The sequence below is a fragment of the Prunus dulcis genome, chromosome 5, assembly GCF_902201215.1.
Source record: "Prunus dulcis chromosome 5, ALMONDv2, whole genome shotgun sequence".
NCBI classification, from domain to species: domain Eukaryota; kingdom Viridiplantae; phylum Streptophyta; class Magnoliopsida; order Rosales; family Rosaceae; genus Prunus; species Prunus dulcis.
In genome coordinates this window covers 496,769-563,657 of record NC_047654.1, presented here as the reverse complement: position 1 = coordinate 563,657, position 66,889 = coordinate 496,769, and the positions used below count along the sequence as shown (strand labels likewise).

Sequence of the window (66,889 nt, the reverse complement as noted above, 5' to 3'; positions counted from 1 at the left end):
AGCAATTATTCTTTTAAAGTTTCATTAGATAGTGGTCTGGACCCTTTAGAGCAGTTTTGAGATGTAAAACAAGAAAAAGAAGAAAAGAGAGAGATTTTGGCTCTGAAAAACAGACTACATTTAATGGCTCAACAATGGTGCTAGTTTGAACTAGGTTATGCAACACGGCTAGGTCTATACATAACAGGACATGGCTAGCAACCATTTTGTGAAAACAGGAACTGCCCCTTACCTCTTTAATTTAAGCAGCCTCATTGATCGAAATGCCCTTATTCTTCTGCATATGCATGTTGTTCCAGTTGCTAATGTATGTAGGATTTTTATTACATTTTCCCCAAAAAAAAATTTGAGAAATACTTTCAGGGGACATATGTAAACCTTAAAACATATTAAGGAAAACATATAGTAACTTGAAGATGATAAAACAAGGCTTTCAAGATTATATTTATGTAAACCCATGACACAAGTTAGAAAAAAAAAAAAAAAATGAAGGAAGAAGCAAGATTTTTAGCTATCCATACCTCTTAAGCAAGTATTTCAAACACCCTACTGCAAAAAGAAAACAGAATCTGCTAGACATTATATTTTTGGAGGGCTTGAGTCCAAATTAGTCTTCAAACTCAAAATAGTATATGCCTTCGCCCTCTAAGTTTCACTAATCATCATAAAACAAAACATTATTTTCCCCAGTTTGTTCAAAGTAATATTGTAATCAACAACACATCCATTTTATAGAGTCAGATCAAGTACAGTGAATAAAATTAGGCTTAACACATGCCTCTCGTGTAGTAATTAATAACAAATGATTATTCTTTACAACTCTTAATTATATATGCCCTAATTGATCATAAAACCATTTCAAATCAACAAAACTTTATCCTAGAAGCTAATGGAATTACCTTTCATAAAATCCAAGCAACTAGTGATCATCACATGAAGCCGAAATGGTTTGTTAAAAAAGAAAAAGAAGTGGCTGGAAGAGATTTGAAAGGATTTCCAAGACTTCGAAAACAATGAATCAGACTCAAAGCATTAAACATAGCAAATGAAATAACTACTGGGTAAGTGTGCAAGTGAATAATCTCAAATTTGACACAAAGTCCACATCAAATGGACAACAGGACACTCATATCAAATACAAGAACGATAACCTACCCGCATACTGAACACATTACAAAGGAATACACAACCTGCATATATAAATATATGCATACACACACACACACACATACAAAACAGAGAAGAAAATAGTTTATAAATCATATATGGCCAAATAAATATTTCCAAAACAAAACTCAAATCATACAGAGCAAATAGTCATCATACCTAACAGAAAGGTAGCATATGAAGGAAATTGTGAGAGGAGGACTTTCCAGTTCAATGGTTGAGGGGTTGCAATGACCTTGTTATTAAGACCAAAAAAAAAAAAACTCAGATTTGATTTTAAAAGAATCAAAATTAGAAATCTAGATAATTGAAGTGTAGATGATATCTGGAGAGTAGGAAATAACTCAGGCAATCAAAAATCTAGATTGGGAACAATCATGAAAAAGGAAAAATAATTTTATTCATATATCAAAAAGGAAAAATCAAGCACTGAAAATCAGTTCCGATTCAAATTCCTAAGTATTCAGTTCGAATTTTCCTTGGTTGTTTTCTCAACAACCAAACGAAATCTACAGCTGATAATCAGTGCTCAAAAGAAAATTAACAAGATGAGAAGGTAAGCCAAACAAGGAGAACTCCCTAGAACCTTGCCGTTGAACCATGCAGTGAGGAAGACTTCAGAGATGAAGCCGTCGATTTCTGACCCTGGGCGTGCGAGAGAAAAGTAGAAGAGAGAAAGGGAAAACTGTCCATTTCTGACCCTAGGCTTGCAGACATCGGTGGTGATGTTGGAGCAGCAAAAGGGTGTGCGAGATGGAGAAGGGGTCTGAGAGGAAATAACGAGTTGGGATCTTATATTTTATTTTTTTTATTTATACTCTGTAGCTTAGCCCCAAAACAATTTGGTCGCCCATAAGGTAACATACACAAACGACGTCGTCTTTTTGGCTTAATCCTTAACACAAACGGGTTTGCGATGAAAGAAAACATTGGCCGCCGATCCCACAAAATTTTTTACGCACGACTTTTAATTTAGCGACGACACATGAAAACTTAGCCACACAATATTTTCGTCACCAACAATTTTTGAGTTTTCCGCGCAGTTTTCAGAATTTGGCGACCAATTGTATGTTTGATCGCCAAGTCCTAATGAATTCCTAAATATTACTCCTAAATATTACGTGTCTTTTGGCGACCACCTAGAAGTAGTTTGTGGCCAATTTATAGTTTCTGCAACCAAAATTAGGTTCGTCGCTAAATATTTCGTCGCATTAGAGGTTTTTCCTTGTAATGCTCCAAGCCAACTCACACTTTCTCCATACTAGACTCTTGGCACACATGCGCGCCAATACGGGCGTAGGGACAGTAATGGGCTAGTTCGAGACTAGGCACCATATGGCATTACAATCCATGTCCCCTTCCACGCCCCTATCTCCTTAAGAATTTTCAGAAATTACTGCACTCGTCCCATTGTGGGGCTATCTTCCGAACCTGCCCTGAATTCTCGATTTTTTATTTATTTAAAAAATACTTATCTCAAATTGATGAGATAAGTACACAGGCATCATGGGGGCTTAGATGACTCTCCTCTTATTTTGTTTGCCAAAGTTAGGAAGGGGAGTGGGGACTCACACACATGGCCACGAGTACCATGAGGGCTTGAACTCAAAACCACTTGGGAGCACACCAAAAGCCTGGGCCAATTCAACTAACACCCCATTGGTGATGACTCTTTTTTTTTTTCATTTAGTACAAGCGACAGTCTAAACTACATGGATAAAGAGATGAATAAAGAGTCAAACTCTTTTACTAAACCTAGACCAATAGCCAATATATTTAAACAAATATTATACCTAAAAATAAATCTCATGAAAATGTGGCACTTATATCCTAACCTTAGAACGGGCTGGGCTGAGTGGGCCTAACCATCGGGCAAAGTTGGGCTTTGGCCCATCTCTCCTCAGGCTAGAGGTGTTAAACGAACTAGGTCGACCCGAACAAGGCACAAGCACGACCCTCTTAAATAAGGCTCGACACGACACTATCCATATCTTTAGGTTGACCGACACGAGGCAATTAGCTCCAATGGGTCGAGCTGGGCTATGGCCCGTTGAGAGTCGTCCAACCCAAGACCCTACGGGTCAATCGGTCAGTCGTAATCCAAAGCCCATATGCATTGATTCGAAATGCAATGGGGTAGGTGGACATGAATGACGAATGAGCATTTCTATATCGATAGTTCGAGGCCACCCAAAAATCTCCTGATGATGATGATGATGTGTTGTTGATGTTGCTCCTCCTCCTCCTCCTCCTTCTTGTTTACTTGTCTTAGTTTAATTGTTTCCTATATGGATGATTGATTGAGTAGGTACTTACTAGTTAGTGAAAGTTGATCAAGTTGTCTTAGTTTAAACTGATAATTTGTTTCTAGTTTGGCAATGCCATGTTGCTGTAGTATTAATTCCTTTAAGATCCAGCAAACTATTCTAGGTCTCGTCATTTTATCATTCGCTAGCCATTGGCCATTCTTGTAAGAAGGGCTTCACACTCAATCCTAGTGGAACACAAACTCATGTGCAAAAGTAGAAATCATAATCAAACTCTGGTAGTAACTCATAAAGGTTTAAAACATATTAAACAAGAGTTGTAGCAATCCTATGTATCATAATAATACAAGATATGAACAAGCTGAAAAGCTAACAAAACCAGTCCATGTGTGTTTCACGAGAGAATTCTCACCTTAATCTTTCCAACACCAACTACCCAACTTATCAACCATTACTGCTTAGGAAATTAATGTCCATTTATTATTTACTCTTCTTACTTAGGTAATTGAATTGAATCAATTGTAAACTTTACAAAGAAAAAGGAAAAAGGAAAGGAAATATTTTTGTTGAAATTGGACATAGCATACATAAATGAAGGAATCGAAGAAGATTTTTGCTCGTGGTGGAGGTGAAACCCAAGTAGGAAACTCCTTCATGCCCAAGCCAATGCCCAACAGAGAGAGGAAAGAAGAGAGAGGATAAAGGAGAAATGAGAGATGGAATCTATAATTCATTGGAACAAACAAACTGAAAGAGGCCGTTGCTTGATAAGAAATTATATATAAAGACTTGCACTTGGAAACTTATATCACCAATGCATACTACATACCAATAGTCTTCATTACTAAAAAAAACATTATAAAAAAACATAAAACACTAATTAGCATTTCTAACAAGCAAATAGTTTTAAGCTTTTTTTTTCACTCATAGTTGGTGCTTCTCTCTCCCCTTCCACTCCTTTCATAGCTCTTAGTCAGCTCATATCCACCTTCTTTCGCATGATATCCTGGTTTGCCCATTTACCCTTTTCTGGTTCTTGCTACAAAAGTCAAAAATAGAACTTTAGAACTCATTTACTAGATGGTCAAGTCCCTCTTAAAAACAGAGACCCCAAGATGTCTCTAAGTGTATTTCAACAACAACAAAAAAACTCATTTACTAGATGGTTGTAACCCTCACCTCAAACCAATTCGTTACTTCATTCACATTGAGGCTCGCACTCCTGGCCATGTTCTTAACTTTCTTCAGCTCTTCACCCTGAAGTAAATTAATCTCATAGACCACGTTGGTGCATGTTGGCCACTTGCCCTCATCCCTCAGCTTCACAACTGCTTCCATTTCCAACGACTCCTGGATGTAAACATCAGTAATCTCTTTGAGGACTTCTTCAACCTCTTTCAAAGTATACCTATAACGGTTCTTTAACTTCTTATCAACGCAATTGCCAAGCTTACGAATCATGGACTCTCCACATCTGACTATCCTTGTTAAGCTCCACATATGTGGAGATAGAGAAACATAAACAAACAACAATATGTTAGAAAAGAACAAAAATATAATTATAAAAATAATAGAAGAAAATAATAAAGAAACCTTTGTTTGGTTAGAGGGAAGCAGAGCAAAGCTATTGGTTTGGTTTCTGGAAGCAGAGAATTATGAGTCTTTATACACAAATGGAGGCACCTTGTCACTCTCATTGTGATAAATGAATTAGATAGCATTTTAGGTTTGCTTTGCAGGGAGGAGAGCAGAGAAATCAGGCTTTCAATTATGAATTTTGAATTGGGTTATGCATCTAACTTGTAGTCTATCTCAGTTTGCCAAAACTGAGTATGAGTTTGGGTTTATGAGTCTCTTTGCAGGTGGGTTGCAGAGGTTATTTGCAGTGAAGTCGACTTGCGGAGAAGAGAAGAAAAGGTAGCTGGGTGAAAAGCGAAAAAATGGAATCAACCTCAAACCTCAGTTTCGTCCTTTTATTAGTTTATATATATATATATATATATATTTTTAGGGAAATAATACATAATATTATTACATTTATATCTTAAATTCAAGTCTATTTTTTTTCTCTAATAATATATATATATATTTTTTAATATTTAATATTTTCTTTATATATAAAATAATGATTTTTTTTTTTTTCAAGTTTCAAATTTTAAAAATCTGAATAAGAATCTAGTCATTTTCTGTTTAAATGTACTAAAGTTATTGACCTCTTTTTCAACAAATAATAAATCTTGTTTGTATATACATAATTGTAAAAAAAGATTTAAATGAGGTTGTAAAAAAATTACTAAACAAAAAATGCAATACATAAGTCAAATTTGGTGAAGGCCCATTTTGGCTTGTTTAGTGGCCTGACATGAGCAAGGCCTATGGCCATATGGGCTCGGGCTAGAATTGATGATTTTCATAAATGGACGGACTCAACCCGGCATGTTTATGAAATAGGCCGACTCTAAACGGGCTACCCACTTCGGCCCCGCGAGCCGTGGGCCAAATGATGAGCCCTAGCTTCAATTTCCTTTTTAAATAAATTTTAGACCAAAAAAGAAACAAAATAAAAACACCATCATCACATATTAAGCTCGACAAAGTGGGCTATCATGTGCAGCGCGCCGCATGCCTTCATGTATTTGAATGCACTAGTTCTCTTCCTCTCTCTTAACACAACACCAACCTAGTTTCCATAAAGAGCTCACTTAACTGCTATAATTGATAATGTATTTGTTTCTCTTTCATATTATTTGTCTAAGAATAATTGCAAGCTTTGTTAATAGAAGATGGTCAATCAAATAAAGGGATGCTACCCCAATTACAGAAGAAAAGGTTATAACTGAGTGATCTTTTGTTCTTAAACAAATCCTTAACTAGAAACACATACTTAAACAACCAACTTCAACAATGAGAGAAAGAAAATTTGCACCAGCTTATAAGGCAATATAGACGGAAATCTTATGGATTAGCCCAACCTCCCAAGGATTAGTCCAGGGTATTCATACAAATCCCATGGATTAGCCCAACTTCAGGAAAACTGTAAATTCTAATGATGTCAAATTCAATTGATTTTTTTGTTGTTGTTGCTAATATGATCTTTGAATGAATGTCTAGAAGATAGACGGTTCGGATTTTTGAATTACAACATGGACTGGACTCACAACCTAAAAGTGGGTTGGGCCGATTAGCCCTATGCTATGAGTTCAAGGAGTAATATATATCATGATGGGTTTGTGGAGGAAAACGAAGGTAGGAAACTCACAATATAAATGGAGCTTTCCAGCTTATCAAAATAAGTCCAAATTTGTTAAGTGAAATAATTTCAAACACTCATTTTTATTTTGTTAAGTGAAGTAGTTTCAAAGAGAGGGAGAATGAAGATTATTAGGGAAAGTAAAGATACTACAAAATAATATATGAGGCAGTACATAGTGGGTGTGTAGTGTCCTTAAACACATTGATCCAAAAAGACCCTCTCATTCTCAACAAAGTTTCACTAACAACCTTGAGAGACCCTCCCTAACATGTATCGGCTTTACTTGACCACATTGATTTTACCAACCTAAGGAGGGTGTATTCAATTAAGATTTTAAAAGAGTGTAAAAGTCTAGGGGTATTCAATTAAGATTTTAAAAGAGTGTAAAAGTCTAGGGGTATTCAGTTAAGATTTTAAAAGAGTTTGTAAAAGTTTGGGTGTATTCAATTCAGATTTCTATTGATTTAAAAAAAAAACTACATCGAAATCTATATGTATTCAGTCATGAATTTTTAGAAGTCAAACAAAGTTTAGGTGTATTAAAAAAGTTATTGATTTTAAAGGAATTAAGGAGTTGTCCAATTTTGTTGGAATTTAAAGTGGTAATTATAAATACCAAATGCCCTAACAAATCTTATGTTAACCCTCAAAACTTTGAACGTGCTCCGCTTTTCATAACCTTTGAATTCTGAACACTTATCAGCTTCTTCCACTTAGCCAACATGCCTCTATCCATTACCTTCATAGTGAAAAGGCAACCAAGCCTTCTCAACTCAGCCAAGTACACGCTCCCTATATCCCACAGCAGAGCTTCTTCTGAAGCTTGAAATGGCCCAGACCCAAGTCCCCATAAACATTGCTACTGCTAACTTTGTTATCAGTTGCTGCTACACATGCTAAATCCTGATACTAAAACCATGTTTGAAGCCAAGATCTTTGAGGTTGCTAATGACAAATTCACTATCATGGGTTTGGACCTTATTGGCTGGTTTGTCAATGGTTGAGGAGAGATTGCAGTTGCAGATGAAGTATTTGATAAAAGTTCAAAGAGAAACAATTAATGCAGACATAATGCAAAATGATAGGTTTTGGTATGTAAGAAATTGTGGGAAGACCGATTAGGACTCTTGGTTAAATCATCTACCTTTTTTTTTAATTTTAATTTTTTAATGTAACCTTTACTTCTTTATAAATTACAAATGATTACAATTATTGACAAAAATTATGCTGAACAATAACACTTATCACAACAAGTTACATACGATTTCATGTAATCTTGAGTGATAAAGGCCCTTTTTTTTCTTTTCTTTTTTTTGGTATTGTACCTGTATTTGTCTTCTTGCTTTATTGTTTTGTTCACAGTAACCTCTGCTTCTGTGTTGATTCTTTGGCTCCCCTAAATCCTAAAAACACCCAGACCTCCACCTTCGATCTCTCTCCTTGTCCATCCTCCTCCCACTTTTTGTTGTGCCATACAACACACCCATGTCTATGCAATCACAATCATTTGAATCAAAAGATCAATTTTTTTAAATAAAATTAAATTAAAATTGAAAGAATTTGAGAAATTGGAGCTATTATCGGGAAGACAAGAGCCGCATCGAGAAAGCCAAAGAAGGGAGCGGTTTCCTCACCGCTAAAAGTAGAAGAAGCCATATATGTGTTGTTTGTGCAAATTTCTCACTAGAGAATATCCTCTTATAGATCCTTCACCTTTTGAGCTTCCTTATCTCTCTTCCTCGGTTCCTGTGAAACAAATATGAGTAAAATACCACACCCGAGGGGGGTGTTGGCCAAAGGCCCTCCAATGCCTAAGTTCGATTAGAACTTGAGAAACAATAGCTAAGAAAGGGTACAGAGTTTTCTCTCACGGAGAGAGCCAGGTGGCCGAAGCTGTGTGTGGTGGCACTTGGCCGTGTGGGAGAGAAAAGAGTGGTGAGGCCCGCGGCTAGGAGAATGAGAGAGGTTTAGAGGGTTTTGCTAGGTTTTGCAAGGTTTTGCAATTGAGTTTCAGATTGCCTTGTGTGTTGAATGTGGCCATGTATTTATAGGGCTCTAGCCATCTAGATTTTTTTCAAAGAATATCTTCCTATTTGGAAGGAAGATATTCTTTCCATAAAATGTAGAGATTGAATCAATTAGGGATTTGATTGGGATCAAATCACTAATTGATAATATCCCCAAAATAAGATAATATCATAAATTGGTGATATTATCTTTTAATTGGTAATTATATTCCTAAATAAAGATAATATCCTTATTTTTAGTATAAATTAATTGGCCAAATAAATGGGTTCAATTAATTGACCTAGGAGATATTCTCTTCTTGTCCACGTAATGCCTTGTGATTGGAAGCCGGAACATTTGCTCCCACAAATGCCTCCCAGCTTCTTCATGGTGCTTGTGAGGCAGGGATGAGATGAGAAATACTATTAAGGCTTACCAACTGCGTCAAGGCTTTCTTTTTAAGTTTGACTCCTTTTGCAAATTGGGCTCCTAGTTGGAGTTGGCTTTTGACTTCTTCTTGGAGTTTGGCTCCCAATGGGAAAAGGATTGTGATTCCTCCTTGACCTAGGATGCCCAACCTTTATAAATACAATTCTTCTCGTCACTATTTTTCAAATTACAAACTTGTTTTCTCTACTTTCTGGCTTAAGAGAGATCTTGGAGAATTGTACTACTTGTTGAAGAGAGGAGTTGTCGTGCACACCAAGGTAAGTTGAATATGTTTTTTTTTCTTTCTTCTTCGCTGCGAGGACTGATTGGGTGGGCCTGATCGGTTGTCGTCGTGATTGGCAGCAATGGCGACGTGGAGTTTGCCGCAACCTTCTTCCATCCTTTTTTTTTTCCTTTCATTTGTGGAGAGGACAAACGGGCTCAGACCTGGCAGTGGCAGTGGCTGTCGACGGCTGCTGCTGCAACTTTCTCCCTTTTCTTTCTTGTCATGACATGGGCCTGGCCCGTTTAGGATAATGTGGCACGGGGCATTTGCCTGGGCTAGTACAACTCAGCCTGTGAACTCGCAAGAGAATATTCGCATGTAGAACCTTTACCTTTTGAACTTCCTTCTCTCTCTTCCTCTGTTTCTGCAAAACAAATAGGAGTAAAAGACCACACCCGGAGGGTGTAGGCCAGAGACCCTCCAATGCCTAAGTTAGTTCAATTGAATCTTTGAGAAATAATAGTTAAGAAAGAGTACAAAGTTTTCTCTCACAGGGAGAGCCGAGTGGCCAAAGCTGTTTGACAGTTTCAGCTAAGGAAATTATGTATGGCATGCTGATGTTTTGGAAGTCAGTGGAGGATGGGAAGGCGAGGTTGGTGATGGTCCACTTGTTCCCGTCACTTACTGCGATGGTATGTCATACTTCTGTTAATATGCTTCCTTTTTTGTATGAATACTTTGATGTGTGACTAACTGCCTTTTGCATTTTGCTTGCAGAGAATGATATATGCAACAAACTGGACCATGGACTGGACATGGTTAAGGTTGGGTAGGCTCTGAACATCCTTGCGAGGTTTCGCGAATGGTGCTCGTTATTGAGCAAGTATGAGGAGAAAACTGGTAGTTTGCCCCTTGCCCAAGATGTTGAGAGATGGAAGTAGAATGCTCCAGACTCGGATGATCTGCCGGCTGAACTGGAGGAGTGCTCGAATGAACCCCCCTCAAAGAGGAAAGCTGACATTAAGTCCTCCAAAAATGAAACTGCAATTCGAAGTCTAGAGATGTGTCTCCGCTGAGAAAGAAGCAAAGACTCCCTTATGTTGTGATCAAGTCTTCTTCAACTGAGGTCTCGTCTGCTGAGAAGACTCAAAGTAGGAACTGCTCCTTCGTCATCTACCAGGGTCAAGCACCTCATCGATGTGGATTGCAAGAAGATTAGTGGAATGCGGAATGTTCGGGATATTTCTCTCAAAGCGCACAACAGCTAGAAAAACAAAGGCTAGAAACCAGTAACTATGACCCCTCTAAAAGGGGAGCTCGTCCGCCTCCAGTACAGACGCACTAGCACCGCGGGGGGCAAGGATGTCCGTCAGCTTGCAACACAAAAACCAGAGGGATGGGGGCTGAAAGCCCAAACTTCATCGCACATCCTCCTCCTAGCTCGCTGAGCTGTAGCATCCGCTGCTCGGTTTGCCCCTCAGGGGACCCAGTGCCAAGAACAAGAATTAAGGCTGCTACATTATCGCCGAATAGCTGAGAGGATAGGATAAATCATCCACCTACCTTTCAAAATAGTAGTCTACAAACAGTTTAATGCTTGACCTAGCTCACTTAAACCAAGCATTTGTTGATGGGGTATAGCTCAGTTGGTTGAACTCTTTCACCTTTGTTCATGTGGGCAGAAATTCGATACCCCACACACCCAATGAATATTTATGTAAATCCCCGTTCCTCAATCACTTGTACTCAAAATAATAATAATAATAATAACTCAAGCATCAAAGTGCTGATTGTATAACAATTTATTGTATTTACCAAAACCACCTCATTTCTAGCTTCATGGAAAGTAAGAAGTATTTATGAATTTAAGAGAGTTAAGATGGAGTTCTTGTAACAAATAATCTTAAAGTTACCAAATGTCCTACCAAATGATGAGTCAAAATATATTTCAAAATATATATTTTTTTTTTTGGGACAAAATGAAGTTCAAACTAATTCCAAAGTTTTATTTTTTTTTTTGGGGTTAAAGTTCCAATGTGTCATGGGGTTCGAACTTGAGACTACTGGTCTGTAAGTTAAGGTCCTTTTTTACTAAGCTAAACCCCGTTAACCTAATGCCAAAATTGAATAAATATAAATGAGACATTGTCACCTTAGTAAACAAATTTAGTGACTATATGTAGTACTCTCTTATAAAATTATGATAGCAAAAAATCTTCTTACCTTTACAGGCTTTTTCAAATGAGGGTGTTTTGAATTTGAGTGCTGCTTCATTTACCAAATTTATTTACCCAATTTTGATGACCAAATGATGAGACATTATCTTACATATTTTCAAATTGGAGTCATGGAACTCATTTATATATAACAAATAAGGTATAAAAATGTGTAGCACTACATAATTCGGTATACAAATTTCATGACCTTACATTATTGTTTGAATTTTATTTCAACTCGTATTCTTCAATAATTGTCGTTCATAAAATTTAAACGAATAGCCTGTTCCGAAAAATTAAAAGTAATTAGTGATTTTGGGCTCTTAAAAGAAAGTGTCATAAATTATTAATCATCGAATAATGATTTACCCAATTTGACAAAAAATTATGTGGGCAGACCATGATTAACTGATTTTGACCATCATGTGAAAAAATGGAGTTGACTATATTGATTATCCAAACAAATCACCAAAATTACGGTAGCGGCTGACTGGATTGGATGGAAGGATTGATGAATTGAGGGTGATGGAGTCTCTAAAATTCTGGAGCTGGCTTTCATAAAATTATGTTTTCTTTTTGTTTTCTGGTCAACATAAAATTCTGTTTAAGACTTTCAAAAAGAGAAAAGTTTTCATAAAATAAAAATTAGTTGCCTCGCCGGCAGATACAGTGTAAGTAAGTGGCAACTAACAGAGGCCGTTTACTTTAAAAACCACAGCAAACAAGTGTTCGACACAATCAAACAGAGACACAGTCCGAGGCTCTCCTCTCCTCCTGCTCTTGTTCTCATGATATTTCTTCTGATTTCAACCCTCCACCAGCCCTAGAATCCAAAATCAAACTTCATTGGTTGTCTCGAAATCCGTTTTTACCATCTGGGTCGACATTGAAATCTCAAAAGAAAACATATTTAAGGCTTGGATTTGCTGTGGTCCGTACTAGGATAGGAGGAAGCAAGAAACAATGGGACAGTGCTGAACCAGTTTTTCTGAGAATCTGGTTACGATTTGCATTCTGGTGTTGGCTTGTGTTAATGGCGGTTTTGGTTTTCTGCTGGTGTTGACCGTTTAGGAATTTGGACTCAGTTCTTGGTCATGGCTCGGCGTCATGGATGGGAACTCCCTGCTCACACTTTTCAGGTACATTGTTTTTTATAATTGTCAAAATGTGGTCTTTTGTTTGTTTGTGTATTTTAGTTCTCATCTGCCTTTACTCTAAATTTTTGTTTTTGGTAAATTATTATTTTTCCAAGGGCTGACTGGTGAATCATTGTTATTTATTATGTGTTTGAGTGTACGATTCCTTTGTTTTACAATGTTGTCAGGGGATTTTGTGTTTATGGGTCTCTCTTCTCTAACAATTGTTTTTGTAAAAAGTAAAGTAATTCTTAGAAGGACTTCAGAGCTTTTGTTTCCGGAAATAATGTAACCTTTTATTTTGCAAGAAATTGCACTTGTTGGATTACCAGTTACTTTAAAATCTTTATTTCGAATGCATTAAGGGTGATTATTCGACCCTACCTGTCCGATGATAACTGAGCCAAAGAAAAGAAGCAATTAAGACTTTGTTTTACGTTTTCTTCTGTTGTATTAGGCTCAATTTAGTGCAGGTCTTCTTTGCTAATTGGGTTCCCATTCTAATTCTAACCCTGTTCTTGAGTGAAATCATTAATCCAATTTAACACACCATATAACTAGGTTTCATACCGGTGATCATGTCTTTTGCAAGAATTGAAAGTTAAGTTGTTGCAGTGTGAACTTGAAAATAAAGTTAAAAAATGGCATAAGTGGTGATCAAACATAAAAGGGAACTATTGAAGCATCATGCATAAGTTATAAGTGGGTAATAATTTATGTCAGTGCTGTTGTTAGATACTCAAGCAGATTTGAATAGACAAGTTTGTATTACCCAAGTCATTACCAGGGATTGGTGGATCCATGTTTTGGAGAAACATTGAGAGCTTGTGTGATGTTTCATGCCTTTCTGATACTCATTCCCCTTTTTTTTTTCTTTTTTTTTTTTGGTGCTCAGGTTGTGGCTATAACGGTTTTTTTCCTGCTAACTGTTGCATATTATGCCTTCTTCGCTCCCTTTCTCGGAAAGGACATCTATGAGTATGTGGCTATTGGCGTTTATTCTATCTTGGTAAGCTCAGTTACCCCCCACCACCAAAACCAAAAACTTAAAATCCAATCATTGGCTTACGCTTTCTTGTCATTGTTTAATTGATTGAATCTTGATTTTCAGGCACTTGCTGTATTCGTACTTTATGTTCGGTGTACAGCAATTGATCCTGCTGATCCTGGTATACTAGTTGAAGCTGACAAGACATTGTCCTACAAAGCAAACAATGATACAGATACTCCTGGTTAGTGTTTTGGCTGCAATATAGTTTATTTATTTCTGCAGAGATTGCATTAAAGTACATATTCGAGTCTAGAACAGACATGTGATCTCACATTGAAATTAAGGCCCACTTCAGCAATGGTACTTGTCAGGATATTTCTTGGGGAAAAGAATATTGATAGATAGTCCTGAGTGGCTGTGGCGACGTAAAAAAGGGGAGAAAATGTGTATGTCAGCCTATCTGAATTATTGATTATTAATTGAGAGAATCCAATAGAAGGTCATTTGTTCATGTACCTAAGTAAGAAGAGAATGATCCTTTTACCCATCTGATAGTATTTGCCAGCATAAGCTGAAGATATCAGCACTTCCTTCTGATTTTGTTCTCTAGAGCTTCTAGTTTAAGCTTATGTTGTATTTTTATTAGGGAATGCGTCTTTCAATAATGGAGGAAAGTTGGATAGGCAAGGTTCAAGTTGGTGTTCAAAATTAGGAGGTTTCTTTTGTTGCTGTTTTGTAAGAGAAGATTGCCGCAAAGATGAAGATCTTTTGCAGCAACAGGAACAATCTGGAGAGGATGCTCTCTTCTGCACTCTGTGCAATGCTGAGGTATGAGATTTCTAGTTATGTTAATTTCAGTTTTCAGCATCTTCAGCTAGTTGAAGCCTTGTCTCATTCTTGGTGTTGTGAGGGTCATAATGTTTGGTATCTGCATGCTAAACAAAGGAAGGGAAACTTTATCTTCCAGGTCATCTCATGCTGTCATGTTATTTTGTAGGTCCGCAAGTTCAGTAAACATTGTAGAAGTTGTGATAAATGTGTTGATGGATTTGATCATCATTGTCGGGTAATTTCTAAATTTCATACTAAATGTTCATCCCTGTCTTATATCCTGCCTGAATTATTAGCATATCTAACTGTGCTATGGCACTTATCCTAGTGCTCAGTTTGCATCATTGGTAACTTGTCCCTATAATGCATGGAGAACATCTATATTATTATATTGGCATCACTAATATTATCAGTATTTTTGTTGCAGTGGTTGAATAATTGTGTGGGGAGGAAAAATTATATCACATTTGTGTCCCTTATGGCTGCCAGCCTTGTCTGGGTGAGCTTTTCGACGGTCTGGTTTCCTTACATAATGTTTTGATGTCTTTCTATCCAAAATAAATTTATTTCTCATGATGTTTTTGCATGTATGTCACAGCTTATTGTTGAATGTGGTGTCGGTATTACTGTCTTTGTTAGATGCTTTGTTGATAAAAATGGTATGAAAAGTGAGATAACTGAGAGGCTGGGAGTTGGCTTCTCCCAGCCCCCCTTTGCCACTGTAGTTGTAAGTTTTCTGCCCTATAATTTCATGGCTTTTAATTCGTTGGTCTGTATTCTGTCAGATACTGAAAGAACATCACAAATTTATAATGTCTGCAGGCCCTGTGCACAGCTATCTCCTTTCTTGCCATTTTTCCTTTGGGAGAGCTATTCTTTTTCCACATAATTCTGATTCGAAAGGTATGTTTGTTTGTACCTGTTCTCTCTCTCTCTCTCTCTCTCTCTCTCTCTCTCTCTCTCTCTCTCCATATTAGTAGGGGATGTACTAAAATTATTGTTTTGATGCAGGGCATCACAACATATGAATATGTTGTTGCCATGAGAACACAAAGTGAACATCCTGGACCATCTGTAGATGGAGGTGATCAGCAAAGTCTTCCATCTTCACCAACGAGTTCTGCTATTACTGCCATAAGTGGAAGAAGCTCTCATGGAATGAATTTGAACTATAAAGCTGCTTGGTGCACCCCTCCAAGAATATTTATGGACCACCAGGTACGACTACCTTTACTTCAAATATAATTATGCAATAGCGGTTGTATTCTAATAGAAGTGTATTTTCCTTAAGAAAATTTGAAATTGGTTTGTCGTTAATTGTAGAAAATTTTATATACATCCTGTTGTAGGTGCATGAAACTTTTCCGACAAATATCATTTGTGAATTGTGTGTAATTCAAAAGAGGATGGGGTGTGAAATTGGTTTCATAAGTTTGATGTACAAGGGAGCTGGATAATATGCAATTTCAATTGAGAGATAATTTTAAAGTACTATTATGTTAATGGTTTATAATCGTTAGTTATCATATAGCCATTAAAAAAATTTGATGAAGATATCATTGTTTTACTGAAAATTTAACCAATTTTAAGGATTAGGTATAAAAAAAGGAATAGATTTCTGCCAGAGTTATGGTTGTAATTGTTGGTGACTAGTGATTTTGTAAGCCATTGGTTTGAAATGCAGCAACTCAATCACTTGTGATGCATGTGGATCCTCAGTTTTGCAAGTTTTTCATAACCTTTCTCAGAATAAGGGTAGAATTGATATCTTATTGGTCTTGTATATGCAGGATGAAATTATTCCACATTTGGAGCCAGGACGCCTGCCATCCACAGTGGATCCAGATACAATACAGCAGCCTGATAAGGCAAAAAAGTTACCCCAGCGTCCAGTCCGAATAAGTGCATGGAAGCTTTCAAAGTTGGATTCTAATGAGGCAACCAAAGCAGGTGCCAAAGCTAGAGCATCATCATCTGTGCTTCGTCCAATTAGTTCTCGACATCAACCATATGAGGCTGACTATTTATCGAGTAGCAATGTGAGTGGAAGAAGCAGTCCAATTAGTACAGATCAGGGGTTCACCAACAGAAATGCTAGAGCAGGGACGTCAAAATTGTCTCCTAAGAGTTCATACCCACCAAGTCGTGCTAGCAGAGAAGATGTTGAAACGGGCCGTGGCACTCTTAGTAACTTTAGCAGTCCTCATGTCTCTAGTTTCACCCCTTCGCCACTAGAGCAGAAAGCTTCAAACATAGATCAGTTCAACCCCATTTATCAGTCATCAACGGATCAATCTCCACGGTCGGCAAAACAAAGTGAGGGCAATGAAAACGTAGGGCAAATTCCTATGAAAAGAGGTAACTTGAGTGTTGCAGAAAAAGTGGGATCTTCAGTCTTTTGGGATCAAGAAGCTGGACGATTTGTCTCATCTTCCAGATCTGCTGGTTCCTCTTCTCAGATTTCTGGAGCAGAGCTCACGTACACGGGGCAATCCATATTTTTTGGTGGGCCTGTTATGAATGAGCAGCCAACCAGAGGGACAAGGAATATCATCAGTTCATTGGCTTCTGGCATGGATAGAGGTTCTACTACATTTCAACAAGGTAGATCCCAGAGGGGTGGCCAGCTTCCCGTGTTTCTTCCAAGCGATTCCCAGCAAAACCAGTTTTCTTCTAGATTGATTTGAGTATATTATATTAATGAGAAATACTGATCACCATTTTCATGCATATAGAGTTGGACCCGGGATGTTTCTTTCAGTTTGAATTCTGTTACAAAACATCATCATGTGCAGAGTTTGTATCATGTTTTACTAACTAACCCAATACATTGCTCTGCCTGATCAGCATTTTTCACTAACTAGATTCCAACATATGAATTGCCGTTCATTTGCAGGTGTTTGTATACAATATATCTTTCTTGGTTTTGTTAGCATACTTACAACAGTTACAGGTGATTCCAGAACTCATTGCCTGAAGCGTCATTAGAACTTTATGCTTTGGACGATCATCTCCCCAAGCGGAGCTGGGTCTCTCCATCCAAAGGTTTTTACCTTTTGTTTTGTATATTTTCTTCCCAAGTCACAAAATGCGTTCAGGTTGTCTTCAGTTGCCAATAAAAGGATCCTTGAACAACCATAAGATGGTGACTGGTAAATCATTAGCAAAGACTTCTTCTACATGATAATTTATTTTTTCATAGAAACGCATTCGCTCATAAAAGGATTCCATAAGAGGTTAATTGTACATGAGAATATTGATTATGAAGAAAAAGTAAGATGATATCATTTTCGGGAGATAGAGGAAATGCATCCCAAGTACACCAATTAGTAGGTATGAGAGGATTAATGTCGGATCCACAAGGACAAATGATTGATTTTCCTATTCAAATGTACTTGAGGAGTGTTCAAATTTCCTCTCTTAATATCGCTTGTGGGAAATAAAATAAAATAAGGTAACAATTCTTCTGCAAACTGTATAAATTTAACAGAATTTGAGCCTTTAATTTTGTAAAACGGGAAAAAAATCAATTTTAAAATCAACAAGGAACAATCTTATGACATTAAAATTGATACGAAGTAGAAATTGTTATCAATATTTATTTTAACTTCATGGTGAGAGATTAATGGGTGCAGTTGGTTTCAGATTCATCACAGGGGGAAACAAGTTGAAATGAATTGAGCCGTTGAATGACTGATGGCGGAGAGAAGGAAAAATTGAATTTAGTATAGGCAAAAAGAAAACGCCGTTGCCGGGGATCGAACCCGGGTCACCCGCGTGACAGGCGGGAATACTTACCACTATACTACAACGACTTTGTTGATCTTAAAATGGTCTCTGTACTATTTATTTGCATTTCAAAAAGAATATGCAGTAATGGTTAATTAAGACTTGATTAGTCGATTTATTTATTTTTCTGAGATTATCAATTTATTAATAATATAAAGTATTCATACTAAACATGGAGTTTTTAAATTTATTTCAATTTTTTACAAAATCTGTGTTAAAAAAACAAAGAGGATGAAGATCAATAAATCATTTATAGATGGTACCTCTTCAAGAATAATTTGAAATTGAATCTCTTTAAAGTGTCCTTCTCTATTTGTGTCAAGGGTGACAATTAACGAACATGTAACCAAAAGGGATAACTTTGACCTAACTATCTTATGTGATAACCCCTTATCTAATAGTGTTGAAATATACACACCATACGATGTTTAGTATTTCTTGAAGAAAAAATTATCTCTTTATTTCATCACAATTAGATGTTTGAATTGTTAAGAATTAATTTCTAATTTTTTTTTAAAGGATAATTTATAAATGAAGACTTAAAAACACAGTTCGGATCGTTGAACTACAATGCCAAATAAGCTCCACTGAGACGTGGGTATGGATTTGTCATTCCAATAGTTTAATTCCTAAAATTTTCATTGCCAATAGGGGTGTCAAGTGGGCATTAACAAATCCACACAAAGTAGCGTACTCTATGTCCACTCCACCGTTGGAAATAATTATAAAGGGTTCTAATTATAATAATGATATCGGATTATTATCCCACATCATCACAGTTCATATGAAATGAAACCTAAATGTTCGGACACCACAAAAAGTTTGAGAGGAATCATAAAGTGGCAAAAATCTAATTAAGAGTTTTTTTTTTTTTTTTTTGGTTGAGAAATTCTATGATTGCATTCATAATTCAGCCAAAAAAGCCACTAGCCACAAAGGGCCAATACAAACTAGCCACAAAAGAGTCATTACAATAACGGAGCGGTCTAATATCAAAATTAAGAAAATTAGGTATGTCTCTACTAAAGATCAGGCAAGATCAAAGAAACTCTGCCATAGGCATCCCAACTAAGATTGCAAATTTAGAATCATAAAAAAGAGATAAAGTTTGAAAAAACCCAGCCATAATAATACAAATAAAACTCTCACAAAGGAGAGATGAAAAGCTCTCACAAAGGAGAGATGAAAAGCTCTTACAAAGGAGAGATGAAAAACTCTCACAAAAGGAGAGGTGAAAACTACATAGAGAACCCAAAGAATCTCTGCAACTTATTCCAAACATAAAGAAATTGCAAAAAAGATGGTGGTGGAGATCCGACGCCGAAATGCAGGTGAAGATCCGACGTTGAGCTGCAGCCGCCTATAATGGTTGGATGAAAATCATAACAAAACTAAGACAAATGGGGAAAACCCTTTGTCTCTGAAAATTGTGGAAGAGGTGAAAGGAGGAAGAGAGGAAGAGAAGAGGGGAGAGTGGGGGAAGAACAATGGCTTCTTCCCCCCTCAAAGTGAAAAAGGCTCTAAGAGTTAATTAGTTGATGTAAATATGACCGCTATGTACTCATCGTGATTAATTAGAAATGACCACTAAGTCAAGTAATTTATGAAATTAATTATGGAAGAGTGTTTTTTTTTTTAAAACTTATGTTGTATCTTTGATGGTTATAAAACATTGACAGATAAAATTACACGACGATGTGACTGTGACATCCAATTTCCGAAACTAATAAACGACTAACACACTATACTCGTTTTGACACGTCGACACGATGCCTCGTGATTTCTTTCATCACTGGATTATTTCTCTCGTGGCTGTAGTAGGGCCTCAATCTTTTTTTTAGCAAAAGAATCCCAATTTACACTCCGGTTAACGGGTTCACCACAGAGATGGCAATGGGCAAAGAGGAATGTTTTATGCTTTTTGGGTAAATGGCAAACATGAAATTACACACATAAAGACGGGCAATCTTCATTCGCAACCGCCGTGCGCCATTTGTTCATCAGCCAGCCTTCCGTACGTCTCTTCGAGTTCAAGACCGTTACAAGAAAAACCAAAGAAACGGTCTTTCTTCTTTCTTCTTTCTTCTTCTTTTTCTTTTCTTCTTCAAGGAACCCTGTCAACCCTCTAAACGCATTGGCTTTGTATAGCTAGAGAGAGAGAGAGAGAGAGAGAGAGAGAGAGAGAGAGGTAGATGATTTTTTTATTTTTTATTTTTTTAAATTTCGATCATCATCGTTGATTGTTGTGTAAATTAATATAATTAACTAATTAAGGCCAGAATTAAGGGAAAGCTAGCCAGCTAGGGCGGTTGAGGGTTTGAAGATTATAATAAATGGCCGGCGGAGGAGGGGGTGGAGGCAGGGAGCTGGATCAGACGCCAACGTGGGCTCTGGCCACCGTCTGTTTCATTATCATTATTATTTCCATCGTTTTGGAAAAGGCTCTTCATATGATCGGACATGTACGTACAATCTCTAATTTTACTTCAAATTGCATTTTATTAATTTATTTTTTGAATATACTTATCCTGTGCTTTTTGAACATAGAAAAAAGAGTGGATTGCTTGAAGCTCTTGAGAAAGTGAAAGGAGGTAAGTACATGTAGAAAACGCCATATAGGATAATTTTTATTGTTTAATTTATGTTGTTAGTCTGTGAATTTAAACCCAAAATAACCCGACGAGAGAAATATTATGTTTTAATTTCTTTCGTACTTTGAGTTTGAGTATATATGTGTTTATAATTCCATCATAATCTCATTTATTTTTTTTGTTTTGCTTTTGTCTTTGCTTTTCGTTTGCATGGTTGTGTTTTTGGGCACATGCATGCATGCAGAGCTTATGGTTTTGGGATTTATTTCTCTGTTGCTAACATTTGGGCAACAGTACATCGCTAAAGTGTGTATTCCGCTAGAGGCAGCAGACACAATGTTGCCTTGCCCATACAGAGGGGAAGAGAAAGAAGGAGGTGGTGGTGGTGGTGGAGATCATCGTCGCAGGCTTTTGTGGTATGAACGCAGATATTTAGCCGGTGGTGGCGATGGTCCAGGCTGCAAGGAGGTAATTTTACTGTCTCATTTTCTCCATGAGTTTTGGAATTTTTTTTTTTAACTACTTGAATGTGTATCGTGATGCAGGGAAAAGTGCCGCTCATATCTACAAATGGATTACATCAATTGCACATCTTCATATTCTTTTTAGCAATATTTCACGTTGTATACGGTGCCATAACCATGACACTTGGAAGATTAAAGGTCGGTTCAAGACTCTATTTTTGTTTTGATATATCCATCTGCAATTCAAAGGAGTTTTATTACTAAAACCCTAAAATAAAATAAAAGTTTGGTGAACCGTTGTATTTTCTTGAATTTGTGCAGATTCGTGGGTGGAAGGTATGGGAACGAGAGATGGAACATGATAATGAATTCAATGGTAAATCATTCGACAACGCAACAGCTACTGATTGTTACTTGTCTCTGTGTTCAGTGCTAAATTTGGAGCTTTGTATTTTAAACAGATCCTACAAAATTCAGGCTTACTCACGAGACATCATTTGTTAGAGATCACACAAGATGTTGGACTAAAAACCCATTTACCTTCTATTTTGTAAGAACCATGTTATTATTTCCTCTGTTCCCTATTTCTAGTTCCCTGTGAGATGCTTGCAATCCCATGATCGAACACAATTATCGATATGGCTAATTTATTGCAAAAATCACCTCAAATATAGACAGTTTCGATCATTGAACTGCATTGCAGGGTAGCTCTAGGAGAATGTTCACATTATTTTTCAAATGAGGACATCCTCACTTGAAAACTCTCCTCTATTATATATTCAATAAACACACTAGAATGCAGTTTTTCTCTATGATTGTCTTGAATATTCAAATTTGTTGGCAGGTAAGCTTTCTTCGACAATTCTTTAGGTCCGTCCGCAGGGCCGACTACTTGACCATGCGACATGGATTCGTCACGGTATGTTTCTCTAGAATTACATGAAACAATCTTCAGTTCATTTTAGTATTTTTAGCAAGATGACTGACTTTAAGTGTTTTCTGTATGTATGTATATGTATAGGTTCATTTAGCACCTGGGAGTAAGTTTGACTTTCAAAAGTATATCAAAAGGTCATTAGAAGATGACTTTAAGGTAGTTGTGGGAATCAGGTAAAAATACTAAAACATTTTGTTTTCATCAAATCTGTGGGAAATGCTCTTTTCTAACTCTGTATTTTGATGGTGCTGGCAGTCCACTGTTGTGGACTTCAATGGTTCTCTACCTGCTTCTCAACGTTCATGGTTAGTTATTTCTCATTCTGTTTCATTAATTCGTTTTTTATTTATAGAAAATTTGATATAGATCCAAATTCTCATTTAAGAGTTGGATTTAATCCTCGGATCACTTTTTTGCTTGGCCTTTTGTTTCAGGATGGGAGGCTATGTTTGTGCTGTCCATACTTCCTCTTGTTGTAAGTGTTATTTTTTTTTTAAAAGAAAATTGTTCTGGAAATTAACTCACAATTAATTAAATCAATTTAATAAAAATTAATGGTTTAAAAAAAAAAAAAAATGACTGAGGCTTGTGTTGGTTGAAGATAATATTAGCTGTTGGAACAAAGCTGCAAGCAATTATATCTCAAATGGCACTTGAGATCCAAGAAAGACATGCTGTAGTCCAAGGGATACCACTGGTGCAAGTCTCAGACAAGCATTTCTGGTTTAGCTGGCCTCAGTTAGTTCTTTATTTGATCCATTTTGTCCTGTTTCAGGTATATTATTAGCCCCTTTATTTGATCCATTTGTGGAAACCATGATCAAGATTTTGAGTTTATTATCTGCCACCTAATTGTGCATTTCATTTTTGCAGAATGCATTTGAGATAACATATTTCTTTTGGATATGGGTACAAATTAGATGAAACCACCTTTCTTTATTTTGATTATTTGTATATGTCACTTCTGGCATTCGAAATTTAAAAGTTTTCTCTTGAATCCTAATGCAGTACGAGTTTGGGATAAGATCTTGTTTCCATGATAATTTCGTTCTTACAGTACTCAGAGTTGCACTTGGGTATGTATATCTTCTCTCTTTTTTTCTTCTTTTTTAACTTTTCTAATACTCATTAGAGTTATACCCCCATTGAAGTTCTCGTAAATTCGGGCTACGTACTGCCCTAGTAGATTTTATTATCTTACTTAAGAGTTATGTTCTCGTGGTAGACTATGAATCTGAAGTACACATTCGGCCAAAATCAACATAATCAGTGAATGGTCTATGATTCACAGTCTGACAATAGAACATCTTCTATTATCATGAACATGTTCTTCCTTATTCCTAGACGGGGCTTTGACAGAAATCATTTGAGTTCGTAATTAACGAGACATGATTGAACCCTCCAAATTACTGAATAGTGAATGTGATTTGAGCAGGGTATGCGTCCAAGTTATGTGCAGCTACATCACACTTCCCCTATATGCATTGGTTACGCAGGTACAATTCACTAATCACTCCTCTATGTATCTTGATTTTTTGTCCATATATAACGACTGCTTTTTCCGTTCTTGGGAAATCATAGATGGGATCAACAATGAAGAAGTCAATCTTTGATGAACAAACTAACAAAGCTTTAAAGAAATGGCAAAAGAATGCTGCTGCAAAGAAGAAGAGTGACGGGAAGCCGGCAGCTAAAGCCAGTGTCGATTCAGTAACGAAGGCTCCACAAAAGGCTGAAATGGAAAAAGGTCCATCAACTCCTGAACAGACGGCAAACATCATGGCCAGTGTAGATATTCAAGGCAACACGAAAGACCTCCTAACAGGAGGACCATGAGATTATGGTGAGATTGTGGCGCTGAATGTGGGAGAAAAATATTGACAATATTGTTGAGGCTCCAGAGAAAGGCCATGCATGCACCATTGGTTGTGACATTTTGCAAATTGACCAAATTATTAACATGAACCTAATCTTCTACAAGTGCCAGGCCAGAACACATCTTGAGTTCCTGATGAATAACATGGGCTCCAATTTATGTGGCGATCGATAGTCTAGATCCCTTCTTTGTATGTAATATTATTATTTCTTTGCAGTTTTGTTATGAAACCAATATCAGCTACATGGTGGATTCATTTGGTTTAAATTTAAAGTTGAAGACACAAGCAAGCACCTTCTAAATTTAGCTCATCTCAAGTTCTGTAAATTAAGACATTATCAGTTACCATTTTTTTCAGAGTGTTCCTTTAGTCTATGTTGTTGACCCAAATATTTCTCGGCCCTATATAAATGACAAAAATAATAAACCAAATATTTGACTGAGAAAAATGAGCAATTGACGTCTTTCTTAGGATGTGTGGATGTGGGGCGTGCGAGTAAACGTTTTGGTGGTGTGGATGATGCACTAAATTTGGACTTTTAATCAAAACGATTGTGGTCGAGAAAAGAACAAATCTCCGCCGTAGATTCCTCTACCTTAGCACACAAGGCTTTCTTAGTGTTAATCAATAAAACAAGTTTGGCAAATAACCTAGGAGACTCTCGCCGAGTATGGTGGTCAAGATGGTGCTCCAAGAATCTTGCTAGATTACAAGAATTTGAGCAATATACTAAATGGATGGATAAAATTGGATGGTTCTCGAAGCAACAAATACTTGATCACGGACTTCCTGATTATACCTTCTTTTAAGTCCCAAGATGTATCTAACTCTAAGCCAGAATGAGTAATAAAATCCCACTCCAAACTCCAAAGACTGAGACATTGATAATAAAAAAGAGATGGATTATTCAATGGCTTTCAATTGGGAATTCTCATCCTTAGCGGAATATGTAGCATTCATGCAATTTAACAGTGATCTTTTGTCATTTATTATGCAGCATACATGCAATTCAACGGCTGAAATTAAACTTATGTAAGTAATCCTTAACATAAAATACTTATTGAAGAATCTTCCCTAATATCAGAACCCAATACTATAGTGGAAGTGAAGCAAGTATGGGTATTATGGTAATTTTATAAAAATAGGAAGTGGATAGGGATATGCTATTATAGGTCGCTTTACAAACTGGCCTCTCTGTTATTCCAACGGCCATGGCATCAATAAGGTGCTTGACCGTTAATCACCCTCATCATCATCATCCACGGTTGAGTTCAAGTTCAAGTTCAAGTTCAAAACCCAGCAAAAGCACAAGCCAAGTGGCAGACAAGGCAGAGCAAGTGGTTCGAGTTTCAGTTCCCATTTCCTCATTGATTTCAAGAAGATGTGCGATTCTGATCACTTGGCTGCCTCTGAGCCTCATTTCAGCGTCTTCGCCTTCGGAGGCCAGAGAGAGACGCAACAGGAAAGTCATTCCTCTTGAAGACTACCGCACCACCCGTAATTACTTACTCTAACCCTTTCTCTCTTCTTAATTAATTTATCTCTCAAGTCTACTAATCGCCTATGCATATGGTGTGGGTTGCTTCTATTTCTTGCGATTTTATGTTCAAAACGTGTGTGACTCTTGATTTTCGTTTTGATTTTGAAGGGTAATTTGCCCAAAATAATATGTATAACTGCGAGTGTGTTCATGGCGAATTTCGTCCCAATGGGCATGGAATATCTTGTTCTAGACCCAAAACAAAGAAAATAAAAAATTGGTTGACAACTTATTAGATGCAATGCTCAGGCCACAATTCGGTCTCAAACTATATTTGGGTAGTTTTATCTGGAAAATGGTTGATTCAGTTCCTTTTTTTTTCCTTTTATCTTCTTATTTTGCTGTGTCCATGTGGAACTTAGATGATAGTATTAGGTAAAATTGTCTGTTTCGACTGTTGCAATCCATGTAAACCTAGATTTGGACAAGAAGGAAAGGAAGATAACAAATGGATTTCAACTGATTGCTTGCATATAGTCATTTCAATCGTTTCTATCCAAATCCTTTCTTTGAAATTCCTCTGTCCAGATGGAGCGTAACTTTGTGTTCTACATGTAATTAGCATTTGAATTTAACCCCTATTGCTTTCTTGTTACCTCAGCAGCTGATGGATTGAAATATTATGATTTGGTTGAGGGAAAGGGTCCAGTAGCTGAGAAAGGATCAACGGTTGAGGTATCAATAGAATTCTAGTTTAAGGAGAATGATGTTTGTTATCATGCCTTTCAGTCTTTGGATATGTTCTCGCCTCTGTTTTTGACTTGCACATACTTCACAGGTTCACTTTGACTGTTTATATCGTGGGATTACGGCTGTATCAAGCAGGGAATCTAAACTCTTGGCTGGAAATCGTAGTATTGCCCAGGTTCTCAACTTTACTTTTGTGGGTGTGTTGAGAGCTTCTGCATGTTCATATCATGCACAACCCCTTTTTTGATCCAAACCAATAGTCATTTGAGGCTCAACTCTTTAATCCATGAATGAATTCCCAATGCACAATTCCTTGTTTTCTACTAGCCATACGTGTTCAAAGTCGGAGCTCCTCCTGGGAAAGAACGAAAGCGTGAGTTTGTGGACAATGCAAATGGTCTATTTTCTGCACAAGCTGCACCAAAACCCCCTCGAGCAATGTACTCGGTAACTGAGGGGATGAAAGTAGGGGGGAAGGTGATGGCATCCTCCTTTTATGCTTAAATACATACATGCTACATGCCTATTTATTATTATTTCGAACATCTCCATTGACGTGTCGGTATTACCCATTTCTTTTCCTTCCTTTCTCACCTTTGAACTTAGAAGCTTTTCCATAATCAATTTCTGGTCTCCTTGCAGCGAACTGTGATTGTTCCTCCTGAGGCTGGGTACGGTCTAAAGGGCATGAATGAGATCCCTGTAAGCACTTTAAACATCATTTGTTTTCTTCTTTTTTAGAATGCTTTGTTTGGTTTACGAATTTTAACTCCCACACCTTACCTAGGCATCATCAAGTGTCATCCTTTTATTTTATTTTTCAACTGTGCTAGTATATTTGTACTGCAGTGGCATTGTTAGTTTCTAATATATTCCTTGGATTGAATATTCTTTCCTACTTCTGTCACACCCTTCCGCAGCCTGGAGCGACATTCGAGCTAAATTTGGAGCTTTTGCAAGTGATTCCACCTGAAGGAAAGTGAGCCTGATGCAGGAGGTTGTGAGAAGTTCATGTTTGAACAACCTTTAAAAGAGTAGTGATATAGCCAGCCTCACAGATTCTTTCGTATGTAACAGAAAGTTTTGTAATTGCTGAATCAGTTCATGGTATCTGCAATTTCTGTATGCAATTCTAGTATCCGTTCGAAAGAATAAAGAAAATCAGGATAACTGCTGTAATTTGACATTGCACACCGTTCATGTAAATTTAAAGCTTGTTACAGATTCTTTATTTTGTTCTATTTTATTCTGTTATAAGTTATGATTGGGTCTCGGATTTTCACTTCTATCCGACTGTTTTCACAAATGTAATTCCAGTGTGCCTTGCAAATATTATGCATCAACTAAAAAACACATTGAAAATCATGAACCATTCAAACCAAACCAAACCAACTAATTCAACAAAGCACAATTAATGCTAATGCATGCAGAAACGTACATTGGGTATGCGAGTCGGGTACCCACAAGAGAGAGTGGGTATTACCCGTACCCGTTGGGAACGAGGTACACGCACGAGTTATTAACATTTGGCGTTTAGTAAACTTTTTATTAATATTTGACGTTTAGTAAACTTTTTATTAAAATAGCATTACTGTTCTATGAAAATAATTGATATTAGATTTACTGTGAGATAAAGTAGTTTGACAATAAATGAAAGCCCCTCATTAGCTGCTTTCTCTTATAACTCTCTCACAATAATTTTTAACAATAAATGATTTTCTCATAGTTTACCAAACGAGTTGGGCTTCCCAATTTTTTTTTAAAATCACTTATCACCCCAAATAAGCAATGCCAAACGATAACTTAGTGTTCCATGCATAAAATAATGTTGGCTGTGTTTGCAGATTAAACGAGTCCCTTACATTTTTAGCACAATGCAATTTCAAAACAAAACTAAAAGCAACTAGTCCTCTTTCTATTTAATAATTAATAAGTTCCGGAAAATATTATAGCAAGCGCAAAATATACCCATCTCTTATATCTCATCAATAAACTCAAGAAGATCGTCAACCTCCTGCCTCAAGGCAGTAATTTTCTGCACTTGCGAAGCAACCCGATTCTCAATTTCCCTTCCTCCATATTTCTTCTCATAGCAATCCACAATGGTAGAGTGTTTCACCATTAACCTTTCTTCCAAATCCTTCACCTTCACCACCAGCTCCTCCACCTGCATACACAAACAATATTAAAAGATGTACTGATAGCATGTCTGCACGCTATGCGAACCCAGTGTATGGAGAAGATAGTGTTTGGCAGTACATATACGAAAATACCAATCCAATGTCAACTTCAAGTAGCTAAACTAATATATGAGTTTCACTCGCAACTTCATGTTGCATAAAGTTTGGTTCATTTAACCAAATTGTAAAATACATATAATTGCAACTAAAAATAACCAACCTTAGGCAGTAGATGTGCAGCCTGCTGAGATGATTGCAAGAATGCCAATAAGGGCTTCATCTCTTTCGAAAGCTCTTTCAACAAACCATCAGCTGCTTTTCGAGCTGCTTTACAAGCTTGGATGTCCCCTGTCCGCGAAAGATCACGTAATGATGCTTCCACCTTATCATGTATCACGAGGCATCGGGTGATAATATTTCGGATCTGCTGAATTGCTGCTTGCACCTAGAACAAGACATAGAATAATAACTGTCTTCTTATTGTAAATTATTTAAAAAGAAAATACTAGACAAAAACCTACTTCATCCCACTGCAGTTTGGCCAAATAAGAAGCAGAAGATTTGGAGATGGACATGTCCACATGCATGTATACAATCCCAGTCACAAAAAGGAAGAAAATTCCAAAAATCAACATCAAGGGTTCCCAAAGCATTGCAAGGCTGTTGAATTTGTAATAGACCTGCAAATGAAGCAAAATAAAATTACTGTGTGAAACTTAAGGTCAAATACAGTATAATCAGGGAAGACAGTAAAAAAAGGGTCCACTGTCTTAACACATACGTAAGCAAATTCGCATAACTCTTGTTATCTAGAAATGAAACCGTGAAAATTATTATAAATTATACTACAACATAATACAATATACAGAAGTTAAGAAATCTATAGATTAAAGATCTTAACATTCATGGCATTGATACATCAACAGGAATATCAAACAAAGTCGGATACGAGTGAAAAGGCAGGGAAGAGGTCTAAAAGCAACTTCTGCAATACATGACAGGCAGCAGAGCTGTTCTAGAACATTTTTATTTTCACTTCCGATTTTTACAAAAAGATAAATAAATGAATAAGCGGATTGATTTTACATTATAAGTACTAGAGAGATGTAAAATACAATTAAGCACCGAAAACAGAAAACTGTTCTGACTAAGGTGAAGCAGAAAGCTTGACCAAAAAACATACACAAGACTTACCACTATAAGCATCAATTGACACTTGCAAGCAACTATAAACCAAAAGCCTTTTTCTCTTTAAGCAATTTTAGAAACTTAAATAACATGTGTCTTTTTTTTTTTTTTATAGGCCACTAGAAGGGGTCAAAACTTTAATCAATATTAGAAACTAAAGTAAATGTGATATTATTAGCAGAATAAAAAAATAAAAAAATACTTATCCCGTAGTCATTTCCTGTTATTTGAAAATGGGCAACAGGAATACCTGGAATTTCTGATTATGCTCAGGCACAGCATTAGTCTTTTCCAGTGCAACCACTGGCCTACCAACAAGATCCAAGTGGGAAAATTTTTTCTGTAAGAATCGTAGACATATTTAATTAGAAAAACTCTTTCATCAATAAAAAAGAAAACAAAAAACATAGCCTTTTCAAAATAGACAACGAGAAGAGGCAAAAGAGAGATATTAAAAAAATTGTACAAGCATGAATATGGGATGACATTAAAACTTGGTCTATAATACCTCTTGCCATTGTTTTAGAGGAAATGGAGCAGATACAGATATATCTTTAGAACCCTCAGGCAGAACAACCTGCAGTTTACAATCACCAAATCAAAAATACAGGAAGAATAATTCTTTTAACATAATCTGACTCCAATTCATGCTTTTAATGCTTCCCAGGTATCAATAGACACATCCAACACATTGAAAGGAAATCATATGAAAGCAACTCAGTATGACCATCTGACAAATAAAGTAGCCAACACAAGTTGAATAATAAGGGACAAAAGAATCTAGTATCAATAAGTCATCGCATTACCAACCTTCACAATGAGAGTGTCAATGACCACCTCATTTATAGGGCAACCAAAGGAGATATTAATGAAGCGTTTTCCATCTGATTCAAACAGAAACTCATGAAGCGGTAAGCCATATCCAATGGTAAAAGCAGTTCTCCAACCACCAAACATAGGATACCTAGGTTCGATTTCCAGTTCTGTCTGAAATGATGCATAAAAGTTGAGTAAAATAAGGAATAACAACTAGGAATAGTAGTTCACACAAGTTCAAATTATTACCTTCTTAAAATCACTCCATAAGTTAGATGTTGAAACATTGCCTATTTCATCCCTATAATATACAGAATGAGCTCTTGGCGGCAATTTTGCAACAAGACGCCTAATGGCTGATGCACCTCTGACATGAGGTCTGGCTTGATAATCAAGCCTGCAGAAGAAATAAGAAGGAAATTAAAATTAAGCTCCCCACTAGCACAGCACGAAATGAACAAAAATAGAAACAAAAAAAAGACCTTGAAAATTCTCCCTTGCTTTGAGCACCTCCATGAACAAGCTTGTAATGCTCTGTTACTTGAATATTACCCCAGTGGGAAATCTCTATCTCTCGCACCAATTCTTCAGCAACAGCAAAGGGTTGATTGCTCTCAAAATGAACAACTATAGGTGAGTACGAGTAGGGAGGAAGATTCTCATAAGGACCGTATTTGATCTCTGAGCCAATATTCTTTGTATTTTCTATCCTTGTATAAGATTCAATTCTTGCATCGGGCAATTTAACACTGAGTGTTTGCACCTTGACTGCATAAGGAGAGAGATAGTGTGCACTGTCCTGAAACACTAGGAGCTGAATGTCAGCCTGAGTAATTTTCTCAGGAAATGGTTTCAATGCATGGGTGAAAACAGCCAATACATCAAAAGTGAAGCTGTCCCCCTTGCCCAATCCCTTTGGTAAAGACACTGAATAAAACGTCAAAGAAGGAGGCATGTCTTTAGCGTGAACAAGTTGAACAGGATAACTAATACCAGAACCTTTCACTTTTCCTTTCCCTTCATTGGGGGTTGCCGTCAGATGCGCCAAATGTTTTGCCTGACTCTCAGGAAAGGCCAACAAAACTTCTGAAACCAAACCGCTTCCCGCATTCTCCACCTGCAGAGTGCAAACGGTATGAGTAAAATTCAACATATATGTCCATTTTAAAATAGTGTTGATATACAAACATGTGTTTTTTATTTTTCTTTTCCGAATGAGGATAACTTTCCATGCATTCTTGGGATTATTCTTTTACTTATCAATTCACTGGAAGCACACATAAGAATTCAAAAATGAGAAACATATTTCGTTGAGTGTCAAGCATAATCAATGTTAACATACGCAACAAGAGAAGGAAAAAAAACCAATGAAGGGTATGAAAAGGGGACTGATGGGGCACCTTCAGTGTGGAAGTGATGCGCGCAATTTGGGATGTCAAATCAATCTGCAACCAACCAACCAACCAACCAACAATCAGAGGTCAATGTCGAATGAAAAAAATTCAACTACGAACGAAGATCAAAATACACCCAAAAAACCAAAAAAAGCAACTTTTATGAATGAAACTGCAATTAGCGATCCTAAAACATCAACAACAAAGAGAGAGAGAGAGAGAGAGAGAGAGAGAGAGAGAGCACTAAGTAGTGACATATTGAATGAGAGGCCTATCAACTTTGGATGAACAAAAAAGATAATGAGAAGATGGAGATCTCAAACAACATTGATAAAAGAAAACTCCAAAACCCCAATTCAGAAAAGAAGGAAGGGGACGGGAGACTTACACGTCGGTCAACCTTGGAGAGGACCAGATCCGAGAGCGCAGGTGCCCATAGAATGGTGAGTGCCAACAGAAACACATCCAACCTCAAAACCATTTTTCGCATCTCTTTCTCTGTTTCTCACACTCTCTTCTCTCTTCTAACAAATGTAGCAGCAGCAGTTAGCAACACGCAGAGGTTTTGGGTTTTCTTCTTCAGGGTCCAAAACGACGACGCATCGATGTAAGGACTGGTAGTGCATCGTCAACAGTAACTACAGATGAAGGAAATGCTAATGGGAGGAAGCAAGGAAGCCCAACCCACTTCTGGAAGGCCCAGGTGGCCCATTGGAGCATGCCCGGGGCACGTGCTGACACCTGACGTGGCGATCAATGATTGGGGTGGGTCAGGCCAAAAACGCACGTGATTAAGGTCTTTGCTTTGCTCGTCCTAATCCTAAGATAACTGGAGGAAGGACTAGTAGGGTGAGTGTCTCTTCACTTTCATTTCTCTACTCCGCCATATCCAGCTAGGGTTAGGGTTTTGGATTTCGGTGCTCAAATGGAGACCTCTTTGAGATATGGTGGAGATGCTAAAGCCTTAAAAATTCATGCGAAGGAGAAGCTACCACTCGATTCCAAAACCCATTTGCAGGTGCTCTTTCCTTTCCCAATTTTATTTAATTTTTAATTGCACTGTGTGTTTTGCTTTCTTGGTTTAGCAAAATTATGATCCTTCTTCAACATTCATGTTTTTTTCTGGTCATCTACCGTCTCAGTCTGTAGCAATTAGAATGCTAGAATATCTGGGAATTCTGGCAATTCAATTGAACTAAATGCTAAATGCTTGATGTTATTTTGTTTGTGTGTCAGATTCATGGAGAGCTAGATACTAGACTTGGAGTTCCAACTTTTGGTAGAGCTGTTGTAAGGCGCTTCTACCCAGATGTAAGTAAATTTTCCAAAATTCAAGTTGTATCAGCCTAACATCATTTTGTTCCTTTCACGACTTTGATCAATAGTTTTTTCATTGATATTCCTGACAATGACAATCACTTGTAGTTTTCGGCAAGCCTTGGAGTTGGACTGCAGTATGATAGGCGCGAGAAACTACGGTACACTGTCCGAGCGAAAAAGTCCTTCCCTGTGACAACGGATGGGCTGTTGAGCTTTAATGTTAAAGGAAGATGCGATCTCGACAAAGAATTTAAAGAGGTTGGTACAAATACAGTGGTATCATTTTAACCTTTGAAAATACTTATATCCGCGTTTCTTATAAAATCACAGAACCAAAATCTGGTTCTCCACTCCCTAGAATGTATGTTATTCCTTTATTCCTACTTAAAGATAGAACCTTGGTACTATAATGTCGGCTCTAATCCTTTGACAGAGAAGCTCCACAGGAGCTGCTGAATTTTCTTGGAGCATTTTGAACTTTCAAAGGGACCAAGATGTCAGGCTCAAACTTGGCTATGACTTGTTGGACAAGGTATTGTTCCTTTGCTCAAATTCCAACGATTGTGATGGTCTTATTTTACATTGTTGAACTCATATACCCAACAATAGCGTCCATCGAATGACCAATTAACCAGATCCTAAGAACAACGTTGCAGAATATTTCTTTGGTTTTGTAAGATTATTTTACCTTGTTATATTTTATTTCCCCGTTTCAGCGACTGAATCTAATATTGGAGATATTCTGTCAAATTCATTTCCACTTTTCAATCCTTTCCTCGTCTTTCCAACATTTTAAGGTCACATCACTTTCTTTGTTAACTTTCTGCTGCTTATCTATTATTCCCCACCCCCACTTTTTTCAGGTCCCATATATGCAGATCAGGGAAAACAATTGGACCCTCAATGCCGATGGTAATGGTAAATGGAATGTGAGGTATGATTTGTGAGAAGGTGAAACTTGAAATACTTCTTTTGTAGGTCAGATGTGTTACTACGAAACATGTTGTACTGTATTTTACTTATAATTGAGAGCCATTGTGCTAAAACTTAGTGAAAATTGAAACTGCAACATTTGCAGGGTCATTCTTTATTTTTTGCTCTTATATTTTTGCTACCCTAAACTTCTACCTTTCAGTGGTAACTAATGGAGATTAAAACTTGCTTCCATATTGGAGATATCTTGCATGTCTCCCAGATTTTAATCTCAATTTGTGACCCCAAGGCCATAAATCTTTTGTCATGAATTGGGTGAATTGTGTGATTCTTGAGGTGAACCATGCGAGTTGTACTAGCGGATGGCTTCATTTTGCACCTAATAACTTTTGTGGCTAGAAAGCGTTGTATTTTAGGGGGAAAATAGAGAAAAAAGATTGGAAAAATGTCTAGAAAGCGTTGTCACTGTAGATTATTGACCAACGTTGAGAAAAGTCAGACTGATGGATGTTTGGCATCTGCGAGGTTAGGAGAAGGAACTTTGGAAGGGCGAATGTTTCAGTTTATGTTGGTGGATGAAGTATGTACGCATGCAAGTAAAGTACCAAGGTGCGTGAGTTGTATGGTCTGGAGGAGGCTGATCTTATTTTAGCTTATGCGGTTGAGCAGGTACAGGTGCACTGATAGGCTAGCTCATATGGCAATGGCAATGGCAATGGCAATTACTGGGTTAAATTTGGTTATTGGGTTGATAAAAGAATTAGACGACAATGGGCGGCTTGGATAAGTTGTGGAGATGGATATGGAGACTGGACGTGACTATGTATGATGCGTGCCATGAGGATTTTGGTTTTGCTTGTTCTGCACAAGCAAGCTCAACTAGATATTTCGCAGGTGGAAAGGGAGTACGCATAATCAACTTGCCTTGGCTTTTAAACTAGGGAGATCCTATAATCACTCGTAAATATTGTCATTTTAATTTTTAAACATTTAAAGATTTTGTTTTACATAAGCCTTTTTCTTTGGGGCCTGAAATAATTGCTATGCCCAAAATTTGAGGATCGGGCCAGTGTCGAACCATATGCCTAAGAGATTAGTAACGGGATATTATTATTTTACTATTTCTAATTAATCACAGACTGGTATGTAAAAAAGTTATCACATATTACATGCTGTAATTAATCGAGGATAATAAAATAGTGTTATACTTGTTTCACACAAGTATTTCTTGATTAATAGAGGTGTTGTCATTTATTGACGGACAATTAGAGATCAGAGACCTGATCAATCTCAATCTCTAATGAAAAGGACCCAAAATCTAATCTTGTGCTTCCTCTTCCCATGAGTCTTAAGACCCTTCGAGACTAGAGTACCTACCGATAATTAAATTAAATTTAATATAATGTCAATCAGAGAAAGTTGGAATCTCAACCATTTTTCAGATACGAAATTGGTCCATCGATTGTCACACTGGTCACTGTCGACTTCCCTAAATCGGGGATAGTGGAGACGAGTTGTTTCACATATAAAACAACTGTAATGTCCTTCCATCACATGTGCAGAAAAATGCACCATTAACTTCATATCGAGTATAAAAGAACAAAAGTGTGACACTATAATATATTATTAGTGGACAATGGAGATGGAATTATACAAAATAGCTCCTGTAAGAAATCCACACTATTTTATTTTATTTTTAAATAATTTGAGATATAAGAATTTGACATATGAAAAAATAATAAAGTAGGTCAGATTATTTATTATAATTCCTTTTTTGTTTTCTTTTTGGCTGATCATTACAATAATTTTGTTATTTTTTTCTAGTAATAGGATCAGACAACAAGCCTCAAACTGATTTTCTTCCGAACATAAAAACGTTTAGTCACACATTTGGCAACCACCGAGCGACCAAAACCCAAATCACTCTCTCTCTCTCTCTCTCTCTCTCTCTCTCTCACCAAATTCACATTCATTCACAAAACATGACTCGTCCTCTGCGACTGTTAGGCGGCGCCTTTAACCCTCCCTCACTGTTTTCCGAACCCGACGATGAACCGTCAGCCAACATGGGCTCCGACTCCGCTTTGATCCTCCTCGCTCTCTTCTGCGCTCTCGTCTGCGTCCTCGGCCTCCTCGTCGTGGCTCGCTGCGTCTGGCTCCGCCGCCTCGCAACCGCTGCCACACCTCCTCCTCCTCCTCCGCTGCCGACTCCTCCACCGAACAAGGGGTTGAAGAAGAAAATCCTACGCTCACTCCCGAAGCTCACTTACACGGCGGACTGCACTTCCAAGTTCACCGAGTGCGCCATCTGCCTCACCGAGTTCGCCGCCGGAGACGAGATCCGGGAGCTGCCTCAGTGCGGCCACCGCTTCCACGTGGCGTGCATCGACGTGTGGCTGCGATCGCACTCGTCCTGCCCCTCGTGCCGTCAGATTCCGGAGGTTTCTAATAAGTGCCACAAGTGTGGCGGCTTCCCTTCTCTTACTTAATTGATATTTTCTTAATTATTCTTAACTTGTAAATTTTAATTTGTAATCTTAAAAAGCATTTCAGTTCAACGCTTAATTTAATTGTTAATCAAGAAGAAGAGAGGTCATAGCTAGCAAGCTAATTAAGCTAGCCCTACGCGCCCAGCTGTTACAATTATGAACTTGGGTTGGGAGGCCTCATCGATCGATCCCATGTTATTAATCATATTAGCTGCCAATTAATTAACACTCAAATCTACTCACATTCCTACTGCATCCTTTGTGAGCAATTTTTGTGTACCACCACTTTTCTCAACGCTGGAAACAATGGTTTCTCAAATATAAAACAAAGAATTAACTATGGATATATCAATTAACGTCAAGTATTGAAAAAGGTGATAAGAATATACCTTAAATTAAAGTGACGAGTAAAAATATCATCGTGCTTCTCTTATTTTCACTTGATTTTTCATTTAAGAGATTGTTACACATTCATGAACTATTTTCGATTTTCCTATAATTTTTATTATTAAATCGCAAACCCTAAAGAAGTAGAACTTTAACACTTGTAATCCACAGCTCAAAATTGATATAGATAAATAACGTTTGTAAAATGTAGAATCCATTTTATTTTTGTACTTATAAATGTTTTATGTTTCAATTTCAAGATGGACCATAGAATCAATGTCTTTTTTGAAAAAAAAGCAATGGGATGGGACCAGTAAAAACAACAAAAGTAGATCAATCAATTTAATACAGGAAAAGTCGATTAAAGATTTTTATTTTTATAATCACGGTCGAAGAAATTAATTAGGAAAGTTGAAAGTTCATGTGCAGTTTGAGTGCGTTAGGGAATGAAAACAAAATTCAGATATCAAGATGAGAAGAAGGGAAAGTGCATACATCTTGCATGAGGAAGCAAACAGGGTTAGCTACAAAGACGGGAATCATACATGAATCATAAAAACAGATAATTTGGATTATTGAGGGTTGTCTCAAATAATTTTATTTGAGAGACATCTTTTAGAGTCCTTTACGGAAAAATTAGGCCAAATAGTGAACCAAGCACTCAGAGTCGCTGCGAGGAGAGCTTGGAGGGCCCAAGCCGAAGTCCCAAGTTAGAGCTCAGGTTTGTCGTGACTCGAACCTTCTCACGACGAGGAAGAGAAGAGATGCTTCAGCATATGTTTTATAGGGAATGGATTCAAATTGTATGAAAAATTGGGAATTTAATTCAAGATGCTCAGTAGTAGATATCCAAGGGAAGAAAGAATTGAGAGAGACTAGAGAGGGCAGAGAGCGAGGGGAGAGAGGCTTTGAGGAAACAAATTAAAAATTAAACTTTATGTTGTAATGACGCATCATATTTTAAGTTGTTGGATCGTTGCAATGACCGAACTGAAGCTAAATGCTAGTAAATATGTAGACTCTAATGTAGAGGCTCGGGATATATATATATATATATATATAGGCGGATCCGTGGCACTATGTTTTTTACACAATTTTTGGGCCATTAGATTACTCCACTTTCAATAGTTGAGATTAAACCTGATATGGCAAGTAGTTTTAATTTTTTAAATAGACAATCATTAATTTTATTTTCTCTCTCATAGAAATAAAAGAAACGATTTTCTATCTCCTCCCTTTTTTTTTATTGGAGACGTAATCCCATCTACCTCTTTAATATCAAATATTTTTTAAGGTGTAATAAATAAAGAGTCTCACCAAAAATTAAGGCCCAAACCGTGAAGAGTCTCTTCAGTTTTCCCTTTTTCACGCACATGCATATGCAGCCATCAATTCATCTTTAGTAGTTCTTTTATGTCAAAACAATTTCTCCAATCTTAATATAGATATTGTCTCATCAAAATGTTGGAGCACACGCAAGTTACTTCCTCCAACTCTCAGTGCATATCTCAGGGGAAATTAATCAAATTTCAAGTAAACTTCCAATCATAATTGTAGCCAATTTCTGGAATGGTAAATGCCCAGTTTATTACGCTCATGATTCACAACAATCTGTAGCTCAAAGAATGATTCTCCCTCCAAGGCTACCTATGTATATTGTATCACCTCGACAGGTGCTATCTTGAACATTGTTCATCTCTAATATTCTAAATTCATGTTCACATTGTAAGAATACTGTCTATAAGTTTTCAAGCATAAGAATCTTAATCAAAATTAAGCCCTATGTCTACTTTCAATGATCTAAATAATTTCAATGGTTCCAAAAGGATAGCTGCCAGTTATAGAGCATCATTTTTAATCATGAATGGTGATTCAAATTAAAGAAGTTCTAACCTCATCTAATTGGTAAAAGTGAAGGTTGATCAATAGAACTTGCCTTTTTCCCGAGATAATTAGCAAGTATTGTGACATCAAATTTTCACTTTGTATTCTCTCCATATTAAAACGATAAAAGTTCTTAATCGAAAAAAAGAAACAGTAATAGTCAAATTATTATTTTTATATGAGAAGATTAAAATCCCTAAATCAAACCCTCAAAAACAGACGGAGGTCTTTTATGGTCTCATGAAAAAGAGGGAGGGAGGAGACTCTTGTTGCAGATAGAGAGAGAAAAAGAGATCGAGATTTTTTCTAGCCTCATGAGAGAGAGAGAGAGAGAGAGAGAGAGAGAGAGAGAGAGAGAGAGGTGTGAGAAAGAAGAGAGATTACTAAGAAAAAGGAAGAAGAGAGAAATCGTTTCTTTTATTTTTATGAGAGAGAAAATAAAATTAGTGATTGTCTAATTAAAAAATTAAAACTACTTGTCATGTCAGGTTTAATCTCAATCATTGAATGTGGAGTAATCTAACGGCCAAAAAATTGTGTCAAAAACATAATGCCACGGATTCTACAAGGAGCTTCAGTGAAGGGACACTCTTGTAGGACCCACTTTGTATTGTATTTGATTAATCCAAATAGTCTATTTTGTAGATATTCATTTAAAGACCATCTCTATAAAAATAAAAAAAATAAAAAAATCACTTGAATCTAATATCATTTGACCACTCAATTGAAATATTGAAATTTTAGTACTTTCTTGAAGCATTGTGTTCATTGATTTTGTAGGACACAATTGGATGTCGAAAAGGTTTCCGATTTGTCTAATTTTTGGCAAAGATGATCTATGAATGTAGACTTAAAAAAATAGATTGTTTGGATTGTTGAAAAAATATGAGATATTTAGTCATACACCCATTCTTAGCACTAAAACTATAAAAATAAACCATACGCCATTTAATTTCTATAAACATACCCAAAAAACTCAAAAAATGACAGCTAGCCCTATTGAATTTAATTTTAATTATTAAATTACTTTAATGCCCCATTGAGTGTTTTGGACTTTTTTATGAGGTTATTGGGTTTGGTTTGTTTGAAGAAATCAATGGCAATTTTGTAATTTAAAAGAAGTTAAAAGCATTTTTGTTATGTTGTAAATAGGCTTTAAGTGTGTTTCTAAAATCCATTTCATATATGTTTTTTTAATAATTTGAGCTCCTATATTGGGTATTATAGTGAATCTCCCAAAAAATATTTGTAAGAGACCCTAAACGATGTCCTTCAAATAAAATTATTTCAAAAATCCCTCGACAAAATGAGACTACATGTATATAGCTATTAACATGATTTGCAATATTGTACATATGGTTTCGAACCAAAAGGTGTACGCACCCACCCTTCTTACTTATTTACAAAATTAATATTCCGAAATTGACGCTGTTTTGGACTCTCATTTAAATTAAACAAAACTCTCGTTTTGGGCTGTCAAATACAACTCCCATCCATCTCCCTACATGGCTCCATTGTTATTTCCTACCTGACAAAGGAGAGAGAGAACTCTCTTCATATTATTTCTACACATCGTTTGCTACATTTACAAAACAAGAGTCCACTAACTTCCGAAGGAATAATAATTTCCAAAATATCGTCACTACACTAACAGTAGTAGTAATCTGATCACAAAACTAGCAACTTTCTTGTCTTCATCTAAGCAAAGATAGTGAATTAGACCTAATCAGAGTCGGAACAAGAAAAATAAAACAAAGAAAAAACTTTCTTTGACAACTTTACGGTAGTATTATTTTTTTAATTATATTTGGAACCGTTGAATAAAACACCCACTCAAAGTTTTAGCATAACCCAATTCCATCCTTAAATTAGATTATTATTTATTTAAGTAAAAAGTAGTAGTGTTTTAAGCACAATCCTGAACTGGTACCAAAAGAAAAGGCACCATCTTAATAAATCATGGGAGATAGAAAAAGGCAAATAACAATTCAGAACACATGGAATGATACCCACTGCATTAATGGAGAAGTACTTTTTCTGGTTTTATACTGTTAACAATGACATACAACAAAAAGCTATGGTTGAATGGCGTGGTGCGGTTGGTAAATTGATACTTTTAATTGGTGAACTACTTAGTGTCTTAATGATAAGGGTTTGAAACCTGTTTGAAGTGCTTTATAATCAAGAGCCCCAAGCGAAAATTAATCCCTCCCTTCGAATGTGGGAATATCTCATGATATTTAAAAAATAAAATAAAAATAAAAAAATAAAAAATAAAAGCTATGCAAGTGAGAACTTTAAAAAAAGGGCAAAAAAGAATTTCAAAATTTGAACCCGACGTGAATCGAACACGCAACCTTCTGATCTGGAGTCAGACGCGCTACCATTGCGCCACGGATCCTTGTATGATGATTTCTATTTTATATTTATTATAACAGTGAGAAAGCAACCCTAGAGCAGCGTCCCTCTGATGGACAGCAATTATCATAACCTCAAATATTCGAATATTTCCCAAGATTCTATCAAGTTTGTGTTTAATAACCACCAAAACAAAAATTATATATATTATTGTCTTTAAGAGGGAATGCTGATATTGCCCCTTTTTCTTTTTTTTTTTCTTTTTTTTTTCTTTTTGTTGTTGTTGGAGCCCTTGTTTTATATTTTGCTTCTTTCATTTTTGAAACCCAATTCTAAGTCCCTAAAAATATTCAACGTATAAAATGGCTTGGGGAAATGCCCTTTTATTTTTGGCTTTCCACAAATAGGCTCATTCTAACATGAAATATTATACAAAAATTCATATAGAGCCTATTGGAGATAAAACCCCAAAACTAGCCACTTGTGATTCACAGTTTACCCATTGAAAAATGACAAGTGTTTAATTTTGAGTTTTTCTCTCCAAATAGACTTTATATATGAGTTTTTATATAATACGTCACGCTTAAAATAGGCTTAATATCTTCTTCTTTTTAAAGAGAATTAATTAAATATAAAAAAAGTAGAATTTACAACAGCATCCGCTTGAACTAACGAAACAAGTCCATCATCCAAATCATACAATCATGTAAACTAACTCAAAGAGCATGGTGTGCTCTTAGACTATGAGCAACCTTTGTTTGCTAAACCTGTATTGAATCACCATGGACCAAAAAGACTGAGAGATGTTTTTATCTCATCGACAATATTACCTTCTTCTATTGCAACTATACATTCCTCCTCAGCCAACACCATTTGAACAGCAGCAAGAGCATCAGAGTCCAAAATAAGATCATCAAGAAAACCAGCTCTTGAGCAAAACGAAGACCATAGAGCATAGCCAGAGCACAGCTACCATGTTGATTTATGAATTTGGTTATGCGGGAGTAAAAGTTAAGGCCCAAGTAACAAGCCACTTCTCATGAACCCTAAATTTGAGGGAGTGGAGGGAATCAACATGATATCCACTACCATTGAACATGGAGATAGATTAGGGATATTGGACTCCAAGTCCAAGGGTTCAGTGCCTATAAAAGGCCAACTAACCTCCAACATAAGAGAAGAAAGAGATGATTAATTCTACTACAATATTCCTGAACGAACACTAACTTGAGCTTCATAGTGTTTTCTTGCAGGTACCCCCCTCCTCACTCACTAGTGATAATCGAAGATGGTGTCCGGCTTCTCAACATGAAAATCAAATTACATTTTGAAAGACCCAAAATTTCATGCTCCAACAAGCTCAAACAAAACAATTTATGACAAAAACACTTCACCACTATATAGTTGTATTTAATCCAGAAGTTTTCCTGTAATTTTTATTTTATTTTATTTATTTGGGGTAGGGAGGGGACGAGGAAATTCCATAAATTTTGGAGTACATTTGAAAGCATGAAAAACCTTGATAAAAATGGATATTAGATACTATTGCAAAACATGTATCACCTATTCTAAAATATAATCCTCAAACCAATATATGTTCTTTTTGGTAAATTACCAACCAGTAAACCAAACCCTTTAATACTCATTCAAAAATGTTACACAGAATTGCGAACTGCTTAGAACACTATCTCCCGCGATTTTTACACGCAAACTGAAAAAAATAAGCTTGGGTAAACAAGGAACATTCTGATATTAGCAGGCATGTCTTTAGACATCCTGCATCCTTACAACAAATAAGGCATTGCTATTGCTACTGGGACTTTTTTATGAATATAAATTTACAGAACAAAAGAATGCAACATTTCATCTGACAGGGTGTTCTCCGGTCGAATAATGCTGCAGATGAGGCTTAAGAAATTAATCATCAGTACAAAGAATTTTGTGGCTGAAAAATATAACTCATTTAACCAACATGTCGATCATGTGTGTTTTGTCAAACACAAACTGTCTTTAACTCATCCCAATGAGAAGTTGCCATCGGCGACTTATCAATCAATAAATCTGAATTGGAGAAAAATAAAATCCAGAAGCCACAAAAGAACGGAACAATATTACCTTGAAAAAAGCCGTCTGTCATTTCCCCCCTTCAGATTCAGCAGTCCATTTCTCATTGTTCTTGCTTTCTAAGCTGCTTTTCGTTTCAATTAACTTTTGTTTTTCTTCCTGAGTCTCTTGTGCTTTTACTTGATTCACATCCTCAGGCTTCTTGCTTGTAGATTGCTGATACATAACACCACCTGCCATGCATATCAACAGGCCCACTGTACCAACAAAGGTTGAATGTTTGTCCCAAATAACCAGATTAATCACAACTGTTAATAATTTGTTCACTATACCAAGAACAGTAAATCCAGTTGCAGAAATAGCCCTTCGGCAAGAAAACCCAAAGAAAGAGATGGATAAACCAAATAAACATGATAACCCCACTGGCAAAAGCACCTCAAGAGAATACCAATCTGATTCATCTGAGATTTCATGCTTAATCTTCTTCAATTCACCCATTACAAGTAGTTCCAACGGAAACAGTAGAAGAGCCTCAAGATTGTTATACAGTACAAGACCCCATGTATTTAAACCAATGGTCATTACCACATGCTTTATGTAGACAAAGTCTATGGACATGCTTACCAAGTAAGCTAGAGCCCAACTATAAGCCGTTACTGTGAACTGGTAATCTGTTAGTACAAAAATCACACTTCCCCCAAAAATAGTGGCAAGTGAGGTCCATGTCCTCATTGATGGCCATGGTTGGTGCAAGAAAAGAGTCTCTCCTATGGCAACAAAAATTGGAACAACAGAACGAAAGACAATGAAAGTGTCAACATTAGCATGGAGAAGGAGCTCACTGTTAGTGAAGAGAGAGAGGTAGAATATAATTGCTGCTGGTAGGAAGCGCCACATGGTAAGTAGGTAAAGCGAATCATACTCTATCAACTTAAGCTGGCCACAAACGAGGACCCCAATAACACTTGTAAAATACTGTAAAGCAGTTAGTGCCCCAGGATAAGGAAATTTCACGACAGCCCATTTGTTGATGATGGAAAGCAACGAGGCAGATAAGCAGTAGCCAGCGGCTACCCCATAGACTGAGATTTGCTGGAGTAAAACACTATACGAGTTTGATTGGCTATTACCGAAGAGAGTGGGGGAACTAGAACCACCCTGGACCTGACGGCCCCGACCAGCTTCAGGATTCTCCACACCATTATTATTAGGCATCTATCACAGGATCAAAAGATTCTGTTAGTCCATCAAGAAAAACAGGATAGGGAAAATGCCCCTGGTTGCCAGAACCACAGGGTGCACAGACTTCCTGATAAAATTATTTGCACAATTTGGAAACAAATGTTTAACAGAAAAATCAGGAAAGAATAGCAACACCTTTCTCACGGGCGCTTCAGCTTCATCCATCTTCCCAGCTTCACCAAGGGCCTCCACTTGTTCAAGCAAGTTCTTTAATTTTTCCTCCACAACAGACAACTGTTCATACTGTTCAGTTGACGGTGGATGTGGCGGTGCAGGTTCCACCTCCTGATGACGGCGTTCTCGCTCACGCCTTACTCTTCTATCCAAATCCATCACCTGCAATGCAAGTAGAATAAGACAAAGACATACATGTGAATAATTCGAGATCATAATGCCCACTGGCTAGAAGAGCAACTTACCAATATCTCACAAAACTGAGCAAGTTCAGCTTCAAACTTGGCCACATATGCATCATGCTGTGGGGACTTCTCAAAACTAAAATCACCAACATATAAAAAAAACCACTTAAAACTGAGACAATAAAATACAATCACAATGCCATATCAGGTAAAAAGGGAAGAAAAAAAATGTAGCAGGCAGCAGGTGATGTATTTTGTGTTTTATATGAAAACGAAAACAGCAAGTTCTCAAGTTTTCTGATGAAAAGGAAGAGAGTGTATTAAATGAACTCAGATGATAATCTGATCTTTAAGAAAAAAACTTCAACTTTTGACAGAACAATCTAGATGCTCCTATGAAAGCTTAATGGGAGCAATGATATACCCTTTTCCAGACAGTGTAAAAATATTTATTCATCAACTGTTTACAGGTAAGAAAAATGGAAAAAAAAAAATGAAAAAAAAAAAAGGCTTGCAAAGGGTTCAAGCACCAGGAACAGAACCCTTAAAAAAAATAATGAAAAAAGCAGCACATCATGACATGTGCAACATCAGCAAGCAACTAACATATCATTCCACACATATAAAGCAGATAATTATTCATAAAAATGGAGATTATTAGCAAAATCATGAAAGCAATTAAGTTGACATGCGAAAAAGGCAAGGACTTTATAATTATATTTCATTCAATTTGGATGCACTGAAAAAACGCAAGATGAAAACCCAAGTAACATTTCCCACAGGAAAATACTAATCTACACAAAATATCCAGTTAATCACCTTTCTTTCAACTTGGGGTCATGTATTCTAGGGCAGGGTCCTGATTAAGAAAACAAAAGATGTGCTGTTATTGATGTGTTGCTCTCTCCAAACATATAAAAAAAGCAAATGATTCAAAAAACTAAATTTCAGAATCCTGATTCCTTGTTGGTTTTTCTAAGCAACCAGATAGACTGTTAAAAAGGTGTAATTCAATACGAATTGAATAGCAATGCACCTATATCGCTTCGAGTATTGACGAAGAGATCGAAAGGACAAAAGCGAACCAGATAATGCCCACAAACCTCCTTATCGTCCCAAGTAAGTTCCCTGCCCCCATTTCTCCCTTCCTCCGTCAAACTATGTGCTGAAATTCACCAATCAATCAAAGCAAGAATAAGCACACAAAAAATATCCCATTGAATGAAATAAAAAAAATCCAAATGCCCGGAGAGGCATAAAAAAAGAAAAGGCAAATGGGTATGTAGAAAAGCAACGATTAACCATGGTTGTTCGAGATACCTGTGCCCATAAGTTTGTCAAGCAGAGAGGGAAATTCAGAAGGGTTTGAATTTGAGAAATAAATAAAAACAGAGAAACAATTTTGTTTTTTTTGTTTTTGTTTTTTTTTTTTTTAAAGGTGAAATGGGGGAACAGAGAAACAATTTTAGTTGGAGAGGGAAGGGTATCAATGCACCACCGTTGTTTGCTTCGCGGTCTTTTTTCGGAGAATTCTCCCGTGCTTTTTTCTTATTTTATTTTTTTAATTCCATTGATTATTTCTTATTTGTGAATTGAAGTTACATTTTTAGAATTGATAGTCTAAACTACAGCACGCTACTAACGAAGGGGCCTGTTTTTCTAAGAAGCACTTTTAGAAGCGCTTATATTATAAAAATGTTGAAACTTTCCTAAGAAATCGAAGTACTTTTTTCTAAAGAAGCATATGACAAGTTCTTTTTCAAAAAACACTTCTACGGCTCATAAGGATTTCTAAACTTTTCTGCCAAATGCTGTTAGAAGAGCTTTTGGTTGTCTGAAAACACTTTTAACCCTTTCAAAAGTACTTCCAAATAGACCCGAATTATTTTGGAGTTTTAATTTTTGTTTTATAAATTTAATTTTATCTTTATAATTGTTTAATAAATTATCAATTTTCTATCAATTTTTACCGAGGTAGAGACCACTTTAGCATAAAGAATGAGACTCGCATAACTTACAGGAGTTTGTATAAACTTTTGTAAATTATCGATTTAGGGGTTATTTGTAATTTGCTGGAAGAAAATTTGGATATATATTTTTTTTGTTTCGAAATAAAATGGGTTTGTATGCTAGTTATATACAGATGCACTATACAGGAGAAAATAAATACGTTTGCAATTTTTACAACTATATCCTTTCCTCGCATCTTACAGACTATCGACCCGATCTCTCTTCTTCTCCCTCCCTCCCTCTCTCATCCACCTCACGGCCCGCCTGAATTTATCTCAGGTAATCTCTTAGCCACCAGATTTATTTACGCTATCGTTTTACATCTGGTGTTGTTTCAGTTTGGATTATATCTGTCTGAGATCGTGGCTTCCATAATTTCGCAGTTGAGAGAGGTTGTTTTGTTTTTTCTTTTTCATTCCAGATTTGTTAGCTTTTCGTTTGACACCAATGAACGAAAAATCTATTGATTCCATGTTTTTAGGTTTATGGGTTTTGATATGATTTTTGGGTTGATTTCTAAAATCGCCTTCTTAGTGCAAGATTTGGTCATTTGTTAATACATATATATGCATTGTGCTGACCCAGTTTAGGTTTTGCCATTATTAACGTCCTAAAATTCGAGTGATTGAAACTCACCTCAGCCGAACTTAAGAAGTTGTTGATTGGTAAAAGACTTTCTGTATCTCTGAATCCAATCACACTTCAACTTTGAGGTCTAAATTTTTGTTTCTTTTTTATTTCAGCAACCAAAAGGCATAGAATAATGGTTTTGTACCGGTTAAATTGTAGCAGGCACAAATGACAAGGATATTGATGGGCTCTAGTTCTGTACATTGTAAATTATACTGTTTAATGTAGTCAGTGAGAACACATATTTGTCCTGATAGTTTCTTTTCTGCCTGATGTAGTGGATATCAACTTAGAATGGCTGGCAGAGCTCATATCCCCACTAAGAGCTCAGCACTCATTGCCATGATTGCTGATGAGGTATGGATAATGTTGTTCTGTAATTGTTTTGGTTGAAATAGTTGTTGCAGTTTTGATTTGTCTTCCTGATGAGATGATTGTTATCATGTAGGACACTGTAACTGGATTTTTGCTGGCTGGAGTGGGTAACGTTGACTTGCGGAGAAAGACAAATTATCTTATTGTTGATTCAAGTACGTTTTGAGCTTTTTTTATGCTTGAACTTTGGAACTTCATCCATACTGGTAATCTATTTCTATATGTTTGTATGCAGATAGGTCATCAGGTGGACTAAAATGCCAATTATGGTATATGATTAGTAATCTATTTGTAAGAATATTTTACCAACTAATCCAGTGGGTAAACGAAATAGGGGGGCCTGGGAAGGGGAAGGGAAACTACAAACTTCTAGGAGATGTATTCTAGGTAAAAGACTATTATCTTTTTGTTGAGAAGTTGCTCTTTTGTAAGTATTGTTGCAGTTTATCGATGGTATAAGTTTTTGTTCTTGTTTATCAAAGAAAAGCAAGCAAATTAGGCTACCATTCATTAGTGAAGAAAGGTATAAAATTACATTTTGGTCAGTTAAATTTGGTCTGCTGTGACAGTCCTTTCGTATTCCTTCTGTTCTTCTTAACGAGTATCACAGCACTTTAAATTAAACAACAACTTGGTCCCTTAAATGAAAAGTTTAGTTTCTTTTCTGTTTTTGGTGTGAAAAACTTAGCTATGAATTCAAATTAATACTTAAAGCAAGGTTCAGTATCTGGTGCTTAATTATTATTATTATTATTATTATTATTATTATTTGTGTCTAATAGTATTTGTTTTCTGGTTTTCTGCTCAGAAACAACAGTGAAAGCAATTGAAGATGCATTCAAAGAGTTTACAACAAAGGAGGATATTGCAATTGTCTTGATCAGCCAATATGTAAGTTCTTTCTCATACTTTGAAGTTCTTCAACTGTTATGATTAGAGGACTTTTCTGGTCCGCAAGGCAATGTCCTTATTGCCGTCCAAGTGGTTGCAAAACATATTAGAATTTATAGCAATCTTTGTATGCATTCCTTCCAAATTTGTTGTTAGTTGAAGATTATTTGAAAAGGAAATGACCATTTTCTACGCTTATACCAGGTTGCAAACATGATAAGGTTTCTAGTTGATAGCTACAATAAGCCAGTTCCAGCTATTTTGGAAATCCCTTCCAAGGATCATCCCTATGACCCTGCTCATGATTCAGTTCTTTCAAGAGTGAAGTACCTCTTCTCTAGTGAATCTGTGGCATCAGGAAGGCGTTGATCATCAAGTATTTTCATGTGTTTTGCTCAATAAGTATTGCATTGCTTTTGATACCATGTATGGTTTTTCCCTTGTTCACACCAACTGCTCTGTTACTGACCGACAGACGGTTGGTATATATTTGTACGTATTTTAGTTTCCTTTTATGCGTAAACCATCTGTAAATCATACCAATGCAAATTAAATCTCATTTTATTTAATAGGAATAAATCTCATGTCATTGTTGATCTTGATGAGAGTATGGTTTTGTTTATGAAAGCTCTCATTTAAGTAGAATTACAGAACAATGTCAGAAAAGTTGACGAGAAAATTTACTCTTTTTTATTTTTTTTTATTTTTATTTTTAATCAAAACCATTTAATATTTCTTTGGCAAATGATATTTCCTACTATTTCTCAACCTCAAACTTTCACGTTGGTTTTTTGAAGTTTCCTTGTTATGTTATGTCCAACATTTTCCTACCGTAATTTGAGCAACCCAAACATTTAATTTGAGATTATTTTATTTTGGGTTAAATACTTTTTTGGTCAGAGTTATACACAAAAATTCAATTTCATCATTGAGAGAAAAATTTAGTCAAATTGGTTACTGTGTTTTTCAAAGTTTACAATTTATAGACATTTCGTTATTTTCCGTTAAGTGTAGTTTTTGTTTTTATTTTTATAGGAAGCAACTTCAGTATTCTTACTCTAACTCAACGAATTAGGGTATATTTGTGCTATAAGGGTCTAGCAAATTTTGGAAAATTTTGGGTTGAAATCGAAATTGTAAGGTATAAGGAAAATCAAAAGGTCAAACCAAATTAAAATGAAATCTACAACTTACCAATATATTTTGGTGTCTATCACCTTGAAGAAAATAATTGGAAGGTGAAAAGAACGTGCTTTGAAGGTGGAGTGGAACTTAACGGAAGATAACAAAATGTCTATAAATTGTAAATTTTGGGAAACACAATGACCAATTTGGCTAAATTTCTTGCCTAAGTGACCAAATGGAATTTTCGTGTATAACCCAGTGAACAAAAAGGTATTTAACCTTTTTTTTTTTTTTTGGTGTGGTCAAAGGGTTCATTTCCTTGAGTTCTAATGAGCAAATATAATTTGTAACTTAGACGATCATGACCTATCAATAGATCAGATTTTGATCTGAATTCAATTCCAATCCTGTGTAATTAATAGGAGATGGATTGAACTTCTTAATTCGATAATCCGATTACAATGCGAATTCAATAATTCGATTATAAAATGGATTCGGATATGGATTATAGTTGATTCGATCTGACTTAGTATGAAGTATAATTTAATTTTTCTATGCTTTATATTAGTATTTTATATGCGTAAATGAGTAATTTTAGTTTTATATGCACTAAGAATACACTTAAGACTAATTTTTATGATAAAATATCAAAAATTGATATAAAAAGTAGATAAATACAAGTGTAAACAAGTAATTTTAGTTATATGCACCAAAAATACACTTAAAACTAATTTTTATGATTAAATATCAAAAATTGATATAAAAAAACATATAAATAGAATAAAAGAACGAGACTACTAATGGAATTTGGATTTTTTGTACATCTCAAAATAAATCCGATAATAATTTGATTCAACCCAAATTTGATATTCTGAATACGATCTGGATCCGATAATTTGATTATAAATGAATTTGAATTTGAATTGAGATATATCCGATCTGAATCCAATCCGTTTACTTGACGCTCAAACCTGTCCAACCTACCTGTCCAACCTACCATGCCATTCTCTAACTATTTCTAATTGTAGTTCTTTCAATATACCACAAATTAATCCCGTTCAAATGCTTAACCACTCGCTCGAGCCTAATACACAATATATTTCATAATTCAAATGGTTCATTTTTCATGTCATAATTCGAAGATCATTCCTCCAAAGTTTTATTCAAATCAAAAATCGTCTAGCTAATTGATTATTATTGTGAACAATTTCTTATTTATCGAAAATATTATGTTTGTCCATTTATTTGGTCATTGTTAGATAACTAAATGTTTTTTTATTTCAGTGAATTTTTCGTAGAGATCATCATTGATTTGATGATGATCTAAGAAATAAATTATGTGATTAGAGCCACATTAACTCACTAGTTAGTGTTCTTGAGCAATTACGTGAATGACGTGTATTGTGATTCTCCAAATCAAGAGAAAAAGAACTCACAAATTCAAGGTGCACTTGCACTATTTTGTTTTAAAATTAGATCCTCACCGTCCGTTTGATCCAACAGGCAGTAAATCTCCTCCGCATCTTCTTCTTGTTGTTTTTTTTTTTTTTTCCTGACTCAGCTTAGAATGGAATATCAAACTGATTATCTCATTCCCAATTTCTGACGTCGATCCACAAATTCGAAGTGCACTACTTTGTCAGTGATTACTAACAAGTTCCCTGTTCTTTGAGCCCTACAATTACAAACGGCACGTAATTCCTTCACACAAATGGTAACATCTTCAAAACCCTAAGCCCTAATTCGTTCTCAGGTATGAAATTGAAGCACTCAATCATCCTCTAATCTAATGGCTTCCATTTCGACTCTCCAAGTCCTTCCCTTTCCGGTATGTTTCTGAAACTTTTTCAATCCTTGCAACAAATTATTACTATTAGTTCTATTCACTGATTTGATTTTGGCATTGAATTCTGAATCATAGCTCTCACATTTGGTCTCAAAGCATCGAACCCCTTCCCTCCTGCTGAAGCTTAGATCCGAATTCGGGTCAAGAAATGGTGAGCTCAGCTGGGCTGGACGATTAATAACCAGTCAGAGGTTTCTATTGAAAGCCATTGACGGCTCGGTTAGCTCCTCTGCTGGTCAAGACCAGAGTCTCCGTAATGATGGGGTAGTCAAGAGTAAGAACAAAAATGGCATAAATCTCAAAGACTCTGTTGGCAAATTACACGGAATTATCAGCTCCTTCTCTCCCGTCGTCTACTCGGTAAGATTTTCATTTTTAATATTGGGGTTTCTGTGATGGAAATGTTGGAAAAAGTACTCGGTTTCTTTTTCCGGGTTTATTTCAGTGTCTGTACATTGGCTAGTTTATATATTTACAATTTGCAACTGGTTTAAATTTTTTCTTCTTCTTTTTTTCGAATAATAATCAGATGCGGCAAAGAGTGGGATCCAATTTGGCAATTGGTTTATGTATTGCAGCTGCATTTTTGGTCATTGCTTTGAGAGTGTATGCGGTGAGGAAATCAAAGTACAATCGTCCTGGCTCTGTAGCTGATCTCGTTAGACGTGGCCAGCTTAGATCTGATAGAAGAGGCATGTATGATTCCAACCCTTTTTTTCGTTGTCGTTGTGTAGAATTGTTTAGGGCATAAGTTTGAAAACTTTCAAATTGTAAGTGTATACTTATTTTTTGCCCTTTGCAAATGTTCGGTGCCCGTATGTCACAGTTCACAGCCTCTCAAGTATGATGACCCATTCAATAATCCATTGGTTAAGGTTGGTAAAGGCAATTCAACTGTAGAGATGTGCGGAAAGGTTTATCGCCTAGCCCCAGTTACCCTTACAAAAGAGCAGCAAGCTGTCCATCAGAAAAGGAGATCACGGGCTTACCAGTGGAAGAGACCGACAATATTCCTAAAGGAAGGGGAATCAATACCTCCTGATGTTGACCCTGATACGGTTAGGTGGATTCCTGCCAATCATCCTTTTGCAACCACTGCCGGTGACATTGATGAAGACTTAGCACAAAACAATGTGTATCAGAAACATGGTGTTCCTTTTCGAATTCAAGCTGAGCATGAAGCACTGCAGAGGGTAAGCGTGAATAGAAGGGGAAAAAAAAGCCTTGCAATGATGCTCTACTTTTAACAATTTCTAGCGGTTTTTATTTTTTGTAGGAGCAAAAGCTGAACAGGCTAGTGATGGACTCTAGCAATGATAGTGATTTTGTGAAAGCATTCAAGTCAGGTCCCAAGTCACCCGAGCATGGAGAAGAAAGCCCCATCAATAATCAAGCTGGTAACTCCAAGCCGCCGTTGTCAGAATGTGGCCCAAATTCCTTTGGAATTATGTCGCCGTCTGAGGAAACACATGATTGAATTTAATCGTTGCTTCTATTTCTATCATTGTGGATCATCAAATTACTCAACAAGGACGACTGGGACTCTGAGTTTTACTTAGCAGGTCCAGATATCGTATTGAATTGCAACCTAAAGTTTTGAAATATGATGTAGCTACTTGAGATATCCGGTTTAAAAAGTTCAGGTTGGGCTGTATATAGAGTCATGTAGTTTCGTATCTTAAATATACTGTTTGTAGATGACAATTTAATACTCCAGAATGGTGTACCCCTTACTTTATCTGATATTTTTTTATACTGATTTTAGTTCTTGATTAGACTGAAATTCAGTTAGTAGTCATCGTTAAACAGAATCGAACACCTGCTTGTTGATGTTATTTACCCTGATAGTCAATGACCTCGATAAAGAGGATGGTTCTGATGGCCAGGATCAAGAGGAAACATAGACTTGAAATTATGCAGAAGTGCAAGAAGCTAAGTGGAGTGGCAGCTTATATATAAGAGAAATTTTATGTTTTCATGGCAAAATGAGTGATGAGAGGTTTCAGAAGGGCATGTAGAATCGGAAACCTGAAATTTATTTATTTGAATGCTTTATTTGAATAAGGGCATGGGTGTAGGATGTCCCCATAGTCAATGAATCAACCATCTCTGCTAAGCTTTTTAGTATTATTATCTCCAAATAATCTAGGTTATCATACACAATCAAAATTGAAGAATGAAGCTGTTTGAATATAAAATGCAGTACAACGAGCAAAATCTCCGTACAGAAGATGGGAGGACGCCACAAACTGCAGAACTAGCAAACCGATCAAAGCTTCCAATTACTCGCTTTTGGCGGCGGCAACTTGTCTTGCACCAACCGCAAAGAATTCAGTAATGACTTCAAGGGGCATGCCTTTGGTTTCTGGAACCTTCAAGAAGATAAATATAAAGGAAATGACACAAACCACAGCATAAATACCAAAGATACCAGCTAGGCCTATTGAATCAAGCAGCACAGGTAGTGTGTAGGTGACGATAATGTCCCCAATCCAGTACACCAGGGCGCAGATGGCAATGCAGAGGCCACGTACCCTTGTCGGAAAGATCTCCGAGCAGAGGATATTTGGAATTGGTCCATAGGCCATGACAAAGCAGCAGAAATAGATGATAACACAAATGACTGATAAAGCCGCATGAAGAACTGTACCCAAGGTCACAAGGTTGGCAATGATTAGGATGATGAGTGTCACTACCAACACAGGAATTGTAGTCAGTAGCAGCGTCCTGCAATAAGGAATGTTTAATTAAGATTTAAACTTAAAGTTCTTCCTCTAAAACAAAAAATGAGCCAGAGTTCCAAATTAAATCTTTAGGACAGTGCACCAAGAAAAAAAAAAGGAATTAAGCCAACAGAAAGAACATTTTAAGTTATTGAGCTCTTGAGGAGCGAGCCTTAATTTGAGCAGATTGTCAAGAATCATCCGACCGCAAAACTATTACGCTACTTCCTTTCATAAGATAGCCTTAGCCTCACATCTTACAAATGTTTAACATTTTATAAAATAGAAATTAATTCAAGAAGGCCGCATAGGACCACTATCTTAAAACATAAGGCAGCTTAACGCAGACTGTCATTTGCAGACAGCCAAACCAGCTTTTTGTGTAATGCCACAGCAATTTGTTAAAAGTTATAGTTAAAAGATAAGACCTTGGATATGAGCAACCCTAACTGAAGAGTTTCTGGTCAGATTAAAAATAAATAAAAGTACAGAAGAATTAATCACCTTCTACCAGAGATATCCATGAGCTTTATGGCTATGGCTATACAAGGAAGCATCAACAATGTTGTGAATGCGCTTATGAGGAAGGATGAAGACTCTGTACTGAGACCCCAGTCTTCAAGAAGAACTTCAACACCTGCATCTTCAAGAATTTGAGGAGTGTAGTACAGAACCCCATTTATGCCGGAAAACTGCACAATTATTTAAGGAACACTTTAGTTGCCGGTCAAAGAAAAAAATTTAAGGAACACTTTAGTCATTAGTTTCCCCCGAGAACACCAAAAGGGAGATATTCTAACTGAGAAGGGATTAGGAAAATGTCATAAATAAAAAATTATAGATTCAGATACAAATGAAGAACAATGCATAACAAAATGGACGTTTTATGTGCCAGACATTTTTTACATCGCTAGGACTGGCAGGAAACATCATGAATCACATCAAATAAACTTGATGATTGTCATTCTCAGAAAGTTAGCTAGAAAAAAGTATCACATTTTGCCAATCCCAATGAAAAAAATGTCAGATAAGATAGAAATGAGAATTTTATAAATGTTTATAAATTATAACTATTTACTACCTGCTGAAGAAGCTGGATTCCTATTCCAACGAACAATGCATGCTTAACCCCTGGTTCAAACAGAGCAGCCCAGATTGGTCCTTCTGAAGCTGTTTCCGATGGATGAACCATTGCAGGTCCAACTGCATGCTGATCTATAAGCTCCTTCGAATATAGAGCAGGCTGACTGACCAGAGCAGCTGCCTGTATAAACTCACCTTCTGCAGGAACATCACCACCAGGAAGTGACAAAAGGGACCCACGACGGGAGCCTGGGCCTCCCTCCTGGTGCAAATATACCCTTTTAAATTCTCCTTCCTTCTTTCCATCCCCGCCTTCTTTCTCAGACCACTTCCATGCCAATTGCCAGCCGCCACCAATGCCTGTGCTACCAACTGTCTCCCCTGTTCCTTGCATGAGACTGCTGTGCCGCCTCATGCTTAGAACACTGCCATGGGAAGCAGGGGGCACTAAATCCTTTTCCAAACTTGTTGCCTGGCGTGAAATCAATGGACTATGCAGATTGTCATCTGAGTCTCCCCCTGCAGCGTCAGATGCGTAGCCCTCACCTTCTCTCTGCAAGCTCTCTTCATCCCATTGTTCAGTTTTAACCCGAGGATCTGCTGTGCTGAACATGCTCCCAAAGTTAGGAAAAAGCATGCTACGGGTACTAGCAGTCTCTGGGAACTTTTCATGGACACTACCAAACAGAGCGACGAGAGGGTCCATTAGAGGCACACCCTGGTTTACCATGCTTCCTTGGCGAGAGACAAGACTAATAAGGGAACCCTGTCCCGTGACAGGTCTGGCAACCCAGGAAAGGCCTTCCTCAGGTCCATATAACCTAATTTTGTCTTTGTCAGCTGGTTCCTGATCGTCAGCAAGTTCATCAGCGGGGCCTATTATGTACTCTTCTATAGATGTTTCACCCCCAATTCCAAGACCTTCAACCAGCAAAGCCATTTCACCTATAAACCATGATGCATTAGCAAGATTCACATGATAAATTAGTAACTGAATAGAAAAGGTCTGAGAACATAATTCCTCCATAAGTAATGCATTTTCCTACAAGCATTAGTAATAATTTAACCAAATGTCTAAACAACTTCTTTACAAGCAAAAACTATTTCTCTAAATAAGAAAGAACATTAAACTTTAAATTGGAAACCAAAGGAAGTAGAAAAGGCAACTCCGAGTATCTTTTACCCATAACGATAATATGCAGCTTTTTGTCCTAAAATATATTGAATCTTTATCAAGTTCAGTGAATCATGCATGAATTTATGATAAGAATTTTAGCATGCACATTTCAATGCATGAGACAATAAGAGTTGGATCCACTGAAACAAGAGACAGATGATATGCATTTGGGAATCAGGATCTCTACATACAAACATAATATTGCAAGCAAGTAATAAGCAACAAACCAGAAACGTCTTCAGTGCCACGTAACTGCTGGAGAACCTTCTTTGCCTCAAGCATCCTGCCCTTACTCACAAGCCATCGAGGAGATTCAGGCAAGTAAAATACCGTTAATGCAAAAAAGATAATAGAGGGAATGGAAAGAACACCGAGCATCAGTCTCCAGTTTGGTGAGTTCATCAGTGACATCCCAAAAACCATACAATATGATAAAAACATGCCTCCTGAACCAAGGAACTGTGGAAGAGTATTTAATGATCCCCTTATATCTGCTGGGGCAGTTTCAGATATGTAGAGCGGGACGAGAGTAACTGCTAGACCAATTCCAAATCCATCTAATAGCCTTGCTATACATAGTACATAGACATTGGGCGACCAAACCATTACCAAGCCACTCACAAAATAAAGGACCGATGAGGCTATTAACATTGGCTTCCTACCAATCGAATCTGATATGACTCCTGAGCATGTTGTAATAGCTGTTGCGCCAATGAGTGACATGGCCACAACAAGGCCTTCTAGAGAGCTTCCCAAATCGAAATCTTCCGTTATGTAAACAATAGCCCCTGAAATCATAGAAGAAAGAAGTAACTAGATACTACTATATTAGCAGAAAATGATAACCAGGGAAAACATGAAGTTAACAAAACAAATTGGGACAAACTCTGTGATTGAAGTTAGCTAAGCAGATAAAATTCCTGGGAAAATACAAAAATACTTTGAATCCCAATGCACACAGACTGCCCAAACAAGAAGAGGAGGCTTGAAATTCTAGTTCAAACATGTCTAAATTTACAACTTTAAAACAAACAGATATAGAAATCTGTACCGGCAATTGTAGCATTATCCCATCCTTGCAGAAGGTTACCAATTGTAGCAGCAATAGCCACCATCACAGCTCCCCTCATCTTTTCACCAATGAATGAACGAGAACCCCAATCTCAAACAAACCTGAAAGGAAAAAAGTACCCACATCACAAAATTAATAAATCATTCCAACTATAGAAAGACCCAGATCTAACTCACTCATAAGTAACCATTCCTCACTGCAAAAGGGCTAATGGGCCTCTGCATCTCCCTGTCCCAGAATGCAACAGATCCTTTAGATTGCTTACCTCTTCAGGGGGTCAAGTGAGGCTTGGCACAGAGAGTTTGCTAAATGTAAGTTAATATGGAGCACCCACAACTAAATTTAATAAAAAGGGACCCGGTGGGAGAGAGAGAGAGAGAGAGAGAGAGTAACCTTGGACACCAAGAGAGCTCAGCTCACCGTAACCTCTGCTTCGAAAGCAACAACGTAAATATCTTAAAATGGGTGATGGGTGAGGACTGACTGGCTGGCTTCTTAGGCAGAATCTTGGTATACAGACAAATACAGCCTCAAGTTTTACAAATTTACTAATATTATTTGGCAGTTTAAGATCCAGAATCCCTCAAAAACTCAATCGAGATCGAAAGTAAGAGAGAGAGGAAGAAACAGAGAGAGAGAGAGAGAGAGAGAGAGAGAGAGAGAGAGAGAGAGAGAGGTTTAAGCAGCTTTTGCCAACAACCCTTCAACATCCGTCAACTGTAGTTAAGACTGAACCACTTCACTTCTCACTCACTCACAACTGAGTTTCAGTTCCGGATAACTCGGAATTCTCAGAGACTTGAATTTGGAACAGACCTGGATAGAAGTAGAGATGAAAATGGTTTTGAATAAATTCCCAAGAATTCATACTTTGCAACTGCGAGTGGGGCTGGGAGTGAAAGATTAGGTAGTAACGAATTAAATAAGAAAATTAAAGAAAATATAAATAAATAAATAAACAAAGAGAGTGCAAGCAAGGGAGCTGGACAGTGGAACCTACTAATCTCTGGAGCTGAATTCCAAACGGTCCAAACCATATTTGCCATGCTAGAATAGATTGGTTCTTATTTTCTTTCTTTCTTTTTCTATTTGATTTTTCTTTTAAATTATGCATCTTTGTTTTCATGTCGATGATTGAAACTGCCAATTTCTGAACTTGTCTCGTTCTGTGATTTATTTTTATTTTGTCCAATTAAAATTCACCATTGCTTTTGCTTGCATAATATATAAGCAGATATTTTCTTTGTTTCCAAATTCCGAGTTTTCTCTTTCCCTCTGATTTTCACCTTTTTATAGCTACCTTTTCTCCGCTTCTTTTGGATGCAGAAATCAGTCAGCACACGCACCAAAGAAAACGAACAATTTTATTATTATTACTATTTTGTCGGAAACTTTGAAGGGGATATAAAAAGAAAAAGTAACATAAACTACGTATTGAAAGATCTCTCTTTATTATTGACAACAAAAATAAAAATAGAGGCACAAATACGTATTGGAGAATCTCTCTTCATTATTGACAACAATAACAAAAATAGAGGCACAACATACCATGAATTCTGTAAATCTTGTCTCGATTCTCACGAGTGATTTTTGCTTAATGAAATTTGCTAATTAAGTCCAAAATGACATTGAAAAATAGAATAATATAATTTTTTGACAAAATAGAATAGGATTAAATATATTTTTTATCCTTGGGTTTTACATTAATTCAATTTGGTCAATGATAATTTTTTTAGTCAAATTGGTCACTATGTTTCTCAAAGTTTATAATTTATAAACATTCTGTTATCTTCCGTTAAATTCAGTTTTTAGTTTTATTTTTCTAAGAAATTTTGGGTTGAAATTGAAATTGTGAGATATAAGGTCGCAGATTCGGATGCTATATTGAAGGCTGAATCGATTGAGTGAGAACCGTACTGTTATCGGTGATCATGGTTCGAATTGGATCAGTTTCACTTCAAAACCGTGGTCAAACCAATTACAATATAACGGTTTGGTTTGGTTCGATTTTGACATAAATCACGGAGGAAACCAAACCAAACCAATTTAAGACGGTTTCGTTCAGCCGGTTTGGGTCTTAGCCCAATTCTCTTTCTTTTTTCATTTTTTCAACATTGTTAGCCCAATTACAAAAAAATAATAATAATAATCACAATTTGCTACAAAAAAAATTTTCATTTTCTAGCCATCCTCAAAACAAAATGCCATAAAACTTTAAATTTTAATAACAAATATAACTACAATTCAAATATCAATAACTCCAAGGTCCATAAAATTTCAAATTCACATCCATATTTTGTTATCATACTAGTAGACAGCGCGGTTCGATTTAGGCAGGTTTATAAAGCTCAAAATCGAACCAAATCAAACTATATATGGTCTAGTACGGTTTTTAAACCGTTTGAATTTTTCTTGGTCAAAACCAAACGAAACTGGTAATTAAGATTTGGATGCCCACCCCTACATATTGTGACTTCGAATGGCAAGGAGACGTAATCAGGGTGATAGAGCACCAAAATATATGGTAAGTTGTTGATTTCATTTTAATTTGGTTTGGCCTTTTAATTTTCCTTATACCTCACAATTTCGCTTTGAATTCAAGATTTCCCCCAATTTGTTAAACCCTAATAGCACAATATACTGCACTTAACAGAAGATAACTGAATGTCCATAAATTGTAAACTTTAGAAAACACAGTAAAAATTTTGATTAAATTTTTCTCAATGACCAAAATAAATTTTCGTGTAATATCCATTGACTTAAAAGTATTTAATTCAATATAATAACATAATTGATTTCTTCATTTCAATGCCGCCTTTTCTTTTTGCCAATAATTTCATTTCAGTGTTAATGTATACAAGTTTTTACCACACTACATCAAAATATAAAACCTTTGAATAGATGCTTGGAAAAGAATATGTCCACACCTTATGACGAAAAGTGTACTCATCCAAATACAACCACTTTGCAATGTTGTCAGGGTTGATTCTAACTTTTGGGTGGCCGGGACACAACTTAAAATGAGGCCTTTCTCTTTTGTATACAAGCAAGGTTTAAGAAAAAATAAAGAAAAAAATTCTGCAAATCTTTCCGAAACTTACTCCAAAGAGGATGATACATTGCAAATCTACAAAGAAAAAATTATAGTTAAATCAAGAAATTCATAATACATATCTTTAATCACACCTTAGCTCCAATTACATACATAAAGGTTATACATGTCCTTTTTGTTTTTCTTTTTTTGTCAATAAAGCTTCATTATACAACCACAAAAGGCCAACAAAACAAGAATCATAGAGCCACCAACCAAAGAAAAACATAAGAAACAGAGCACCAGTGAATAAATTTGGAGCATATGGTTTTTGCAAAAAAGATTTTACAAAAAATGTCTTCACAAACAAAATGTATGGAATGTTATTGCAAGAACATTAAAAAAAAAAAAAAAATTAATAATTCAAACAATCGAAATCAGATTACCTTTAGAGAACTTACATATACCAAGATCAGAAAAAAAAAATGTGGTGAATTTTTGGCTGAGAGATCAAAGAAGACTAAGGAGTTCGAGAAGTTTTTTTATAGAGGGTATGAGTGTGGTATGAGAGGAACGAGAAGGGAGATTACTACAAACGAAATCTTTTTCTTGTTCCCCTCATACCACGCACGTGATATGTTAGTCCATTAATTTTGGAGGAACTTGGCAAAAATGAAAATGAAGCCATTTTTGTTTAACACTTACCTTATTTTGAACAAAAATTATAATAAAAAGTTTCAAACCTAGGTGGTAAGTAGGTTAGTTTAATTATTCAAAAAAAAATGCCCATTATATGAAAAAGAAAAATGCCAAAAAAGCATTAGTTTCACACATAAAATGCCTTTTTTTGCTAGTATATTTACTGGACTAGAGGTGTGTAAGAGGCCTCATTTTTTTGTGAGCCCTGTGCGGCTGTGCCGTCGCCCAGCCATATAGCACTACTACGATTTACTATTTGCGCGACGGAAGTTTGCGCGACGAACAAACTTTCGTCTCGCAAGAAGCATTGTTGCGACGAAAAAAAAATTCCGTCGCGCATACAACAGAAAACTAGCGCGACAAATAATTTCGTCGCGGAAACAGACTATGCGCGACGTAAATAAATTTCGTCGCGCAAAGGTGGTAAAAAACTATTTTGTTGGCGCCAAAATCTTGCGCGACGACAGAGATCGTCGCGCATGACAGTATTGCGCGACAATTCCTACTATTCGTCGCGCAAAGATGGACAGAAAATTGGCTCCTTTTATGGCGGTAAAAAAAAATGCGTAAAGTTTAATAGCGGTGCGTTCTTGCGCGACGAAATAGTTTTATTTGCGCGACGAAAGTTAAACTTTGCGCGACGCCGGATTTTTTATGCGCGACGGAATTTTGTGCGACGAATAATTTTTTTCGTCGCGCAAAAAAGCAGATGTCGACACGTGATTGCGCGACGGAAATGTTGTTTTGTGCGACGGAAAAGTTTGTTTTCGCGACGGCGTTTTGCGCGACGAATTATCTTGTTCGTCGCGCAAAGTCCTACTTCTTCATATTAGTATCTGCCATTGCAGAGGCAGAATGCAAAAATTGCATTCTGCCTCTCTCTCACTCTCCTTGCATTCTGCCTCTCTCTCACTCTCCCTGCCGCTGCTCTACTGTGAATTCAGTACATTTATTGGGTATGTATTTTTTGTCGTTAGTTTAAATGTATTAATGTAAATTCGTACTAATGCTATTAATTTTGTTCTCGTTAGGGATATTTGTGATTAGTGATTGGTGGAGAACTATTGAGAAGGTATGTTATTGTAAAAGTTTGTTTGTTATGTTTGTATTTTTTTTTTGAAGTTATATGTTTATAATGTTGTGAAATTGTGCGTGACGTAGCACAATGTGTTGTGATGTACGAAGTTAATTGAAATTAACTTCGTACATTTATTTTTATGTTTAGTAACACGTAGTTTCCCGCTCGAGATTAGTTGGATTTCGTGCATGGATGCGTAAGGCATGACTGCGGTCCAATTAATTCTTGAATTGTCCCATTATTTGGACAGTTTGGTAATGCATAGTGTTGTCACATAATCTTCGGCTACATGATTAGGTTTCGATTGTGGAGATTTCGGTGTCATCTCGGTACGTTCTTCGGGTGGTACGTAGGTATTTATACCTATGCCCACTTCAAGAACTGTGTCGAGATGCTGCCAAAATTAATCCACGTCGAAATCTAATCTCATGTAGCCGTAGGTTACGTGACAGGACTATGCATTCCCGAATGGGATAGGGCCCTTACCGGAGGCATAAGGTGACATTATAACTTCGTATGAAGTTGTTGTGATTGTTGTGTCGTGATTGTGGTTTCAGGAATTATGAGCAGAAGGTGGATACAGAACCCGAATAGATGCGCAGACTAATACTTGGATGGAATCGAGGATTTTATTGAGTTTGCACGTAGACACAACCCGGGTGCAACTAGAATCCATTGTCCTTGTAGGAGGTGTAACAACACGCTGTGGGAGACAATTGAAAATGTTGGATTTCATTTAGTAAGGAATGGAATGATTGAAACATATAGCATTTGGAACCTTCACGGCAAACAAGTAGACCATGCTTCGTCTTCAAATGCCCCAAGAGTGGACAATGTTGAACCTATTGTGGATCCTAATGATCAAGTCATGGGTATTATACAGGATGCTTTTCCATTCGCATCGACCAACATCAATCAGGAAGGGGAAGATGACGCGCCTACACCAATAGACAGTGCGGAGTTTGAACAGTATGAAAAACTGTTAAAAAATGCCAACCAAGAGTTATACCCGGGGTGCGAGAGCTTTTCCGTTCTCACTGCCATTGTGGAGCTAATGCACGAAAAATAAAGTATCGTATGTCGAACTTGTGTTTCGATTACTTTTTGGGGGTTTTCAAGAGAATGCTTCCGACGGACAATTGTTTGTCGAAAGATCATAAACATGCACAGAAGGTGTTGCATGGTCTTGGATTGGGTTATGAAAAAATCCACGCTTGCAAAAACAATTGCATGTTATTCTACAAAGAGCATGAAACGTTGGATACATGCCCTATATGCAATGAGTCGAGGTTCAAAATGACATCCCAGAATAGAACGACTAAGATACCACAAAAAGTGATGCGTTATCTCCCCCTTAAACCTAGGTTGCAGAGATTGTATATGTCGACGCATACTGCCACAGACATGAGATGGCATAAGGAAAAACGGGAAGACGATGATGTGATGCGGCATCCTGCAGATGGGGAGGCATGGAAAGAGTTCGATCGAACGTTCCCCGAGTTTGCTGCTGATCCCCGAAATGTTAGATTGGGACTTGCCACCGACGGATTCAATCCGTATGGGGTTCTAAACCAACACCACAGCACTTGGCCGATTTTCGCATTCCCATATAATTTGCCGCCTTGGAAATGCATGAAAAAAGAATACATGATGATGACTGCTTTGATAACTGAGGATCCTGGCAGGTCAATTGATGTGTACTTAAGGCCTCTGGTTGATGAGCTGAAGGATTTATGGACAAACGGTGTTCGCACGTACGATAAATCAACTGGGAGGATGTTCACTTTGCGGGCAACAGTTATGTGGACTGTGAATGATTTCCCAGCATATGCAATGGTTTCTGGGTGGAGCACAAAGGGTTATATGGCATGTCCCGTATGCAAGGAAGATGTAACTTCTGGTTGGCACGCAGGAAAAGTTTGTTACCTTGGTCATCGGAGATGGTTGCCATGGGACCACGAATGGCGGGAAAAAGATAAAGAGTTCGACGGAAACACAGAGCGTCGCCTCAGACCTAGAGAATGGTCCGGTGATGAGATCTTGGAACAGCTGAACCGTTTGGATTTTGCTCCGTTCGGAAAAACAGTGAGTCGGACCCGACCTTCTACACATTTGAACTGGACGCACAAGCCTATGTTTTTTGAGCTCCCATATTGGTCGAAACTGAAATTGAGGCACAATCTAGATGTGATGCATGTTGAGAAAAATGTATTCGACACATTGGTGGGCACGATTCTAGATATCGAGGGGAAGACGAAGGACACGATCAAAGCTCGCCTTGATTTGGAAAGAATGGGCATACGAAGGGGTTTATGGATGAATAGGGACAGTGATAAAGCTAGAAGGGATCTTGCATTCTTTTCTATGAAACCGAATGACAAAAAAGAGTTTCTAAAGTTTGTATCGTCTGTCAAAATTCCCGATGGGTATGCTTCTAATATCGCACGTTGCGTGAATGTCGATGGGGGGAAATTTACTGGACTTAAGAGCCATGACTGCCATGTGTTTATGCAACGCCTACTTCCTGTGGGTATTCGACACCTACTGCCGGAAGATGTGGTGAAGCCAATCATGTTGTTATCCAGATTTTTTTTCCCAACTGACGGCAAAAACATTGCGAAGGACAGACATGTTTCAGTTGCGCCATGACATTGTCCAAGTCCTATGCAAGTTTGAGATGATATTTCCTCCAGCTTTCTTTACAAGTATGATGCACGTGATGGTTCACTTGCCAGAAGAGGCATTGCTTGCTGGTCCCGTCAACTATCGCTGGATGTATCCAATAGAAAGGTATATAATCTTTATCATTTGTGTATGCATCATTATCGACACTTTGCTAATTTGTATCATATCGTTTTATTTTGGCAAGCTTCTTGGAGAGCTGAAAAAAAAGTGTACGTAATAGGGCAAAGCCCGAAGGATCAATTATAGAGGCTTGGGTTCAATATGAGTCGCTTACTTTCTGTGGAATGTATTTAAAAGATGTGGAGACGGTTTTCAATCGCCCTCAACGCAATAATGACGGAGGTATGAGAAATGAAAAACTTTCTGTTTTTGCCCAAAGCGCACGACCATTTGGAGATCCTGGACGAGGAGAGTCATTTTCTAGAAATGACATGGAGGTAGCGCATTGGTTCGTACTGAACAATTGTGATGAGATAATGGCCTACTTAGATGAGCATGAACAGATGATGAAGCGAGAACATCCATCACATTTGGTTGCCCGGAAACACCGCGAATTATTTCCACAATGGTTTTTGGATTCTGTAAGTTATAAGTGTTTTGTAATTGACAAATATAAATTGTAGTATTTAATTTTGTTAGACTAACATGTCAATGGTTTTGTATACTATTAGGTGAATAAATTGAAATCATCGAATTCCCCCACTTACAGTGATGAGTTATATAACTTGGCGTTCGACCCAATTCGCGCTGAATTGTTCTCGGGTTGTAATGTTAACGGCGTCAAATTTTTGGGGGCCGCACGAGATGACAAGTTGTGTACGCAAAACAGCGGTGTCCATGTCCCAGGTGGAGGCGAAAGTACGGACATTGATTTCTATGGCAAACTGACAACTGTCGTGCAATTGTTTTACAAAGATCGATACCAAGTCATCATGTTTAAGTGTCGATGGTTCGATACCAACCCAAATAGGGCGGGAAGTGTTAAAATCGACCATGGAGTACTGTCTGTGAACATTAACAAAACTTGGTATGATGACGACCCGTAAATTTTGGCAAACATGGCGTCCCAAATTGTGTATCTAGATGACCCTAAAGCCGGAAACGGGTGGAAAGTTGTGCAGAAGATGGATCATAGGAACGTGTATGATATACCAGAACTAGACCCAAGTGACAACGACGTCGACAATGTGGCTGACCAACGCTTAGAATCTTCAATGGAAAATGATGCGGAAACACTTCGAGATACAAATGTTATACAAGAACCGTTTCAAATAGAAGGAGTGTCTTCAGTTGAAATACCGATTCAGTCAATTACAATTGACCTCGGTGATCTTCCGCGATACGATGTTGCAGTGGGATCTAGCAACGCCGATGATGCAGTTATAGAGGAGGAGGAGGAAGAAGATTGGGAGACCGAGAGTGATGATAGCGACTATAAC

The 66,889-nt window shown here is 36.9% G+C and overlaps 10 protein-coding genes and 2 non-coding genes across 18 annotated transcripts; 7 read left to right on the top strand and 5 right to left on the bottom strand.

Moving 5' to 3' along the window:
• The first annotated feature begins 12,189 nt into the window (after nt 1–12,189).
• LOC117629392 (protein S-acyltransferase 21) lies at nt 12,190–17,379 on the top strand. The gene is made up of 10 exons (XM_034361966.1): nt 12,190–12,704; nt 13,597–13,710; nt 13,813–13,933; nt 14,339–14,520; nt 14,690–14,758; nt 14,951–15,022; nt 15,122–15,250; nt 15,346–15,426; nt 15,535–15,741; nt 16,314–17,379. The coding sequence occupies exons 1-10, from the start codon at nt 12,660–12,662 to the stop codon at nt 17,208–17,210; spliced, it is 1,917 nt and encodes a 638-aa protein (XP_034217857.1). The 5' UTR covers nt 12,190–12,659; the 3' UTR covers nt 17,211–17,379.
• Nucleotides 17,380–18,266: 887 nt separating this feature from the next.
• Nucleotides 18,267–18,338, bottom strand: TRNAD-GUC. Its single transcript has one exon. It is a non-coding gene; the product is annotated as a tRNA-Asp (tRNA).
• A 2,142-nt stretch (nt 18,339–20,480) lies between these two features.
• LOC117627497 (MLO-like protein 9) lies at nt 20,481–24,550 on the top strand. Its single transcript, XM_034359614.1, has 15 exons — nt 20,481–20,773; nt 20,845–20,903; nt 21,148–21,371; nt 21,449–21,565; nt 21,689–21,743; nt 21,829–21,917; nt 22,212–22,286; nt 22,389–22,477; nt 22,560–22,609; nt 22,739–22,779; nt 22,906–23,079; nt 23,178–23,213; nt 23,313–23,380; nt 23,740–23,800; nt 23,886–24,550. The coding sequence occupies exons 1-15, from the start codon at nt 20,646–20,648 to the stop codon at nt 24,138–24,140; spliced, it is 1,521 nt and encodes a 506-aa protein (XP_034215505.1). The 5' UTR covers nt 20,481–20,645; the 3' UTR covers nt 24,141–24,550.
• A 796-nt stretch (nt 24,551–25,346) lies between these two features.
• On the top strand, nt 25,347–27,642 carry LOC117627869 (peptidyl-prolyl cis-trans isomerase FKBP18, chloroplastic). 2 transcript variants are annotated; one of them, XM_034360136.1, is made up of 6 exons: nt 25,347–25,678; nt 26,323–26,396; nt 26,500–26,586; nt 26,739–26,888; nt 27,054–27,113; nt 27,332–27,642. In XM_034360136.1, the coding sequence occupies exons 1-6, from the start codon at nt 25,393–25,395 to the stop codon at nt 27,392–27,394; spliced, it is 720 nt and encodes a 239-aa protein (XP_034216027.1). In that variant the 5' UTR covers nt 25,347–25,392; the 3' UTR covers nt 27,395–27,642. The 2 variants fall into 2 exon arrangements, with proteins under 2 accessions (XP_034216027.1, XP_034216028.1); XM_034360137.1 differs by having other exon boundaries at nt 25,384–25,678; nt 26,326–26,396.
• A 563-nt stretch (nt 27,643–28,205) lies between these two features.
• On the bottom strand, nt 28,206–32,631 carry LOC117628123 (dolichyl-diphosphooligosaccharide--protein glycosyltransferase subunit 1A). Its single transcript, XM_034360495.1, has 10 exons — nt 32,378–32,631; nt 31,996–32,040; nt 31,078–31,712; nt 30,845–30,992; nt 30,590–30,766; nt 30,288–30,356; nt 30,030–30,119; nt 29,113–29,271; nt 28,812–29,036; nt 28,206–28,578 (listed from the first exon to the last, which is right to left on the bottom strand). Exons 1-10 carry the CDS (start codon nt 32,477–32,479, stop codon nt 28,387–28,389), a joined length of 1,842 nt encoding a protein of 613 aa, XP_034216386.1. The 5' UTR covers nt 32,480–32,631; the 3' UTR covers nt 28,206–28,386.
• Nucleotides 32,632–32,801: 170 nt separating this feature from the next.
• LOC117627790 (outer envelope pore protein 21, chloroplastic-like) lies at nt 32,802–34,423 on the top strand. Its single transcript, XM_034360031.1, has 5 exons — nt 32,802–33,007; nt 33,226–33,300; nt 33,415–33,567; nt 33,743–33,841; nt 34,173–34,423. The coding sequence occupies exons 1-5, from the start codon at nt 32,915–32,917 to the stop codon at nt 34,254–34,256; spliced, it is 504 nt and encodes a 167-aa protein (XP_034215922.1). The 5' UTR covers nt 32,802–32,914; the 3' UTR covers nt 34,257–34,423.
• A 1,632-nt stretch (nt 34,424–36,055) lies between these two features.
• On the top strand, nt 36,056–36,807 carry LOC117628305 (RING-H2 finger protein ATL8). Its single transcript, XM_034360723.1, has one exon. It carries the CDS (start codon nt 36,225–36,227, stop codon nt 36,729–36,731), a length of 507 nt encoding a protein of 168 aa, XP_034216614.1. The 5' UTR covers nt 36,056–36,224; the 3' UTR covers nt 36,732–36,807.
• A 4,524-nt stretch (nt 36,808–41,331) lies between these two features.
• TRNAW-CCA lies at nt 41,332–41,403 on the bottom strand. Its single transcript has one exon. It is a non-coding gene; the product is annotated as a tRNA-Trp (tRNA).
• A 1,579-nt stretch (nt 41,404–42,982) lies between these two features.
• On the bottom strand, nt 42,983–46,447 carry LOC117626902 (GDP-mannose transporter GONST3). Of its 3 annotated transcripts, none has more exons than XM_034358701.1 (7): nt 46,346–46,447; nt 46,062–46,190; nt 45,845–45,884; nt 45,086–45,161; nt 44,802–45,002; nt 43,476–44,639; nt 42,983–43,268 (listed from the first exon to the last, which is right to left on the bottom strand). In XM_034358701.1, exons 1-6 carry the CDS (start codon nt 46,353–46,355, stop codon nt 43,494–43,496), a joined length of 1,602 nt encoding a protein of 533 aa, XP_034214592.1. In that variant the 5' UTR covers nt 46,356–46,447; the 3' UTR covers nt 42,983–43,268; nt 43,476–43,493. The 3 variants fall into 3 exon arrangements, with proteins under 3 accessions (XP_034214592.1, XP_034214591.1, XP_034214590.1); XM_034358700.1 differs by having other exon boundaries at nt 42,983–43,256; XM_034358699.1 differs by having other exon boundaries at nt 42,983–44,639.
• Nucleotides 46,448–47,151: 704 nt separating this feature from the next.
• LOC117627686 (V-type proton ATPase subunit F) lies at nt 47,152–49,533 on the top strand. The gene is made up of 5 exons (XM_034359886.1): nt 47,152–47,314; nt 47,944–48,022; nt 48,114–48,195; nt 48,849–48,931; nt 49,136–49,533. Exons 2-5 carry the CDS (start codon nt 47,960–47,962, stop codon nt 49,298–49,300), a joined length of 393 nt encoding a protein of 130 aa, XP_034215777.1. The 5' UTR covers nt 47,152–47,314; nt 47,944–47,959; the 3' UTR covers nt 49,301–49,533.
• A 2,008-nt stretch (nt 49,534–51,541) lies between these two features.
• Nucleotides 51,542–53,720, top strand: LOC117627118 (protein MULTIPLE CHLOROPLAST DIVISION SITE 1). 2 transcript variants are annotated; one of them, XM_034359046.1, is made up of 5 exons: nt 51,542–51,884; nt 51,978–52,262; nt 52,432–52,598; nt 52,729–53,095; nt 53,179–53,720. In XM_034359046.1, exons 1-5 carry the CDS (start codon nt 51,846–51,848, stop codon nt 53,377–53,379), a joined length of 1,059 nt encoding a protein of 352 aa, XP_034214937.1. In that variant the 5' UTR covers nt 51,542–51,845; the 3' UTR covers nt 53,380–53,720. The 2 variants fall into 2 exon arrangements, with proteins under 2 accessions (XP_034214937.1, XP_034214938.1); XM_034359047.1 differs by having other exon boundaries at nt 51,627–51,884; nt 53,160–53,332.
• A 200-nt stretch (nt 53,721–53,920) lies between these two features.
• LOC117627117 (monosaccharide-sensing protein 2) lies at nt 53,921–59,058 on the bottom strand. 3 transcript variants are annotated; one of them, XM_034359042.1, is made up of 6 exons: nt 58,351–59,058; nt 57,937–58,058; nt 57,113–57,673; nt 55,707–56,653; nt 55,130–55,317; nt 53,921–54,629 (listed from the first exon to the last, which is right to left on the bottom strand). In XM_034359042.1, the coding sequence occupies exons 2-6, from the start codon at nt 58,013–58,015 to the stop codon at nt 54,185–54,187; spliced, it is 2,220 nt and encodes a 739-aa protein (XP_034214933.1). In that variant the 5' UTR covers nt 58,016–58,058; nt 58,351–59,058; the 3' UTR covers nt 53,921–54,184. The 3 variants fall into 3 exon arrangements, with proteins under 3 accessions (XP_034214933.1, XP_034214935.1, XP_034214936.1); XM_034359044.1 differs by lacking the exon at nt 58,351–59,058 and adding an exon at nt 58,223–58,271 and having other exon boundaries at nt 54,000–54,629; XM_034359045.1 differs by lacking the exon at nt 58,351–59,058 and adding an exon at nt 58,134–58,208 and having other exon boundaries at nt 54,000–54,629.
• Nucleotides 59,059–66,889: the final 7,831 nt, after the last annotated feature.

What these genes read in the sequence shown, in the direction of transcription:
- LOC117627117 (XM_034359042.1), bottom strand. Translation starts at nt 58,015, where the DNA reads ATGAGGGGAGCTGTGATGGTGGCTATTGCTGCTACAATTGGTAACCTT. An exon ending in GGATAATGCTACAATTGCCG is followed by an intron (nt 57,674 to 57,936) that starts GTACAGATTTCT and finishes CTATGATTTCAG; the next exon opens with GGGCTATTGTTTACATAACG. An exon ending in TGGCACTGAAGACGTTTCTG is followed by an intron (nt 56,654 to 57,112) that starts GTTTGTTGCTTA and finishes CATGGTTTATAG; the next exon opens with GTGAAATGGCTTTGCTGGTT.
- LOC117626902 (XM_034358699.1), bottom strand. An exon ending in CTCAGTTTTGTGAGATATTG is followed by an intron (nt 45,003 to 45,085) that starts GTAAGTTGCTCT and finishes CTTGCATTGCAG; the next exon opens with GTGATGGATTTGGATAGAAG. An exon ending in CTGAAGCGCCCGTGAGAAAG is followed by an intron (nt 44,640 to 44,801) that starts GTGTTGCTATTC and finishes ATCCTGTGATAG; the next exon opens with ATGCCTAATAATAATGGTGT.
- LOC117627790 (XM_034360031.1), top strand. Translation starts at nt 32,915, where the DNA reads ATGGAGACCTCTTTGAGATATGGTGGAGATGCTAAAGCCTTAAAAATT. An exon ending in TAAGGCGCTTCTACCCAGAT is followed by an intron (nt 33,301 to 33,414) that starts GTAAGTAAATTT and finishes AATCACTTGTAG; the next exon opens with TTTTCGGCAAGCCTTGGAGT. An exon ending in GCTATGACTTGTTGGACAAG is followed by an intron (nt 33,842 to 34,172) that starts GTATTGTTCCTT and finishes CACTTTTTTCAG; the next exon opens with GTCCCATATATGCAGATCAG.
- LOC117627497 (XM_034359614.1), top strand. Translation starts at nt 20,646, where the DNA reads ATGGCCGGCGGAGGAGGGGGTGGAGGCAGGGAGCTGGATCAGACGCCA. An exon ending in GCTCTTCATATGATCGGACA is followed by an intron (nt 20,774 to 20,844) that starts TGTACGTACAAT and finishes TACTTATCCTGT; the next exon opens with GCTTTTTGAACATAGAAAAA. An exon ending in CATATTTCTTTTGGATATGG is followed by an intron (nt 23,214 to 23,312) that starts GTACAAATTAGA and finishes ATCCTAATGCAG; the next exon opens with TACGAGTTTGGGATAAGATC.
- LOC117627869 (XM_034360136.1), top strand. Translation starts at nt 25,393, where the DNA reads ATGGCATCAATAAGGTGCTTGACCGTTAATCACCCTCATCATCATCAT. An exon ending in TGAAGACTACCGCACCACCC is followed by an intron (nt 25,679 to 26,322) that starts GTAATTACTTAC and finishes TTGTTACCTCAG; the next exon opens with CAGCTGATGGATTGAAATAT. An exon ending in AGAAAGGATCAACGGTTGAG is followed by an intron (nt 26,397 to 26,499) that starts GTATCAATAGAA and finishes CATACTTCACAG; the next exon opens with GTTCACTTTGACTGTTTATA.
- LOC117628123 (XM_034360495.1), bottom strand. Translation starts at nt 32,479, where the DNA reads ATGCGAAAAATGGTTTTGAGGTTGGATGTGTTTCTGTTGGCACTCACC. An exon ending in CTCTAAAACAATGGCAAGAG is followed by an intron (nt 30,120 to 30,287) that starts GTATTATAGACC and finishes CGATTCTTACAG; the next exon opens with AAAAAATTTTCCCACTTGGA. An exon ending in CCAAACTGCAGTGGGATGAA is followed by an intron (nt 29,037 to 29,112) that starts GTAGGTTTTTGT and finishes GTCTTGTTCTAG; the next exon opens with GTGCAAGCAGCAATTCAGCA.
- LOC117628305 (XM_034360723.1), top strand. Translation starts at nt 36,225, where the DNA reads ATGACTCGTCCTCTGCGACTGTTAGGCGGCGCCTTTAACCCTCCCTCA.
- LOC117629392 (XM_034361966.1), top strand. Translation starts at nt 12,660, where the DNA reads ATGGCTCGGCGTCATGGATGGGAACTCCCTGCTCACACTTTTCAG. An exon ending in CAATGATACAGATACTCCTG is followed by an intron (nt 13,934 to 14,338) that starts GTTAGTGTTTTG and finishes TATTTTTATTAG; the next exon opens with GGAATGCGTCTTTCAATAAT. An exon ending in GATTTGATCATCATTGTCGG is followed by an intron (nt 14,759 to 14,950) that starts GTAATTTCTAAA and finishes TTTTTGTTGCAG; the next exon opens with TGGTTGAATAATTGTGTGGG.
- LOC117627118 (XM_034359046.1), top strand. Translation starts at nt 51,846, where the DNA reads ATGGCTTCCATTTCGACTCTCCAAGTCCTTCCCTTTCCG. An exon ending in TCCAAGTCCTTCCCTTTCCG is followed by an intron (nt 51,885 to 51,977) that starts GTATGTTTCTGA and finishes TCTGAATCATAG; the next exon opens with CTCTCACATTTGGTCTCAAA. An exon ending in TCTCTCCCGTCGTCTACTCG is followed by an intron (nt 52,263 to 52,431) that starts GTAAGATTTTCA and finishes AATAATAATCAG; the next exon opens with ATGCGGCAAAGAGTGGGATC.
- LOC117627686 (XM_034359886.1), top strand. Translation starts at nt 47,960, where the DNA reads ATGGCTGGCAGAGCTCATATCCCCACTAAGAGCTCAGCACTCATTGCC. An exon ending in TTGCCATGATTGCTGATGAG is followed by an intron (nt 48,023 to 48,113) that starts GTATGGATAATG and finishes GTTATCATGTAG; the next exon opens with GACACTGTAACTGGATTTTT. An exon ending in TTATCTTATTGTTGATTCAA is followed by an intron (nt 48,196 to 48,848) that starts GTACGTTTTGAG and finishes TTTTCTGCTCAG; the next exon opens with AAACAACAGTGAAAGCAATT.